At 41.1% G+C, this 72,089-nt stretch overlaps 1 protein-coding gene across 3 annotated transcripts; it reads right to left on the reverse strand.

Moving 5' to 3' along the window:
• Nucleotides 1-475: 475 nt before the first annotated feature.
• Nucleotides 476-56,851, reverse strand: MPPED1 (metallophosphoesterase domain containing 1). 3 transcript variants are annotated; one of them, XM_050325510.1, is made up of 7 exons: nucleotides 56,763-56,851; nucleotides 43,559-43,821; nucleotides 38,361-38,546; nucleotides 25,342-25,563; nucleotides 8,914-9,029; nucleotides 4,404-4,517; nucleotides 476-1,490 (listed from the first exon to the last, which is right to left on the reverse strand). In XM_050325510.1, exons 2-7 carry the CDS (start codon nucleotides 43,708-43,710, stop codon nucleotides 1,372-1,374), a joined length of 909 nt encoding a protein of 302 aa, XP_050181467.1. In that variant the 5' UTR covers nucleotides 43,711-43,821; nucleotides 56,763-56,851; the 3' UTR covers nucleotides 476-1,371. The 3 variants fall into 3 exon arrangements, with proteins under 3 accessions (XP_050181467.1, XP_050181465.1, XP_050181468.1); XM_050325508.1 differs by lacking the exon at nucleotides 56,763-56,851 and adding an exon at nucleotides 56,370-56,604; XM_050325511.1 differs by lacking the exon at nucleotides 56,763-56,851 and adding an exon at nucleotides 43,947-46,058.
• Between the last annotated feature and the right edge of the window lie 15,238 nt (nucleotides 56,852-72,089).

Raw genomic sequence — 72,089 nt, forward strand, 5'->3', positions numbered from 1 at the left:
GGCCTGCAGGAAAGCTGCATGGGCAGTGCCACTGTGGGCCACCCCACCCTGCTCGTGGCACGTCCCCTGCTTTGCCTGGTGGCACCTACAACACCACGGCTGGATTTCAGTTTGGGCCTCTCTCAGCAGTGTCCATGAGTGGGCAAACAGCAACACCAGGTGAGGTGCCCTCTGCTCTGTTCCCATCCGTGTGCACTCCTTACAGCTCCCCAGAAGTGAATCCCCAAACTCCACCTGGGGCTGGCGCCTTCCCGTAACATCCACGATGTTCCCCAGGGACAAAATGATCACAATGACATTTAACCCCTCCTGACCAGGGCCAGATTCAAACCAGTCACCTCAGCATTGGCTGCACATCCCACTAGCATGTTTTAAACTGACGGTGCCAGTGGGTTTTATTTAAAATACCATCACTGATCATTGGGTGGGCTTTTAATGGTTTTTTTTTTCTTTCTCTTTTTTGTTTCCTTTTTGCTTTTTGTTTTTTGTGTTTTGTTTTTTTTTAATACAGTCATATATCTCTTTACCACATGAAAACACTGTTATATTTTTCCTTCTTTTTTTTTTCCTCCTTTTTTTTTTTTTTTAGGGAAATGTCATCCTTGTTTTTAGAGGTTACAAATTCCTGAGTTTATACTGCACTTAACACAGTCTCCCTTCTCGAATGTTGAGCTGTTTACAGCATGCTGGCAATATGCACCATTTCCCTTACCATCTGTAATGCCAGATGTAGTAAAACTTCATTTCAGTACAGTGAATTAGGGCCTCTATTGCACTGGTTTTGAATAGATGCAAATACTTAGACCTGGAGGATTTGGAGTAATATCATTCCTCCTGTGACTGGTCATTTGTGCAGCATCTTTTATATTTGCCGTGTTAATTAAGGGAAAACATCTTTACCATCATTTTTCTTTTATCAAGAGCTCACTGGGAAACATCTGAAATGAGGGAATCCTAGTCTAAACACTGAAGTTTAAACTGCAAACTTTCTTAAAGAAACACTCCTTTGAAAGACATCGTTCTTTTAATAAGTCCAATACACAGTATATACAAAAGCCCTACTAGATATATATATATGTGTATGTATATATATATATATTTATATGTCGAATGCATTCACTTTTCTGTGTTCACAAATATTTTAATGGTGAAATGTTAAGTCTTTAATCTGTTCCTGGCACCAAAATGTCTTTGTTCCTCATCCACTTTTGTTACTCGAAATTTATCTGGGAAGAGCTAGCAGGGAAAAAAAGAAGGATTTTGCTTTTGTTGTTGTTGTTGTTGTTGTTGAATGGTTCCCTATTGGGATTCTCAGCCAGCAATATAAAGTTGCTATAATGTGTTGGGTACAACTTTAAATCCTCATTATAATCATGTGTTCCTTGGAGTAGGTAAGTCAATAACTATAGGTGGATTTAGTGGCTGGTAATTCACAGTGCACACAGATGCATTCACATAGGTAGTGGTTCCATCAGCCATGACACCATAACCTACAAAGGAAGAAAAACTCTGGTTACTCTCATGATTCACCATTATCTTCTTTATTTTTCAACTCTTCACCTTTCCCACACAATGGTAAGGGCCACATTTATCACTCAGAAGGAATTTAAAAATTCTCTTGGTCCCCTGAAAAAAACCCATCTTTGTCCTACTGAACTTTTTGCCATCTTTTTAATTGTGCAAGAAAAACAAAAAAAACAGCCCCTCACTGGCTAGGGGCAATAATCTCTGGCAGCCAGCTCACCAAACCTCCTTAGAAAGACAGATACTTTTCTCTGCAAAGCTTTCTTTCTTAAAACCATTTCAGTTTTGGGAAGGATGAGAAGGTAGGTCTAAGACATTGGAAAAAAAATCTACCAAAAATCAAACTTCCAGCCCTAATGCCTCTAAAAATACTGTGAAATGCTGTTTCAGAAAGGGAAGAAGAAGCCCTTTAACAGTCCTGGTGTTTTGAGAAAGAAAAAGCTCTCCATTGTGAAAAATCTTTTAATGAATGACCAGGAAAAAAACATAAGCTTGATTGCACTAAAGCTAAAAGATGGATGTTGGAAACTTTCATTGAAATATTTTGATCAACGTGAAGAATTCACAATCAAAAATACAGGATCTGTGAGGAATCACTTGGTAGGAAGTGTTTTTGCATTGAATATTCAGCCTCATCATTAGTGAAGTTAATAGGAAAATGTATTTGTTGTTACATGCACTGAGTTCCAGCCATTCAGATCCTAAGTACCTGGGACCCTGTGGTTTTTCTGAGTGCAGTTTTGTGTCTTACAGAAGCACTGGCAGTTGCATCATTTGCAAACAAAGAAACAGTAGCCAAATTCCTTTTTTTTTTTTTTTTTTGTACCTTGAAATACCCTGAATAATGCAGGGCCTCCTGGACTCCCCATGTAAAAACCACACTATAATTAGGGACTAGGGAGGGAAGAAAACTCTGCTGGGACTTTGTGTCTTCTTGGCCACATATCTGGAGATTTGCTGGAAGATTCCTGATGCTATGGATTGTCACTCCTGTCCTACTGCCAGCAGAGTTTCCTTGGCCACAACCTTAGCTAAGGATTGGCTGTGATGGGAAAACCAGGATTTTAGTCCCTGCCACGCTGCTTGTCACTTCCATCACTTCCATCAGCAGGAAACCCATGTGCAGAGGTATTTTTTGGCAGACACAGCAAGTGCAGGGAGGGGGGAATAGGGAAGAAACATCTCTTCTAAGCGTCCCTTCCCCCCAGATGTTCAGTAAATGACTGCTGCAGATGTAGCTTTGCTCACTCAGAGGAAGAACTCATCTGTTCAAATCATGAATTGTCTCTACAAAGTGCAGCTTCGTTTGCACAGGCTGCCTGCAAAGGGAATTCTCCTCTGCAGAGATTCAGCATCCCACTGCAAAACAGGCTATGCAGTTCCCCACTTGTTTCCTCTAAATGATGATAGTTAACAAGAAGAGTACCTTGTTTCTGTGCTTCCATACCTACTGTGCCAACTGCATTAATTCACGAGTTTTAGCATTCCAGGGAGGTGCCACTCTCTTCCCTTGAGAGCCAAAGTTGGGCTTGGTTCTAGCAGATGTGATTTTGTTTACCTGCCCGAAGCTTCAAGGCTTGCTGTTTGCTTGGATCCCCTGCAACCCACTTGGCTTACAACTCCTGAAGGAGTGATGAGTCTGAACTGTGTTCACCAGCCCATTTGATTGGAATATCAGAGGTGCTCTAACAGCATTATTTGTTTACTCTGTGATTTAGCAGCACTTGGGACATTACCCAGGCATTAAGAGGTCACCACAGAGGAGGCACATGAGGAGAATGGATTTAATCCCTGAGCTGTAACACAATGATCTGAACATCTCCTCCATCAGTTTTAATCCAGCACAGCTCTCAGCAATGACCATTCTAATGTAGGGTGAAAGCCCCCAGCAGCAAACCAGGCTAGGATTTTTTGGGAAGAGCCATGTTTCTTCTCAAAACCAGGATGCCAGCTACTCCAGTTTTTCCATTTCTGCCCTGGTGAGACCCACAGAGATCCGACATCCAAGGCTGGAGCAGGCCCAGAAGCAGAAATCTGGCAATAGTGGAGTACCTTTTCCTGCCAGTAAGTTAGTACTGCCAAGGACTAAGCAGCTGATAATAAACACTCACATGCCAGTGGGTCACCTTTTGCACAGCCCAGTGATTTCTTCTTCTGGGGCACTGCTTGAAATCCTTAATATGTGACCAGGGCAGACACCATCTACCTCTCCCTTTGCCTGGAGGTGCACTCCTGCTGTCACCAACTTCAGCAGAGCATTTTTGTCACCATTTGTTGACTTAAGTGACGGGAACTCATTTTTTTTTCCCAGCTAAATATCAAATAATCAAGAGAACCACTGTTTCGTCTGGGCACAAAATGTTTCCCCTGCCCAAGCATCTGAATGCATTAATAAATATCTTGGAACTTCTACATAAGGCAGTGGTGACATCCCTCTTGATTTCAACTTCATATATGCACTTTATTGCACAAGCTTGAAGCTTAAGCCTTAGAAGCACCTCCCAGAGCATTCCTACCCATTTTAAAAACACAGAAACCGAAACACAGAGAGCTTGCATGAATTACATTAAATCACAGATTCAACTGAGGAAAATACAATCCATCAGTCCTAATATTTAGTAACTACTGGGCTTGTGTTCTTATTTTAAAATTCACAGTAATCCTCCCTGTGAAGAAAGCATCACCCTCTTTCATAGATGTAGAAACTGAAAGGGAAGCTGAAGTACAAATGTTGAAATGTATCAGCCAATTTCATCTCTATATATGCAGCTAAATATGTATCTGAATTCTAGAAGTTCAGACATTCGAGTTTGAAAATGCTCCTTAAACCTTCTGTGTTGGTGGTTTCTAAACACATATGGAAAGAAATGTGTTCTGACCTTCATGGATATGTCCAAACACGTGAAGCCTTGGCTGTATTCGTCTCTGGACTGTGTTCAGCAGCTCGACACATCCTACCCGTTGCATTTTCTTGGGAACCCAGTCTAGAAAACCTTTGGAAAAGAAAGGAAAGCTTTAAAAGAAGGCAGGTAATCTGCAGCATTTCTGAGATTTCATGGCTTTTCACAAGCAGCCTCAGAAGAACTGACATGATAAAAGCTGTGTTGATAATTAGAAGAGGAAGGAAGGAAAAATACTCAAGGAAAACCATAAAAGCTCGTCTGGATAAAATGAACTATGATAATCCTTACCAGTTGTTTTTCGAGGAATAAAAAAAAAAAAAGAAAAAAAATGATCACTGCAATTTTTGCACTGCTGTAAATGGGAAAACTCAATGTTTCAACCATTTTTCTTCCTTGAAGAGGGTGAGGTGTAAAGGGCAGCAAGTCCAAAGTGAGTCTCCAGGCAACTTAAATGAACATTTAGCTGTTTAAATCTAATCCTGGGATCCACTTCTTTAAATGGAACACCTTGACTGGTGCAATGGAATCTGTGTTAATAAAAACTATATCACACTGAATCCTAGAGTAGTGGAACTCAGGTGAGGAACCTTCTGCGTGCCCAAAAATTAACATCCTCAGGCAAAACTGGTTTAACCAATTCATGGCACAGCAAGTCCCACTCACCTAAACTTATGGACAGGAATGAAAACTCAGGCCTTTTGCAGTAGATTTTATTTAAGTGCTATATTTACTTGCACAAAGATTGTGTGAAAATGTGTATTTCATATGAATACAGACAGAAATATTGCACCAACTTGCCTCTTTATCTAAAAATACTGCAGGGGGATGTTTACTGCCAACTGAAGTCTCATGTTTTCCTTCAAAGTAGTAGTAGAAGAAGGATCTTGTTGCATCAGAGGGTTTGCAATAACCAATCTGATTTCTTTCTATTGTTCTGCCACTGTCACCAGGCTCAAATTTGGAAACCTGAAAAGATAAAATCTTCCTGGTTTTATTGTGTTGTTCTGGCCATTTTCCCCGTGTGCCTGTTTTAGCTTTGTGTCTCCTGGATTGCTGCAGTCCTGTGAATAGATTGTGCCTTTAGCACAGAGTTAGAGAGCCTGGACCTGGTTTTCATGGGTTTCCTTTTGATGTCCACTCAAGCATGGCTAAGCAGCAACCAACTGGTTTAAAAGCCCAGAACTGTGGTATTCAAGCTCCTGGAAAAGCTCTCAGATTTGCTAGAGCTTCAGGGTAGGTTCACACATTGAGAAATGTCTCTTTATAGCTGCCAGTGCTTGAAAACTGGGCTCAAAGTACACTGTGGGGTTTTATGAAAATGGCCAGGGTTTTTGCCCTTGTGTCATGGTTAGAGAGCTAGGTCCAGTTTTCAGAAAGAAGGTGGGAATGCAGCATCCTAATGCAAAAAGAGGAAGTTCTGATTATGATCAAAAACTTTTTAATTCATTCAGATTTGTACCTTCCTCTGCTTGGCACCTGTGAGGGGGTTGGGCAAAGAGAAAGTCCCTCTGAATCACAGGCAGAGCAGAGCAATGTTCTGCTGAGCTCACCAGCAGGTCAAAATTTACTGCAGGAAACAAGAAGTATTTAAGATGTTAAAGTGCAGGCATGCCTTTTTTTTTGGTTTGTTTTTTTTTTCCCCAAGAATAAACATCTTATAACCATAGGTTTTGTTACTTCAGTGATTTGAAACAGTTAATTGTCAAAACGTCTGTGGAGAACAGGAAGCCAAAAGCGTTTCCACTTCAAAAACTTCACAAACAAAAATCCATAAAATTAACTTCTCCATTAAATTAAGCATTATTTATGTTGAACATGTTTTTGTTTACATGCATTATCACCCTTCTGAAGCCTTCCCATATGTTTGCAGCTTATTATGTACACCTGACTACACAAACTAAGAATAATTGATTACACCTAGCTAACAATTAGAGTTCATCTTAGGGTTTTTTTTAATGTTTGGTTACTTGAAACAGGTTTCTGCAGCTGTCAGGAAAGTATAAATCTTTGTCACAGACAATCAAGCAGACAGCTGCAAATGAAGACTTAAAGGTGAAATTAAATTAAAAACAAAGAAAAGGAAAGTGAACTTTTGGAAGAGAAATAAAAGCATCATAAATGCAGAGCTTTAGGAATCGGGGAAAATACTTTGAAAGTTATACCATACATAAAAGTGACAACAAGATGCTGATATGGAAATGAGCATTAGCACTGAACCCATCATCATAAACACTGTATTTCATAAGCTGTGAAATAGATGGCATCTCTTTATTAATAACTAACAGGTTACTAATGAAATGGTCAATAATAGCTGTTTTAACCTTTGTTTTCTTTTCCTGTGGGTTTCATCCCAAAGCGCTACTCTAAAACAGAAGAAAAAAATTACTCAAGTTTTTGTCACTAACTGAGAAACAAAGTCCATAAACTCTTACTGCTGCTTCTGCATCTGAATCACACCATTTCAAATCTATGGAGTAATGAATTAATTTGTTTAGGAGGATGCACACTCTTGAAGTGAGGGAATGAGAAAGCAGCACAGAAAATGGATGATGAATCTACTTTTTTAGGCAGCTCTGCTGGAGAAAAAAAACCCTAAAATTTACAAGAAGACTGATTGCTATTTATGATCATTGGGAACAGCTCTAGTGGTGCTGCCCAAGATCAGAGCAACAATAATCAGCATTCTGATTAAAATAATTGGCTGGGAGGGTCAAGGAGGATCCTGTCTCCCAAAATGTCTGTGGACAGAGCTGAGTAGAGCTACACAATGAGGAGGTTCCCTACATTAGGTAGAGTCCTAATTTCTTTTAAGTGTCATATATTTGTTGCCCTGGGTGTCAGGGAGAGCAACACCTGATGGGTTCTGTGCCTGAGCCACCTATTAATGCATCAGTAAGAGAGAGACAAAGAAACAGGAACTATACAAAAAAAAAAAAAAAAAAAAAAAAATTCCTGGAGGATGGTTGAAGATTAAAAATTAAAAAAAAAAAAAAAAAAAGGAACAAATACTGAGACATGGAGACGGGGGGAAATTCACATTATTCCATTGCAATCAGTGAAGATGGGCGGCTCTTCCTCAGAATTACTATAATTATTAAATTACTTTTCAATTATTAAATGTATGATTGAAGTATGTCTGTTGAGTGAGGGAAGATAATCTGTGTAGAGGTTCTCCTTCCTCTGCAGATCCCAGAGGCTACTGGAGAGGCCTGGTGGCTGAATTATCAAGGTGGCTGAAGCTGGGTGATGTGAACCCCTCTCTCCACTTTCCAGCACTGGATTGCAGGTGAACCTTTGGGTCAGCTGAAGGCTGGATATTTTTTTACAGCTGGTTTTAAAAACAATTTTGAAAGTGCTGGAAAAGCTTCTGACAAACTTTGGAGCTGACACCTCAGGGTCCAAACAGTTGATTTCTGACATCCATGATAGAGGCTCATATTAAAATTAGTCCATGGCATGAGACTCCACTTAGGGTGAAGTATCAAAACACAACCCCTGCTGTGAGAAACTATACTCACAAAGAGGTGCTTTCCCCCAGGATTAGTGAACAGGGGAATGCAAACATGTTTTCTAAAGAAAAAAAAACACAAACCCTTAAGATACTTTCTCCTCCAAGCTCTGAAAGGGAAGAAAGGGTGGAAGACAAGAGGGTTTTAGGGTCAGGAAACTGGGGAGACTAAAGCTGCCTTCATTTCACACAAAGCACTCAACAGAAGACTTCAGTACATGCTCCATGTCCATTTATTAAATTAGTGAGAGTTAAAAACACAGTCACATTAAATATAGATTGCTATAAGTTAAATTCACCAAAAAACAGACTTAAGCCTTTTCTGGACAAGTTCATGTGATTATATCATCTCTGTAACAAAGGCAATTTCACCATTTTCTAGGAATATAAAAAATCTCTTGTGGCTTTTGTATCATCTCTATTGATATTTGGAAAATACACATGCAAAACTATTTCTTTTTGATCTGCTCCTGTTGCCAGACTGTACTACAGATAAGCAACTCACCCATGCTGTCCAAAGAACAGGCAAACTATGGCAGCATTTGGGTTTGTGAGGCAGAAGGTGCACCAAGTCAGCATGGGCAGGAAAAATAGAGATTCTGGGTACTTGTTGAAGTGACAAAAAAATAAGATCCTAATCCTGCATTTTTCTTCAAGCAGGCTCCATGCTTTCAATCTAGTAATTTCACCACTGGCAGATTAGACAAATGCACAGGTAAACGAGCCCCTGCTTATTTATAAAGCTCGTTAAGGCTTTATGTGCTGAGGTTTTATTTTTTAAGCCGTTATTTAATTCCCTACCCCTGGGCACAGGTATCATAGGCAATCATGAGCTGAAGTCCTGGTGCTGCTGAAATCAGTATGCATGTGTACTTTTGACTTTTTTCCAGTCAGGATTGCACCCTGTTTCTGAAGAGAGCCAACAGTTTCTGCACAATCATCCGAAATACAGAGCTAAGAGCACTGGTATTTCCTTACCGAGAGGTGGTCCGTGTGTTATAAGAATATCTATTCCGTCTGGAATAAGGTTCCATTTCTCTAATAGTGCTTGGCCTCGTGGAAGATTAAAGCCCCAGCCATAAAACCAAGGTTGCCTGCCAAGAGAGGAGGAGAATGTCTTCAGTGCTACTTCCATGTACTGGTTATCTAATTAAAACACTGAGATTGACTCTCCACTAGCATGGAATTTGAAGACACAAGCGGCATTCATTTTCTCCTTTGTGTGCACAGTAAACCCCTCTCTCCATACAACCAGCATTATTTAACTTGGATGGCAAATCAGTGCAGTCCTTACCACTTCCAGCAGACAGTAAAACATTCACAGCATTCCTCTGACCTGGATACCAAGATGTCCCCATGTGGATCGTCCTGCTCGACTCCCACAACATTTGGAGCACCTGTCTCAAGACACCTACATGTGGGTATGTCTCACATTGGCTCCCACAGCATTTGGCCCTTATCCTATGACCAGCTGGGCAAGGACAGCCCCTGGCACAGTGACAGATCCCGCTCCAAAGTCAGAGACATCCTCTCTGCTGCTTTGTTTCCCTAATTGGATGCATCCCATCAGAACAAGAATGCTGCTGCTTCTCTCACACATAAATTTCTTCTGTCCTCTGGTGTGTTGACTTGCTTTTAAGTAAGACTTTCCATATTCAGGATTTCTTATCAGACAGGCATTTACATTTTTTTAAACCATATTTATGGAGCAGCTGATCGTGGAGCAGCAGGACTGTAACACTGCCAGTCAGAACACAATTTATCCACATCTTGCTATCCCATTGATTAAAAAACCTGTATTTCACAGCAATTATATCACAATGTTAAATTATGTCTTGCTGACTAGGCTCCAATTCTAGGTCATAAAATTGAGGGGTTAGTTTTAGGTGGGAGATTTTATAATCTTCTGACAGACATCTTTTGGCCACACCAATATTTGAAGAACAATGAATAGGCTGCTTTTCTTCCACAGACAAAAAGAGCCTCAACTCTTGACGACTGAAAGGTTTTCTGTGTCCACATCTCATCTAGCTCTTCATCACTTGCCCTGCATCACCAGGGTCTGGAGGAACAGGTGTCCAAAGAAGAAGAAACAAAAAAAAAGTGAAACCTTGTACATCTGCCACTGGGACCAGAAATATATCCCAGCCTCCAGAAGCTGTGAGGAGGGAGGTGAAGAAGGTGTGTGAATAAGAGATGTTAACAGCACTAGCAATGAAGCAGAAATCTTGTTCTGAGTCATGTTGCTCAGACCATGGCATCTAGCTAAGATAAAGACATATCAGGGCTACAAAATCACACTTTTCTGGTTACCTGTTCAACTCCTGGCAGCCTTTCCTCAGAGGAGGAACAGCACCTGGCTCACAGGCATGTGACTTCTCACCTTCCTGCTGCTGGGTGGTAACAGATTGTCTGGACAGGAGGCTCAGGGGAGACCTTATCCCTCTAAAATTCCCTGAGAGGTTGTAACCTGGTGGGTATCAGTCTCTTCTCCCAGGTAACAATCAGATGGGACAAGAGGAAATGGCCTCAAGTTGTGCCAGGGGAGGTTTAGATTGGATATTAGGGAAAAATTCTTCACCGATAGGTCAAGCTCTGGAACTGAGGCACCATCCCTGGAGTTAGTTAAAAGCTGTGTAGATGTGGCACTTGGGGACATGGTTTAGCAGTGTTAGGTTTATGGCTCAGTGCTCTTAAAGGTCTTTTCCAACCTAAACAATGCTGGGATTCTAGTACCTGGCTCGCTCTGCAGTGACACTGTCACACAGAGCCAAACCCCAGCCTGTGGAGCTTGATCAGCCCCTCGTACATTCAGCTCTCCACTGACAGAATGGGAGTATTTTTATCACACAGGAATGCCCTAAGAATAAATAAACTGAAGTTTGTGGGGTGCTTGGGTATTACAGAAGTGGGAGGCTTTATAAAAATACACAGTAGTCAGGCTTTTTCTAAACTCCCCATCCTTTCCTGCCTCGGGATTGCACTCCACACCTTACACGCCCAGTATCTTTCTTCACCCAGATGAAAACACTCAACTGTTTGGCAAATAGTCTATAGGCCCAGAGCACATTTTCCAGGAGCAAAATCTCACTGACAGAAAATATTTGCAAGGGCAAACAGGAGGCAAAAGGAGTGTCAGCACAGTACATCATGTTTTTAAAGCCACTGACAGTGGATATACTGCCCTTCTCCCACCCATCACTTGCCCTGGTGCTGCTGCACATGGGTAGATTTATTAGATTAGGAGAGATTAGACAGATTAGGTAGATTAGAGAAGGGTGCTAATAATGCCAAGGCTGTGGGTTCAATCCCTGTGTGGCTCAGTCACTTAAGAGTTGGACTTGATGATCCTTGTGGGTCCCTTCCAACTCAGAATATTTTGTGATTCTGTGACGGGATCGCCCCCCCAGCAGAACTAACCCCGAGAAACAAACCGAGGGGAAAGATGGACTTTTCCCAAGAAGAAAAGGTCAAACACCAACCCCCTTCTGAAGAATTATTTGAAGAACACAACGAAGCATTTACAAAGAGAAATAACCACGACTGTCACTCAGGTCTGCCCACCAGTCAGCTCAGCTCCGCTGAAATCCGGGTGACCACAAACGGCAGCCGCAGCTGGGGGAGGCTCTGCTTCCTCTACCAGGGCCACACTACAGGGCCACTCTGTGAAAAGCCCATTTCCCCTTATGAATAGGCATGATCTGCTTATTAAGACAAGCAGCACTTTCCCCCGTGCCTCCCTCCCTCGCTCCCTTTGTGGTGCCTGCAGCCAAACGCGGGGCTGGTAAGTTATTCATGCTGGAGCTGTTCTTTTGTGAGGGGGAGATGTTACAACTTGTGTGATTTGCCATTATGCTGTCTTTTGTGACAATCACGAGATGGAAAGAAGTGTCTGGAATATTTCTGGCAAAAAAACACACCCAAAGTCCAAGAAAGGATTCAGTGGAGGATGCTGGCATGCTTCACAGCTGAGAGAAGAAAGACAAATCACACACTTCAGTGCCCCCAAAGCAAAACCATCTTTATAAGCACGCAGGGATTTTATAAATCCCCAAGTCCCTTCTTCTGAAAATTTACTGCAAAACAGCCATCAAAGTTTCTGAGTAGGGGAAAAAAAAAAAACCAATCTTCTCAAATACCCACTAACAAGTCTGTGACCTGGATATCATGCAAAGACAACTTGGTCTAGAATTTCCATTTCTGATGGAACCTGAAAGCAAAGTTAAATTCTTCATGTCAAGCACTGAGTTTCTGTATTCTCGCTTAGTGCTTACTCAGGAACAGTAAAATATTTTCATAATTTATGTTTCAATAATAACATTTTACATTTAACATAGAAAATATTGTTGTGTATGTTCTATAACAGAAAAATCCACTATTCTCCAAAAAAAAACTGAAACAAACCACCAAGAAAAATTTATTTGGCAGTTTAAGACATACATCATTAGTGTCTCTCACCTCTGAATTGAAGCACTCCTGTAGAAATGTACTTTGATTTAGGTCTTACCTTCTTGAAGCAAACAGTTCGAGTGTCTCCACACACTACTGAGATTCAATTGTATTATTATTTTTATAAGAATAATGCTTGTCTACATATAAGACTCCAGGGGGAAATACATCAGATGTGAATTTGTTTACAGCACAATTAACCTTATGTTAAAAACATATGAACAAGTTTTGCAGGTCAAATAATCTACCACACAAAAAGGGCTGAATTATCCTAGTTTGTGGGAGCAATCGGATGTTGCTTTATGTACTGAATTTCTATCTTTCTGTTCTAAAGTAACCATTGGAATAATTTTCTTACAGAATGATAGTTGCTATGACAACCATAGCAAATTTTCCTTTTCTGAAACAGATGTCTCATTTAGTTGAAAATTAGAATGTGAAAAACCCATGGGAAAAATTAATTCAAACTTTAACAGAACACTGACTACAATGTAATCTCTTATAGGTTAACCCCTTAACATCTCTCTGCACTCTTCTAGTAACCTTCTCATAAATTCTAATTAAACCAGTTTAACCTCCTAGAAATGACCTTCTTAGCTATCATTAGCACTTTAGTTGTCTTTGAAAGGATCGTTTCTGTTACAATAGTAACAGAAAAAAGTCACACTAAAAAAATAATGGTCAAACATATTACCACTTTAATTACTTATTAGGTTCTTTTTTTTCTTTTATTCAGCTACTACTGGAAAGAGCCAACATGTAGTCCAAGAATTCTTTTGTCATTTAAATGGGGCACAACTTGGTTTTACACGTGATCTACTGTAAAGGGTGATGCACTACACAGATTTCACCTGTCATTTACCTGAACACTGAAGGATTTCCATTTTCAAACCACCTCAATGTGCTCAGCAGACATACAATGAGAAAAAAAAAAAAAAAAGGATACTTGATGGGGAGAACAATCAGTGTACATGGATTTTTCTATTACAGGCAATGAGAGACTGAAATTTGATTCTCTATTACCTCGATTAGTAGCAAAAAACGCAGGACTAAACCACAACGTGCAGATCACTGTACATCCTAATTTCTACAGTTTCCTACATGTTGGTTGGTTTGCTGGGGTTTTTTTTTGCAGCTGAAAGGCAAATTGTCTCTCTAGAATTCCTTTGCTTACCAAATAAACCTCAAAGGTTCCCAAACACGTGTAACTTTCCTCCACAACAGTTGACGTTTTTTCTCCTTTCAGAAAATAAACAGATATTGGTCGGCGACTGTAAAGGAGCTCAGTGGGAAAAGAACAGACTGAATCACCTTCCTCAGTCTCGCTGCCCTTCCTGATAACAGCAGAGCTGCACATATTTGATATTTAGAAGCCTGGACTATGCATGTTGAAAGCCATACTGGCAGGAGGGACTGGTCAAGGGCCATGGAGCACAAAAAGCAGTTAAGATTCAGCAGCACAACCCCAAGTAAAACTCACCCCTGATTCTCAGCCCAAGAAAAGTCAGTGTTGGATGTTTAAATCTGATTATTCCTTGATATATATATATATATAATCTTACTATTCTAACTAGCTACACTCCTGTGAGCATGGGTATACAGCACTGTATACAATATATACCTTCCTTATTTGCCTGCTGTTCACGTTCTACAGGTGTTCATATTTTACATCCCTATCACCTGAATTCAGCTGAATTTACTCAATTTTGCCTTTTTAGCCCTTCCTCAGTAAGTAACTAACTGGTTTACTGAGTTGCTTTTTACTCTACTTTCTCTCCAAGTAAGGATTCACAAAACCTTTTTTTTTTCCCCTTTTTTTTGGTGGGTTATTGGCCATTTCAACATCTAAAGTAGTTGTGAAATAACACTCATCTTTCTGTCTTTTCTTCCTCACATGAGAGGACCATCCAAAGCAGGCAGGGACAAAAGCAGCTCTCAAGTCACTGGTGCTAAGAATAATTAGGAGGGCACTGTTTGCTTATGGGCTTTGAAATAATATTCAACATCTTGGCATCTGAGCCAACAGCACAACTGAGATCTGAAGGAAAACAGGTTTCAGAGGTCTGGAGGAGCATGAGGAGATTTATGTTATGATTAATTTCCATGTGGGAGAGAGAAGGGTGGTATGATTTCAGAGACCAAGTATGAAAGCAGTGTACAAAAAGAATTAAACTATGCAAAGAAACTTAAATTCACTCATTCATAACATTGGAACCAGGTCTTTTTAATGAAGTCTAAGGCCTCATAATTAATAAATGCAAACTCCTCTCATTCCATTAAACTCAGATCCTCTGTCACTCTCCTGGCCATCACAGACAACATTCCTTCCAGGGGGAGGGAATTCTGCTGAGTTTGTGCCTTACTTGCTTTGCATCCAAGGTTGTCACTCTTGAAACTCTGAATCAAATTAAATTATTGTTTTCACAAAAGGAAAGGAGGATAAAAATCAAGAGTATGGTCCCTTTGTCATTAATTATTTCTTTTGCAATTTGAGTTGATGAAATCATTCCTCTTTTGTTTAGGAAAGGATTTCATACATCTCTGACTGGAAAGAAGAAAGAATGAGCTGTGACTAAAAGGAACCGATATTTCTAAACATTAATCTGTTATAAAACAATGAAAAATCAAATGAAATCTCCTTTATCTTCATAACAAGAAAAGAAGAAGGTACCAGGTAAGGAGAAAATTTAATGAAATTTAATGAAAGACCGAATTTAAAACACACCAACACCAAATGTAAATAGTTTATCTCATTCTGCTGGAAGGCAAATCATAATATCCCATCTGATATTTGTTTAAAAATAACAAAATAACAGAAACAAAGAAAGGTAAAAGCTAATTTGGAATAATTAGTCAAAAGATTCAGTGCTGAGGGTACAGATGTAGAACTGTACAGACTTCCAGTCTCATTTTAAATGTAAAACTTGCCATGAATGGGCCAACCTGTAAGGAAAAATAATCTGAGGCCCATCTATGCAGGACATCCTTATGGTTATTCAGTGTCCGATGACCAGGCAGATAAAAAAGAATGTTCTCCCACACTTCCCACTCCAGTGTTTCCTGGAGTTCCCTAAGAATAAGAGGTTTGCTGCCTGGGGAGATGGAATATCCCTTTGAATGGACATTCTACACTTGTGGGGTCATTTTTTTTTTTTACAAGGAGGGACTCTCCTAGATGAAACATGACTAAAATAGGCAGGATATGTAATAGGTGCACTGAGGATCAATAAAAAAGGCCCTCACAGTAGCCACTTCTCAGTTTAGGAACTTACCAGGTTTGCATTCTTTTCTCCAAATACCAGGAGTAATTAGGCCATATGGACTCACTGCCTGCCAGTTCTTTTCTGATTTTCCTTCCTTTTTATTTTTTTTTTACCTTTTTTTTTTTCCCACTTAGAAAATTCCTAGCCATTTTAAGTTAAACAAGCATGAAAATGCTTCCAAGAGTAATAAATTAATCCAACATGTGTGCATATATGCATGAAGTGTATTATTTTTAATGTTTTCAATTTAGCAACAGATGAACTTATTGTTTGAAACAGCACACACCAACACTTCATATTGCCATGTGTCTACCTGAAGTGAACAGAATCCAAGCAAAGTTCCAAATTCATGCTTTCCTGCAGTCCTAAATTCGCTCCACAGTGGTGGAAACCAACAGCTTCCATATAGCTTTCTACACCAAAAAGGTACAGGTTTAACACCTGGATGCTCCCTCAGCTCACTAGGAATCTGAGATACCCTTAAAAAAATCTACTTATCTGATGTCAATGACATTATTAGAAATATTTGACACACACACAGAGGTGCATCCTTGGGTTGTAGTACTGGGAGAGCTTTGTCTGGACTCAGGAAAAAAAAAAACAAAAAAGGGAGTTCACAGAGTTTGGAAGAAGCAGCTCAGGAATATGAGGTTGTTGTGAGGTTGTGTGGGGAAAAAAGGGCCAAAGCCCAGATAGAACTTTAACTTCTGCTGTAAAAGACAATAAAAAATGTTTCTATAAATGCATCAGCAACAAAAGGATGGCCAAGGAGGATCTCCATCCTTTATTGGATGAGGACAAGGAATGGGGAAAAGGCTGAGGTACTCAATGACTTCTTTGCCTCAGTGTTGAACAGTCAAGCCAGTTGACCTCAGCCCCTTGAGCTGAAAGACAAGCACAGGAGTGCTTAGAGGTCTTTTCCAACCTAAAAAAACTCTGTGATTGGCTCCAATTTACTTTCTTAGCAGCAAAGAAAATCCTCACTTTAATTCCTTTTAAACAATGCTAATTTACTAAATAAAATAATTTATGAACAGCAGTTCCAAAGGAAGTGTTCTGATGTAAAACAATTTCCCAACAAGTGGTAAATTACTTTTTCCCCTTAAGATCTGGTCAGGGAAAAGAGAGAGAGCTCAGGCAGCTGTGTAACAATGAGTTCCTGCCACGGTGGTTCTATTTACAGCTCCTCAAGTGGAGCACGATGTAAAGTCACCATCCCCTCCTTGATGTGGTAACTGTGTAAAAAGCCCAGGGTAAAAAGCCGAGTTTCAAGCTGCTGTGAAGTGGAGAGGCTGCTTCTCACCAGGTGTAAACGGCTCAAAAGCTGGTGGAGCCCAGCCAAGCTACTCCAGCTGAGAATCAGCTCCGTGTAGATCCGCTCCAAACTAGTCAGCTATTTGTGTTTCTCTTGGAATGTCGCCAAAGGGCTCATGGAAGTACCCAACTGTGTTTACATCTTTGAAACATCCTGAAATTGCCGCTGTCTGAGACTTACACACCAGACTGCAGACAGAGCTGGGAGTCCTTTTGTTCAAGGGGGGGAAAGAAAAAGGGGGGGGGGGGAAGAAGCACCAAAACAACGACAACAAAAAAAAGGGCACTTTAAACTTTAAAATCAGCTCTGTCTCATAAAATTAAACTTTCAAGCAAATGCGAAAAAATAAAGAGAAAACTGCTGTGGGGGATTGCAATTTCACTCTCGTGGTTTATGAACTGCAGGAAAGTGAAGCCAATTCCCTGCAGTGAGATTACAGGTCTGCTCTTCTATAGGTCTTAAATTAAAAACCAGCTGAATCCAAAGTGAGCTAGTTTACTGGATCAGAGGATTCAATTATTTCTGCTAAGTAACTGAATGTGAACTACTTCCTTTTAATAATATACAACTAATAATTACTGCCCAAGAAAGGAACTTTTTTTTCCACCGAGCTAATTAAACTAAAGCAATACATTTTTCAACTGCTCTCAAATTTAACTAAAGTGAGAAACATTGCAAAGCAAATAAATGCAAATCCCCCCCTCACAGACAGAAACTTAAAACCACGGAATATTGCAAGAAATTGGACTGGCCCAAAAATGTTGCATTGAAATCAACATAATTCATTGTCTATGTTCAGCACACGTGTACTCAGAAGGACATGGTGGAGGAACACAACTGCAAAGTGGATGCAAAGCACTTTGGGTTTCATTTACTGCCTCAGCTCCCCCTGCAAGAGGTCGCTGTGAAATGTGTTAGAGAACTGATCCAGATCCCTCACACACAAAAGTAGCCAGGAGGTGTCTAATTTACTGATTTTCCTCTGCTGTGACTCCTCTAGGATTGAGCTGTTCCAGACTCCTCAGCCCCAGGCAATGTTGGGAAGAAATTTTATCTGAGAGAAAAAGTTTTCTGGAATGTTCTTTAACAGGAAGAGAAAAAAGAGGTTATTCCAAACTGCTGTGACTTTAAAAAAATCCCGTGGGAAATGGTAGAATCAAATTCCTCAGGAGTGGCTGATAACCAGGATTTACTGCATTGGTTTGACTGGGATGATATTGATGGACTACAATAGGTGTAGTTCAGGCTACATTTTCCATTCACACACCTATTGCAGAGTTTACTTAGTTAATAACAACTGTATTCCTTCAACAGGGTATAGAAAATTCACCTGGAGTTGAGATATTTTTATTTTGTTCCATACACTTTTTTGAAGCAATGTTAGTGATTCCTCCTAATTCATTGCAGTCACTTAATTTGTGTGGAAACATTCATTAAAGAGGCCTCTCCTGAATTCAGTATGATTGCTCACAAAAGCAACAGAACCTGTTTACCCAATATCTGCTGAATGAGATTCACACTTTCTGTATTCCCAAGTCATGCAAAAAAACCCACCCCACTTTCCAAGACAAATGACATCAAACGACAAGAAAAATGACATCAAACGTACCAATTTCAGGGAAAAAAAAGGAGAAAAATGATCCAGTGATCTGTTCCTGATGTTAAAAGAGCCAGAATGATGCACTCTTAAATCTCACTTTCTACACTTCAGGAGTTCAGCATCATTCAGATCTCCCGCCACTCCCCCTGAACAGCTGAACTTAATAGATCAAAATCATTTTGCAGGAAAAACCATGCTTAGGATCTTCCATATGCTGCAAACTAAACTGCAGGGTATTGTGGCTTTTAAGTGTTTTTAGAAGCAAAATGGAAAAGGGTTTCCTGTAAGTATGAAAGAGGAAATAAAAATACCACTCCAGCACTCTGATAAAATACAATTAAACCTGTATTTCTGTGCCTCAGACTGATAATTGCTGTATTTTTACTGTATGATGAGCTTTGCTTTCTGTCTTCTAAACATGCTGCTATTTCTTACACATCTGTCACATCTCACCTACCTCTGAATGCCTGAAATAAAATATCTTCTACCTTCAGCTTTCTAACTCTAGTAGGTAGGCTCAGGTGCCAACTTTCCCTCAAAAATGCCTCAATCCTAAATAATGAATAAACTTTTGACTTTCATTTTCTTCAAGGAAGACCTCAGTCTATCTAATTTAAGTAGTAATTTAGTCCCTTCTATTGCTTGCCTCAAAGGCCACTAATTAAAAAAACTCCAAATCATTCCCAACTTTAACAATCAGGGAGTACCCACCATTTTTAAAACTTGTTTCTGAGCAGCCAAACCAATCCACATCCAGGATTTTCCCTATATATTTCCCTATATATTTTAGTCATGTGCAAGATACTGAATAGGGCTTTTTTTTTTGCAGATTTGAAAGGGGGCATAAGAAAAAGGATCAGAGTGGTCACTTTGAGGCAGAAGTTCTTATTTTGTGTGAATTTTACAGGGAGTGAAACCCAAGTACAACACCTTGTTCTACTGCTGCTCTCAACGTGGGAGGTATATTTTATTAAATTAAATCAATATCTTATTTTAATACAGTTTCATTTTGATTGATGTTCACCTCAGTGACTGTGAAGATTTCTACCAGGTCTGGAAAAATAAACACGAAGTGATTCATCACCTGCAAAACCAAAGCATGTCCCTCTCATGGAATGAATCTTTGCTACATTATTTTACTGATGGAACCTGAGTTCAGTGAGGAATGAACGAGACTTTTACAGCTGTTCTTGAGAAGATGGAGGAGGAAGGGCCTGAAATGGAGACCTTGAAAACGGGTGGCCTGGAGTCTGTGTGGGACAAAAATAAGGAGGGAAGCTACAAAAACCCCGGAGTCCAGCCCAGGCACCTGTCACTTCAGAGAAAATGGTCACAAATGCCTCTCTAGGCTGACATTAATATTTGCTCTGCCATCTTCCCTGGCTGGGAACTGAAACTTTCTGGAGTTCCAGAAGGCCTTTAGTGAAAGAATGAAGGAGGAAATGAGAACACGTAGGCACTAGAAAGAATTCTGATTCTGCGACAAGAAAAATGAGGTTCTGTTTCACAGCCTTCCAGACAATCAAAGCCAAGTAAAAATCCACTGTCTGGATAATGAGTCTGGAGGCAATCTCATCCTGAAAGGCTTCTTTAAGCTAGCCAGGCCAGTATGTCATTTAGAATAATGAAATTGTCACATGTGTGCAAGAGGGGCTTTGATTGTCCTTTCCTTTCCCACATGGTGGGAGATGAAAAAAGTGCTGGAAAAGATAAAATGCTCTCCTGCCCCCCTTGTGTGGCTGTTTGGAAGCAGGAGGACCAGAGTTTCTCCTGCAGTTGTGTACAGCTGCTCAGAAGGATTATGGAAATTCAGTGCCTACTGCCACTTGCATTTCTCTTGCTCTGTCAAGTAAGATGTGTCTTATCCTGCCGCTAATGCACAGCAATCCACCTCCTGATAGAAAATGCCCCTGGAATTCCTGCCATTTTTCACAGGATCAGAGCACACACACACCTGTTCCTCAGCAGATGCACATCTTTCCCATAAATCTGAGGCAGGGGTGCAATATCAGACTTTGGAGGAACAGCCACTACAAGCTCTGGCAGACACAAAACGCTTCTGATTATTGATCAGGGGGCAGTTCATTAGTGTTTGGGTCTCATCATTAATTACTGCACAAAACAGGTGAACAGAGAGACAAATTACTCACTGAGTTGTAAAAAACTGAGTGGCCAAAAAAAACCCCAAAACATATGGCAAGGCAGAGTGAGTTACTGGAGCCACACTCAGGTATGAACCTCAGAGATGTGTTCTGGTGTTGAGACATAAATGCACATGCACCTTTCTAGGCATTTATTTTTACGTGGCAATTCTGAATACTGGCTGTGAAAGGAATAATATACACCTGACTCATTCAGCAAGCACAGCAGATCTTGTGCACTGATTGCATCAGGGTTTTTTTGGTGCAAAAACAATGTGTAATTGTGCAATTAAAATCTCTAGCAGTGCAGAAACAAAAGTGGATGGTATAGCCTGCAGCTAACACTAAAACTCTTACCTGCAAGATAAAAACACCTTGTGGGGTTATGAACTACAACAGAAGGCTGAAAATCTACAACTGAAATCCTCACTAATCATGTATTAATATGGTTTCATGAATGGTGTCATCATAGAGATAACACAGAAACCTGCCTGATGATGCAGAAATGACCTTCTGCTTCAAATCCAAGTTCACAGTTCCACTATTACCTCATGACTTCTGAACCACCTGTGAGGACCATCTACTGCTTGCAGTGAGTTTGATACCAACAGCAAAGCTCCCTGAACTGCAAGGCCTTTGTTGAGACCTGTCATTTCAGGTATCAACCCTGACACCTCGTTCTGCTCCACAGTGGGACTGACAGAATCACAGAAACGTTACTCAAAAGGGACTTTTGGAGACCTTCAGTCCAACCTACCACTCACCACCAGATCTGGTGAGTCATGACTGTCCAGCCAAGTCCTGTAAACACCCGAAGGATGGATCCTCTGCCACCTCTCTGGTGTTCCTGCTTGCTTTATTTGCACTTCTATGTTGCAATTCTTTTCTGTTACTGAAAAATAAATTAAACCCCTCTGGAAAGCGGCTTCATCTTTGGGAAGAATGAGCAGTCAAAATAACATTATATTGAATTATTATACATAATTATATTGGTTATTCTATCTGCTTGACTTTCCTCATAGCAGTTCAGAGCAAACAAAGGTGTTTAAAAGTACTTCCCAACCAGATGCTTCTCCATTTTACAATGAATGCTCCTGAGGAACTGTTTCACATTCATTCACAGCAACTACAGCCATTCTCTGCACAAGATTTGTTCTAGGTCTGTGAATATGGGCTGGGTTTTGCTGGGATGAAACCAGAGTGCACCTTCCTGCTACAAAAAAATATAAGAATCAGGGTGTCCTGATTGGAAGAGACCCAACAGGGCTACACTAAAAGGAAATGCATTAGGAAGAGGAGGGGATCCTGCAGGAAGGTTGGGCCAGATGACCCACTGTGGTCCCTTCCACCCTTCTAAGCTATTACACTTCTTTTCCTTATCATTTATACTGAGAACTTATGGTCCAAGATACCAGTGTTGAAAATACGAACTCCTCAGTAGCTGCTTTAGTGCACTGCAAACTTGCATTTCAAAATGGCTGCTCAGTGATGAGACTTGCATAATTAACATTTCAGGCTGTGAAATTTTTTGTGAGTGAGTAGAGGCTCGATCTGGCACTTGAAATCTTGCCTCTGAAGCCCAGGAGAGTCAGAGCACTGGTTTCTGAGACAAAACAGTGCCCCATTTCTTCTATGCAATTAAGAATAACCACTGAGTTTTAGATAATAAGAGAGGACAAAATACCCAAGTGCTATTAAAAATATTTAACCACACACAAATGGTACATATTTAAAAGACCTTAGGGACTGGCATGTTATGCAAACCAGTAGAGCTCTCGTGGTTTAATTTGCAACTAAACCATGAACATTTTAATACATTAGTACAATCTAATGTGTATATAGGTTATAAATATATGTATGTGTGTGTGTTTGTGTGATAGGTTATATATAAAAATGCAGATGGCTACAGGCAAAAGACAGTAAGTTAATGCTGGCTGGCATTCACTCAGACCCTGCTCCAGTGTTCTCAGAGTCCTTTGCAACTACTGATTAACCTGTTTTATGAATCTCAAGCTTCTAATTATTTATACAAAGGGTGAAGTGATACAGAAGGTGAGCACTGTAACCAGAAATGGAAAGGGAGGATCTGGAGTTCTTCAATTAAACAAATCCACTCAAAAAGCTAGGTGTGTATTTTCAAAGGCAGGACAAGAAAATTATTGTAGGATACTGGACAAGCAACTGCTTGGAATTTAACTTTGAGATCTTAGAGAATTCTAAATTTGGAAGTCTTCACTACGCCCATAAGCATTTTCTAAAGGACTGGCTTCATAATGCAAGGGCAAAAAAAACAATCACCGTGGCAAGTTCAGCAAATTTCTGTGGTTTTTTTTTTTAGAGCTTACATTACTATGGTGTAGAAAGAAACTGATTTCCCAGAGAGGCTGTGACAAAGCTCTCTTTTTAGGGTGAATGAAGCACAGAGACAGAAAGAGCTGCTGAAGAACAGTAGTGATCAGCAGGCACAGGCGTGTACTACAGCCTGAAATCTAGCAGACAGCTAGTTTAACCCACACAAAATAGCTGCTTCTCTTCCCAAGTTTTCTGGCTGGTGGGTTGGCTGATGGGACTTTGTTACCTCTGCATCTGCTGCTCTGATGGATTAATGACAAGCCACCTATTCCTGCTATTATTGTCAGTGTTGATGTTTCCACTGGACATGTCACCAGCTGGCATGGAAACTTCATTCAGCATTGCCTAACAGCAAGCAAAAAAAAAAATCTCCCAGTTTGGCTGGAAGACTTTCATCGAGACTTTCTCCCATATGGAGTAAGCAAATATCTTCAAAAGACCTTGCAACACTCATCTCCCAGGACCATAAGGGGGTGGGAGATGAGTTAGCAACGCTGCGAAACATGTAGTGTGGAAACTTAGATATAACCTGAAGTCGCATGAAAGATGGAAAGCAACCTTTTTTCTCTCTTTTTTTTTTTTTTTTTTTTCCTTGAAGAACAGGTCATGCCAGATAGCTTAGACAAACTTGTGCAGCGTGACAGGATTTGTGCACAAAGGGAATGTGGCGGATCTGATTTTGCAGAAACATTATTTATGGGTTAGAGGGTGGACAAAAGTTTTCTCAACAGATTTTTTTGCAGATCTAATCATGCACAGAAAGTTCAAATGGCTCCCTTTAGCCTCTACTTAGTGCTGCTTTATAGATAGTGTTTTGCTTTAATTTAATTTCTCTAGACTTTAATAAGACTTTTGGTACTTTAGTGCCTGGAAAATTATTCCTGACACTGGAAATATGGTGCCTTGGTTATGAGCACTGCAATGAAGATATGAAGTTGCCAGACATATTGTAAACAGAGCATAATTACAGTATTTAGAGTTGAACATCAAAATGGGAAGAGATGCCAAGTGGCATTTCTCAGAAGTTAATATTGGGACTGATACCATCTAATATCTTCCCAAATAATTTGGAAAATGAAGCAAACTGCACATTGACTGCTTACACGGGAGACACAAAGGGAAGATGAACTACAGCACAGCAGGTGGGGGAGGCTGAAAAGAAAAACCAAAAAAAAAAAAGATCTGGAGTTCTGAGAGGGAGAGAGAGAAGGGTGCACTTAAGAGGGAAACTATTTCATGTAGAATGATAAGCTCAGAGAAAATTAACACCCATCTCGAGTAACCAAATGGGAAAACGCCAATTTTCATTTAAAAAAAAAAAATATCCAAGAGATTTCACAGTTTATTCACACTGAAACTTCACATTGGGGTACGTGCATCAGGTTTGACAACTTGTTTGCTACATTTCAGCCTGATGTGATTTTAAAAGGAAGAATAACAGATTCCCTTCAAAACCTGCCTTTTAAAATGCAGTTTGACTTATTTTAAACATATACCAAGTGCTCAAAAAAGACCCAATTTACAGTCCTCTTAGCAGAAACAACACAAAGTAATGTATCATTAGGAAGAGACACAGAAGCAGCACATACAAGGTCCAAGGTGGAAGTCAGGAAGCCAAAATCCACGTGCCCCTGATACTGTCAAGAAGTTCGAAGTGTTCACTGTGCAGTAGAGCAAAACCCATGCAATACACTGATTTTTTGACTTTAGAAGCTCAACTATACCTTGGGAAAAGCTGTTACTGTATAAAGGAAAGTAAGATTCTGAGGGATATTTAAAAAAAATCCCAAATGCTAAATACCCCACATAAGTTAAATGGCTATTTTACACACTAATGAACCTTAAATACTGTCTGTAAATTAACTTTAAATATTATCTGTCAATTATCTGTGATCTGCTAATCATCTATCCAATATTACCTGTAGGATGGAAATTGCCAAAAGAATGTACCCTGGCAATAAAAAGTAACCTGTAATTAGATAAACTCACCACGGATAGAAAACATATTTTACAACACAAAGAGCCCCCAGACTCTCTGCTCCTGGCTGAGAGTTTGAAGAGCACACTTATCTTTCCCCCATCATTATTTGGTTAACAATACCCACAGTAAAGCACATTATTTTGTCACAGGAATGATTCATTAGGAGAAAATACACAAACTTTATCAAACTGGGTGTTACTTTTCTTCCTAACGCAGCAATCCAAATACAGCTGATGCAAACAAAATGGCCTGATGTGACAGCAATCGACAACAGTATTTTTAGGTATGCTTAAAAACCTGCTTACCAAGGGGAGCCATATATTCTGAATCCCCTCACCGTCACTTCAGAGTCTTGAAGATAGATGCAGTTTGTTAGAAGAGACTGTACATTTTCATAGCTCTCTGGCTTCAGCTTAGAAACAGAGGGGAAATAGTAAAAGTCCTGCTTGATTAAGTCAGCCATGAACTCCTGGTCAAAGGTCAACTCATGATTTCCTGCTATCACAATCTTGTATTCATAGGGCAGGCTACCTAAAACAGCGAAAAACAAACAAGTTACTTGTTTCATGGAAGATCTGGTGGAAGAAAACAGACAAGACAAACTGTTATTGATTCCTGTAATATGCTCACATACTCGAAACGATAGAGCACGTCCCTCCTCCACGTTATTGTAATTCCTGGTGATTCCAGGTAAATGACATTACTGCCTCTTCCATGGCACACTATGATTTAGCATGCTTAGCATTAATGTGTTGAAATTACTTTCAACTCATCAACCTTAAAAACCAGTCTGCAGACTTCTGCTCTACTATTTACTTCTAGTTAATTGCCATTTGTGCTGCAAGTATCATTTACTGTGACAGTGATGATAACTCTTTGACAGAAATTAGGGTTCAAAGAAGATCGGCTTCGGAAAATCACGTCAGCTCCCTTCTCCCTAGAGCTCAGGTCTTTGTCAGCTTGTACTGAAGAGCTCTCACACCCTCACAGCTCGGGTCAGCCAGAGGGGTCTGCTGCCCTCTTTGCCCTGACATTATTATCAAGCCTTCAAGGAAGGCAGGGATTTGGTTTAGCTGTCAAAAAACCCACATCCCACAGAGAAATCTCACAGTCTGCCTCTGTCCCGTGGGGTTTTTTTTTCCTGCTCCATTTTCTCAGTGACTTCCTCGGCTGCACGGACTATAATTTAAAGTGACTCATGTTCAAGAATATTTTACAACCCGTATTTAGTGAAAAACCTCAGCACAACCTCCTGCTGAAGGCAGGGATATGTGTGCCCACACACGTGGGTTCTTCCTGGGAGCAGCACCCAAAGAGAAACTTTCCACCTGACTCTGCGCTTGGTTATTCCCCAGAATCCGCCCCTGGGAGTCGGCATCACCTGCCTCAAAAAGCTCAACAGAAACCTTTCAGTACATCTGAGGGGAAACAAAGACAAGAAACTGTGTAAAGCTGCATTCATTAGCTTTGTTTCTGCACTGTTAATTTGAAGGCAGTCAGAAGAGGAGACTGGGACCAGAAAAGAAGTATTTTATTGAAAATCAAACCTGCCTTGCACAGCAGCAATCTTGTGGGTTTTTTAATACTGAGAGTGTCTTGTTGATAACATAGAAATCTTTAGCTGTGGCAAAAGTTGGCATGATAGGATTTGAGGATAAAATGCAACAGTGTGATTCAGAGTCAGGGAAACAGAGGTCACAGTGCTGAACTTTGCCAGACAAAAAGATGTGGGTAATTCTTTAAGTGCAAGTTTCAGACACTTGTAACACCTGTAACAGGAAAACTGATTGTAGAGATTCCAGTTTTTCCTATGGTCTCAAGACATATGTGCCTTCAGAATATTTAACAGAAACTCTTTCCATGTATTTATTTAAATGTTGAAGATTCAATCATTTACCTGAAGGACTTTCCCTCTTTTTTTTTTTTAAACAGTCTTTTGCAGATGTGCCCTCCACCCCCACAAGCTTTCCAGGTCTGTGCACACATGCACACACAAGTTAAAAATGCTGCCATATGTATGGGCACCTACAGGCCTTAAAGAACTCTTGGGAAACAGGAAAAGAAAGAAACCCTGTATGCCACGATACTGCTAACAATTCCATTTCTGTTCTGTTTTGTAAATCTTTTCCAGCTCATCTGATCCATCCATCCAGCAGCCAAGAACCTGTACGAGCTGGTTATAGTTGTTGCTTCCACTAATGTATTTATGTCATGTTGCTGTCTGTGGGTGTTACTTAGGCAAATTAGCAAATTACTCTAAATGTACAGTTACATTTATTATAGTGGCGGCCAGAAGTGCTGCTGTGGTTACAGGTCTGTCAGATTTTCAATTAACAACTGTGTTTTTTGATGAGTTTGCAGCTCAGCTGGTTGTCTTTCTTTCACTCCACACCAGGCCACGGTAAAACTATTTCCCTCTCTTCATCTCCTCAGCTATTCCTCTTCGCCCTTTAAATCTTATTTTTTTATTCACTCACAGGGTGTTTTTTTGCTGCTTGCTCATAAATTTAACAATATTTTGTTCAAACCTTTTTCCTCAGAAGACTTTAGAACAAAAAGCTTTGCTTTTTACTCCAAGTGCTCTTGAAGCACAAAGTCAGCCTTAGTATAAATCTTTGAAACCCTGTTCTTGGCTGGGCACTGCTGCCATGAAGTGTTAGCGTAAAAGCATCTGCAGATGAAGACCCTCAGCTATCAGACCACGATATTGGTGACACATTTCCCACCTTCCCTGCTTCCTGTGTGATCCACACTTACCAATGTTCCCTCCAGAGTGCTGAACATCTCTTTGCAATAAAGCACAGTCCTCAGGGGGACCAACACCACACTCTAAGGTGGTGGGTCAGCAAGGTCCTGAGACATGAACATTCCAAGTGTCTTTTATGGCAATAAGATCCTCCAAACACCAGCACTATCTGACCAACATCCACCTTAAAACCACCTTAAAGCACCAACTCCTTCCTCCTTCTGACCTACAACTTCTTAAGGTTCCTTCCTTTCCATACATTATTAATTTCTCTGTATTTTCTCATTCCATTGTGATCCTTCCAACACAAATCCCTACTTTTCCATCCCTAGGCACAGACCACTGCACAGTTTGTAGCCTTGGCTTGGTCCTTGGTTACAACCAAGACATCCCCAAGAGCACATGTCCTAATAGCTGCTGGATGGCCGTGTTTGGACACAAGTCCATACCTTTAGAACAACTTCTCCATTTTTTTTATGCCAATCTTGATCACAGATTGTTCAAACACTTTCAGGTTGATGAGTTTATTCCCACACCTGCACTTAGGATGGAGTAGCTTCATCCAAGAAGACTCTGCAGTGTGTTTTTGGGGGCAAAGGCAGCCAAACCACAGCCTGGCCTGTGTGAGTTAACAGCGAAACAAAGTGCACCAAGTGGGCAAAGGGAGTGTTCTTTCTCCTCCATCAAGCATTTGTGAGACCCCCTCTGGAGTGTGGGGGTCTTCAGTGGCAGAAAAACTGCTGCAAACTGAGGCAAGTCCAGCAGAGAACTGTCAGGATGGCTGGGGAACGTGGAATACGGGGAGAGGCTGAGACCTGAGTCTGCTCAGTCCAGAGAAGGTGGAGGGCAGACCCTGCTCTGTCTGCAACTGCCCGAGCTCAGGAGAAAGAGAAGGCCCAGCTCTTCTCAGAGGTGCAAAAATGGCAACAAACACAAGTGGGAACACGGTACAAGGAAAGGATGGAGGATGGTGAAAGAGCAGAACATGTGCCCAGAGCAGCTGGGAGGTGTCCACCCTTGAAGACACTCAAAATGGAACTGGACAAGGTTCTGAGCAGCCTCCTCTCTAACCAGCCCTGCTTTGAAGAGGAGGCTGGACTCAACTCCCCTCCAACCTGAGTGGTTCTAGATTATTTTTTAATCTACACTGGAAAACAAACAAGAATTTTAAGGAGCCTGCAATGGTGAAAGAAATTCCCGACTCGTTTCGTGTTGTGCTCCTGCTGGAACAAATCTATGGCAGCTTCCCAGCACTGGAGAGCACATTCCATTAAGTTTGGTTGCAAGTTCCTCACACTCATTTAGCAGATGAGTAGGACTAAATACCCAACTGATAGCCAATTAACATCTGATGCCAGCATATGGCTTTGCTGGTGGGCAGGTAGCAAAACTTGCTAATACAGGAGCTCTATGTATACAATGATATTAAAGACAATTTATGGCTGTCACAGGAATTCTGCACACACATCCAGGACAAAATTAATTCCCCAGAAAAATTAAGGCAGCGAGCACGTAAGGAACAGATCTGCCCTTCAGGAGTGCCAAGAAACACTTGCAAGAACATATGCTATGGGAGTCAAAGATGTGATTTCAAACAAACCAAAAAAAAAAAAAAAAAAAAAAGTTATGAATCTGGGGGGAAATTACTTCTTTTTTTTCCTGATCTCTTCTTTTGACCAGCCAAAACAAGACAAGTGTTTTTGCCCAAAGATCAGGGATCCTCCTGTTCTTGGCACCTGAGAAGATTCTGCTAAAATATGCCTGTAGTCTGGAAACAAGCTACAACTAGAACTGGTTGGAAAAGTTTTACCTATACATTTTTCCATATTAAAATTATTAAAATTCCACTCGAGATGGAATGGGATATATTTGGAAATTCACTTAGTGATTCTGACATTACCAAGGAAACAAAATGAAGCAAAATGTCAGTTTAAAATATTTTTGGGTGAATAAAAATTTCATTGCTAAGCAGAAATTTTGCTTTTTTTCTTGAGTAAGGGTTTGGGTTTTTTTTTTCTCTCCTAATGTTTCATATGCAAGAAACTAAAATTATTATCCTCCATAATCATCCTCTAGCCACTTCATCCTTTTTGGAATTTGGAATCAAAAGAAATGTTTATAAACTAAAATCCTTTCAGAAACACACTGGCTCAGATTCAGTGCTGGGCTTCAGAGGTTCCTTTTTCAGGCCACATCCAACTTTTGCCTTCTGCCAATTTGGGATGGGGGTCCAAGCCACCATCCATTCTTTCAGCCTCTCTCTTAACATGGCATTAGGCATTTCCCCATCCTTTTCCTTCTCTGCTACACGGTCCTTTATCATTCCTGCCTCATTTTCCCCTCTCCTTCCCATTCTGTAATCTCCCTTTTTATGCAGCAAAATGCTGGATGCACATCTGCCCCTTAATTTAGCAGTTTTAGTAAAATATATCTTCTTCTTATGGAAAAAACCAAACAACTTGTAGAAGTACAATGCTTTAGAAGACAATTCATCACACAAAAAAATTCTGCCCTAAATGTCCTGCATCGATAGAATTCCTTGTTATTTGAGATTATTTTACTATCAAAAAGCCTGGAATATCATTACCTTACATATAGCCAGATGGTATCATCTTACAAGCTTAACTACAAACCCTCCTCAGAAAGTTTCTTAGCCTTCATTTGCTCAGTCTAAGAATCTGATAGGAGTTCTGGTAATATAACATGTACAAGAATATATATATATATATGTATATATATATATTGTTTAGCTAGTAACATCTTTGTTTATTCCTTTCATTACTGTAGATTGCTAATTAAGAAAATCAACTGAACATCTAATTTTTGCATGTTTATGCACCAATTACAAAATGATTGCAGCCATTTTTAACTCCTAAACTACAGTGGGCCCTTTTTATGGCCGACATAATTTTTATCCAAAATAACTTGAAGGGCTGGGGAGCCATCACTTTGACTACAAGCTGCACAATGCAAAGGGCTCCACAACGTGCTTCTGTTTGCTGTTTCTCTGCATCTGGCTTTGTTCAAAGCAGAATTCTGTGTGCTTGAAGGTTCCTCCTGCTCCATCAGCAAGCCAGGCAAATGAGATCAACGCTGCAAATAAGAGCAAACTCACGGTGTCTACGCTCCTCTTGTACTAAAGAGGTTAAGCATCTTTATCAACCAGCAACCTCCTCTGCAGCTTGCAACTGTTCTCAGCTTCCAGCTCTGCCAAGATAAATGCAAACTTGTACAGGCAGGTGTGCTTTGCTTCTCTCCTGGCACTGAGCAGAATTTTTAGTATTCATTAAAAGCAGTGACAATCATGTAAGTGCCCACTTAATGCTTCTTCCCTCTCATTCCAACCTCTTAGAACACAGCAGTGAGTGATATAGTGGAAAGACTGCATTAACTGTCTCAGATTGCTTTTTAGCATCTTTTTGACAGTTCTGTGTTTAAACACTAGGGCTGATGTCTGGGAAATTCACATTAACATACTTTTTGTATGGTGTGCGATCTGGAATAATACCTTACATGAACACTCCCTCCCAAGTCATCTGTAACCTGCTACCTCCAGCCATTCTGGAGTGGAAAAGCCAGTAATTACACCAAACACTACACCAGTGCTGCTCTCATTTGGAAAACAGGATTTCTTAAAACAGACAAAGGCAAAACAAACTAAAAAATGCCTGATATTACCCTTACCTAGTTTTATAAAGCCTATGTTTTATACACACCCACACACGTGTAATGATTGGTCAAAACCACTTCTAGAGGAAGAGTGGCTTCCTTTCAACCTGGTTTATTAAATTATCCTGTAATTATGCAGAACCAACCCAATGCAAGCAGCAAACCAGGCCACTGGAGGAGTTGCAGTGAGTCAAGACAAAAGGTTATGTAGCTCTGTACCTTCTGTCCCACAATGGTCAGTAAAAGCACCTCCAAAACTGCACAACTGCAACTGAACCTTCCTTTGCTGTGTCCTCTTAGGTTATGGCACTCGATGGCTTGAAAACCACCAAGTCACAGGGTCCATTTCCATAAGTTGGGGTATTTTTTCTTTTGGGGAAGATTTTCTTTTTTTTTTTTTTTTTTTTTTTTTTACTTTCTAGGATATCTACAGTCTTAAATAACATATTTTTCTGAGGAGATAAATTTCCACCGCAGCCTTTAAAATATTCTAGCTCTGGTTACGACATGTATCTGGGGACCAGGAAAGCAACGGAGACAGAGAACTGAGTTTAAAAGCAAACAATTAAAAAATGTTTTACACTTCCTACATGGATCCTTGTGCACACCAATACAGGTTCCTGTGCAGATCTTCAGATGCCACGAAGGTGCTTTCAGCATCTCCCAGTTGTCACCTTGTGGAAGGGAAGACTACAAAGAGCTGTGTGTCATGTCACAGCCCTAATAACAAGGTTTAATGTTTGTGTACAGTGCTCCACGAGAGGTGTTCAAAGTGCTGCACTGAGAATAATTAATCCTCCAACAAATCCATGTGGTAGGTGGATCAAGCATCATCTCCACAATTTTACAAGGAGGGGGGAACAATAAAGAGGCTGTCAAACCTGAAGATGACTAACTAGAATCTGGTTGCCTGTCTTCCTCAGGCTCTTTCAAATCTCTCTGCCAGAGGCAGTGGCAGTTCACAGAATCACATTCCAGACTTTTCAAGTTCCATGGTTGTTCTCTGCACTCCCAGGCCAGGCTGCCTTCCTAAAGCTACACTTGTCTGCTGGTCTGGACTAAGACTGCGTGTTTTACTCACCTGAGGGGTCAGGGAGCTCAGTGTTTATGAAACCAGAGACTAAGAATCCTCAAGTTTGGCTGCTTTCCACTCCATTCATGGAAAGAAGCCACCTCAGTATTGGTACAAAGGGCAAGAAATCCCCCAAAAAGCAAAAGTGTGTTTGGAAGGAGGAAATGAAGGACAAACACTTTAGCACCTACCACTTCTACAGCTTCTCACCACCAGTGTGTAGAAAATAGTTGTTTTGGATCATCTTCCCGATACAGGGATGTAACTTAAATATTCCTGAGACCCACAGCTGCCAATTTAATATTCTGAAGTGTTCAGGAACAGAGTAACCCCCAAAACTGGAGAAACACTGGAAGGGTGTGTTGCAGAGCACTTTTCTGTATCCTGCTGTACTGTCTGAGCCTCAGGTGGACAAATGGATCCAAGACATCTTACATTTTAGAAATCCAATAAAAAAACAACTTCTTCTTTTTTTTTTTTTTTTAGTATGCCCAGTCTTTTAAAAATGACATCTGTTCTAAATCCCTACACAGCTCAATGTTTTTCACTGCATTTCCAGAGCCATTCTTTTGTAAATAGATAATTAGTGCTTAAATACTTCTTTCAAGGGGTTTCTACATTACCATAAAAATAGTGTAATTACTGATGGTCAAAATGGCATGACTACAATTTGTAAATTTTAATTCCTTTTGCTGCTCTGAAGCCGATTTTTTTTCATCTTCAACATGATTTTAATCTGTTTTAAGTGTGAGTATTATTGAACCTAAAAATATAAAATACCTGTAAAGAGAGGAGGAAAAATAACTATCATTTTGCAAAGCTGAACAATAAAGCAGAAGTAAAGCTAAGCCTACTGACCACAGGCTTTTCTGAAGATCTTTTATCAAGATCTTAAAAGTAGGGATGATGTTTATTGACCAAAATTAGCTGATTCTGTCTACAGAATTTAATGTTAGAGGATTAGATCTAATGCAACCTAAGACTTGAAACAGGTAATTCTAGTAGTGCTAGTTCCTCTCTTCACTCTAAAACATTTTTTAGTGTGAAATAAAAATATTATCCTTTGAGCTACATCTGCCCAGGTCAATTCCTAAAGGGCTTGTCAAATAGTGGATTATTATTTTTTTTTTTTTGGGGGGGGAGGGGTGGAGATGGGTGTACAATAAGCATATTCTCAGGAAAATACTCTGAAGAGCTAATTATTGCTTTCCACTACAACTCAAAGCCACCTTCTGGGTTTTTTTAAACTCCAATTTAGTTTTAACTTGAATTTCAAACAGGAAATCTGTCTTAGACACTGGAAAATCTCGAGCAAACACACTGAAACAATATATATTATAAAATGTGTTAGTTTTAAGTAATCTTTCCAATTCATGCACAGAAGAGACTTCTCAGAGAAAGTATGGAATTATGTGTTGCAACTCCTACCATAGATCAGCTATTTAGTTAAATTTCCAGGGAAGTAACCCACAAGCTCCAAGTCAAAGTGGGTCCTGGAGCATGCACAACTTGGAAATGATATTCCAGGCCTGAGCAGCTTGACATTCCAGGCATTACATGAGCAGCTCAGCCAAGCAGGCAATTTCCAGTGCCAACAATATGGGAGATGAAAAAGCAGAGGTGGTTTTGGAGTCAGGATTGGAGGAGTGCACTAAGGCAGGACGTGTGTCTTCATGTTTGTCCTGCAACACACTTGATTTATATGCAGGTAGGGATTAAATAACAAAAACTAAAATCATGAAACAGCTGAGGAGAAAGAGAAGCTGCAGTGCATAGTGAGCCTGACATGTCTTATGATGTAACCTAGGAGAGATGCTCCAGCCTTCTGATCATTTTCTTGACCTTTCCCTGGACCAGTTTCAACAGGTCCACGCATTTAGGAACAACTCCCCCAAATCCTTTTTGGCTGTTTAAAGTGTTATCTGTTAAAATCTCCTGAACATGCTGGGAAATTAGCACATGTTCAAAGTCATCCTTATGATGTCATTAGAAAGTTTCCCTGGCTTCGTGGCCTTCTGTCCAGTCCTACCATAACACGTATTCTGTACTTCATTTTTTCCTGATTCTCCAAAACTGGATTTTCAAATTCAAAAATACAGTAAGAGAACAAATTAGATTAAAAAAAAATAAAAGGAAAATATGAAGTATGAAAAGAGGAGAAAGGTCAATTAAGAAAAAAAGAAGGGAGGGAAATGACCAGGTTGGCACCATTCTTAAGCTTTGTAAGCTGACTATTCAGCCTCTCTTCCCTTATTTTTCCAAGTCACCCTGAAAAAGTTTAGCAAAATAGAAATCTCACTTCATGATATTGCATGACTGGGCAATAAGAGGACAGATGAAACTGAACATAAATTTATGCAGAGTAATTCAAATGCTGGAAAAAAAACACCAACTGTAGATACAGTGATGGGTTGTGAGCAAGGTATTACCATACAGGAAAGAGTTGATAGAATTATTTAAAGGAAATTTTATGACAATGCCATCTCATTGTTCAGTCATAGTTAGAAATGAAAACAGAATAATCCACAACACCAGAAAGGAAAAGAGAACTAGGAAATCTCATTCTGCCAGGGAATAAATTTGTGGTGTTCTCAGATCGTGTGCAGTTCTGGTCTCATCATTTTTAAAAGGATACAAAGAGGTACAAAGAGTGACAAAGGTGATCAAAGGCATTTAAGGACTTCTGAACAGCCTTCAGCCTTAAAAATATCTTAAGGGCAGATATGGAACGAGCCTATAAATTCTTAAGCAGAATGAAGATGAAAATCACTTGCCTCTTCCAGTATTAGGAAATACCAAATGAAACGAGTAGGTAACAGGTTCAACCTAAGCACAGTCCACCCCTGTCACATCGTGGAACTCTGTGTCTGCACTCAAAATCTGCACAGATCCAAAAGGCAATTAAGAGAAAAAAAATATCTGTGTATTAAATACAAAGTAATGCTGTGGCTGCAGGAGCCCGTGGGCTGCCTACCAGAGAAAGCTGAGAAATTCAGCATATCCAGTTATCACCAGCATTTCATCTCCTCCACAGAGTTAAACCTGGCCTTAGTAAAACCCCAAGTCCCTCCCTGAGGAGGGGAGAGGGGATTTAGCAGAAAAGAAACATGAGAGGAAACAACTAATTACCGAAAAGAATGAATTGAAAGAAAATCAAGCAGAGGGATTTAGGGGTTGGAAGAGAAAAAAATATGAAGCTGTGTGAGTGAAGGGCGGACAAAGCACCGGGCAAAGACAATACCAGGATCATGAGCTGTGTCATCTGAGACGGTCCAGGCCTTCCTGTGTGCCCACATACAGTCAAAAAAAAGAGAGAACATATTTCAGGGGATGACTCAGCAAGCCAATGTGCCTCTATTAGCACAACACTTCAGCATGTGCCTGGTGTAACCATAAGGTCCATGGAAGTTAATGCTGTTAATGTAAGATAAATTTTCCATCAGACAGGCACGGGGATTTTATGTAAAGCAGAAAGATAAAATCTGAACTTGCTGAAGGGCAAGTTGATCTGGAAAGATGAAACAGAGAGAGACCGGCGTGCCACAGACCTAATGGGGCATGACAAACCAGAAAATTAAGGGGTAAGAATCAATGCTACACATAAAAACATGGAGCAAAAGCAGGAGCAGGGAATGTATCTCGTGCTTGAGAGGAAGATGAGATCAAGGGAAGCTGGCCCATACAAATATTCTGGTGTCTATCCCAAGTTGTAATCTAATGACAGCAGAAGACACGGATTTGACAAAGAACAAAATAAGGGGAAAGGGAGCCCAGTGCCATGGGCATGAAAGGATGGACAGGGAAATTTGGCAGCAGCAAGTAAGGATGACAGTGGATGTGAAAGTCAATGCCAGATGTGTCACTTACTATCTCTAGAAACCAGGAAAATATTAAGATGAGGAGGAAGGAGAAGGCTGGGTAGGCTGTGAGAGCTGCAAAATAGTGGAAGATACTGGAAGTAGCCCTCTAGAAAAACCTAAACTGTTGGACACCAGTGCCTTTCACAACAAAATGGACAACCAGCAAAATGGACAACCAGCAAAAAACTTGTAAAATTCCTTCTCAAAGGGAACATTTTTAACCATTCTGCCATTTACTGTAGATTTTGTAAACACTCAAGATATTCAAGAGTTGATAAACTGTCCACTTAAATAAAAATTTATTAAAAATTAAGTTAAATCTTCCCTTTTTTCTTTTTTTCTTTTTTAATTGCCAAGAAACTAAAAAAAAAATCTTCAACTTGCTACATTTCTATATCTCAAAGATGCTCTTGCAAAAATTTAACCCAAACCACCAAGATCACCTTTTCCCAAACTGCACACTACCAGGAAATTGAAAGCACGCCTGAAAAGCCAGAAAATTAAGCCCTTTTTTTGGGAATGAAAATGATGAAGAGCCCATGCACAGAAACTGTGCAGCAAGTACTGTGGGTAGCCCCCATCCTTGCCAGCAATATCCCCAAGCACTTCTCTTCCCACACCAGCAGATAAATAAAATGGGTATTATTTAGAAGGATAACCATATGGTTTGTGTAATTTGTACATGCTATTTTCAGGACATTATGATAAGACATGGTAGAGATCTACACAACAGGGTCAGAACTTGCTTTCTGTTTTATAACCACCCTGTTCCATTTGGGTGCAGAGACAAGAGGTGATGGCACTACATCAATATATTACTTCCACACACTGTTCCCACCTTAATTCTTTCAGAATAATGCAATTATTCCACGTGGGGCATATTATTGGGTTGCTGAGCTCAAATAAATATTTATCAGCCTCGCTGATAATTATTTGCTAGTAAATACTTGTTTAAATTGTGAAGTCCTGACTTTTTTTATATATATATATATATATATATTCCATTTCAGCCTACATGCATCTGTCTGCTTTGTGCCTTCCCAGGGTGGAATGCTGCAACATGGAGCAAAAAAAAAAAAAAAAAAAAAAGACAGGGAAAAAATGCAAATCCATGAACAGAAAACTTGAAATCTGTTCCCCTTAAACTGTGTCCTTTCTCTCTTCAACTCCTTCATTCCCTCTCACCCTCTTTTTTTTTTTTTTTTTTTGATAATGAAGTATCAGAAGCCACTTTTATTCTAAATTAAGGTACCCGCAGTGCTGCAGGAACAGGACTGAGCAGGGTTTTTGTCTGGGATACAGTGCCTGCTTTCCAATTTTCACTGTCATTTTTTTTTTTCCTCCAAAGCATATACAAAACATTGCAGAAGCACATGTAAATCACCACTCTCTTGCCCAGTGGAACAGAATTTCAGCTCCCAATGCCAAGGCTTGCCTGCAGAAGGCATCTACATCTGGTCTGCTACATCCAAGGCAGCAACCATAGGCACAGGGTTTGCTTTGTTTGGAATTCAGCACTGTGGTGCAGCTGAGCCTCAGATTAAAAAAAAAAAAACAAAAAACAACACAACTATGAGCCTCCAGGGTTAAACAGACAAATGTTTTCAGTCACAACAACTTTTTTTTTTTTGGGGGGGAGGGGGAGGAAGCAAAGCTATAACAATGTATGGAAGGGGTTTTATGTAAATCATTAAAGGCCTACTGATTTAAATTGTTGCTAACACCCAGAAGTTGCTTAATGTACACTTGGGAGTGTGAAGGCAGAACAGATGAATAGTCTCACAAATCCTATTTGCTCCCTTGGAAAAATGCAAAAATATTTGCGAAAAATAACGATTCCTGCTCGTTGCCATTCCAATTTAAAAGTCAAATTAATATTCATGATTTCTGAGTGCATGGTGGTTTTTACTGGGAGGCAGAAGGGGCAGATACAATCAGCAAACAAATGCGCTTTCAAAGGCACACAGAACGCAGTACCTACCTAGCCACTCGTTGAATTTTTTTACTTCACTAGGAAGTCCCAGCTCAGTAAAATCACCAGCATGTATTAACACATCTCCATATGGCATTTGGATGGGATCAGTTCTGGAGTGAGTATCAGAAATACAGACGAATCGTGTATATCCTGGAGGTTTGGGAGCGTCGTGGGGCACCGGATCGACCCTGTAGGAAATGCATCACAACAAGGTTAGGAAGTATTTACGTACTTTTTAGTGTCTGCTTTGCAATTCCAACACTGTTTTTTTTACCTTTACAGAAGATTACACAGACCTCTGAGTCTGCCTGATGGAAGGATTTATTAAAACAAACCTAACACTAATGGGAGGTGTAAAAATGCTTGATGTTCACAGCACATTTTCAGTTTTTTTTTTTGGTAGATAGATTAACTTCAAGAGATTAGGGAAAAAAGATTGGACTATGGCAGTAACTCTGACACAAATACTTACAAATAAATCAAAGGCATTGCCAGTTTCAAAGGAATAGCACAATCCCATTTCATTGTTTAAATATGATTACACGGTACGCAGGGAGAAGATTTATTTTAGATACATAAATACATTTAAATGTGGTTTTTTCTAATTAGAACATTCTTTTTCGCCCCCTGCAAGTTACGTAATTCCAGCAAATTTAATTAACACATTTTGGAGATATGTTTGAGTGTGTTAATGCAAAGCAACATAAGAACTCTCCCAACAGCTGTAAATGTACATTAAAGCCTCACTATTGTTGGGACAAATGTGGTGACTTTCTGGGCTTAATTATACTAAATGAAATCAAATGCTGTGAGGGGTGAGGCTGCATTGTTCAGAGCCCAAAATCAAGATTCAGAACTGAGGGAACGAAAAGATCTGACCCAGTTTGATGAGACCTGCTCATGATTTAGAAGAGGAAAGCTGAGAACACCTTTTTTAAAATCAATCTTTTTAACCTCAATCCATATTTTGTTGGAACACATAGAAGGAAATGTATCCATATACAGCTATACTGTATCTGCTATTCCAGTTAGGGAGTTCTGGTGGAATAAAATCCAAAAGCCAGAGGTGCAGGAGTTATATTTGTGCCACTAGGAACCATAGAGATATACAGAGTTGTTGTGAACTATTTTACTTCTGCAACATTTATTTTGAAAGGACAAATAAAATTAGTTTTGTCACTGTTGCAGTGTATAATGCACATTTCTATCCCTTGCTGGTTGTGCTTCAATTCAGGAGCTTACTTTTACGTAAACAAACTCAGAAAAAAATATAATTAGGATATTTTTGCTATTAAGAGTACTACTTCTGTTCCTAAGTAAATTTTTAAAAAGTATTTTATTTCTTAAAAGTTGTAATATAACAATCTTTAATCACTCCATCCTTTCTCTATGTCAAAGAATTCTGCAAAATTTAGAGGCGTTTTTGACAACCACACAGGATGGGTGAGAGAGTGAGGAACAAATCTAAAACATTCAAATCTTGTTAAATACAAAAAGAAAAAAAAAAGTCTTAGCATTTTCTACAATGTAACTACAAAACTAGAGCATGAACAATTATTTTGCACCCATACCTTTACAGGAAGAAGAAATGCTGGGGTTTTTTTACAGCAATACTGGAGAAACAGCCTCTTAGTGCGAGCACCTTGTAGTTGTCTTTCTGAAGTTCCAGATTTTGAGCAGAAAAGTAATTAAATGTGAGGTGAGGAGCAAAGCCAGCTGGGATTAAATCCTACCTAATGAATACCCAGATATGCAAGCAAGAACCCACTGGGAACTGCAAAACTTGGCTGACAAAGAGTGCAGTGTTTGGACCCCGAAAACGCTTGTTGTAGGGCTGGGGGAGTGTGTGTGCTGTGAGAGGACCACAAAGGGCAGGTGAAGAAAAAGGGTTTGATGTTAAAAATGCCTCTGGTTTGGAGAAGAACAGAAGAACAGAGCTGCCACAGTGGGTGGAGGGTGGAGGTAACAGGGGTGGCAAAGGCAAAATTAGTGGTGAATGGTGGGGTTTAGACTGGTGAGGCTTTGCCATAAGGTGTGAAGGGCAAAACATTCATTGCACACAATTCTGCCACAAAATGGACTGGGTAAAAACCACAGAATCATAGAATATGCTGAGCTGGAAAGGACACACAAGGGTCATCAAGTCCCTGCACAGGACCATCCCCAAGAGTCAAAGGACGAGGAGCTGACCCTGCCTGTCTTTGCAGCTGTTCAGGCTGAAAGGATTAAATACCAGTTCAGCAAACACAAACACCCAACACCTCCCAAAGAGAGTTGTAGGCTGTATTAGTAAGCCAGCTCTAAATTAGGCATATCACCCTGGCACAACATAGGGGTTGGTCTGATCCAACACATGGACTGATCTAAAATACTGCTTTTTGACCTTTCATGGCAGAGTAACCTTTAAAGCAGGCACCGCTTTGCCTTCAGAATCCTTTGAGAGCTCAGCACAGCAGTAAGTTGGGTGTTAGGGGGTATCAGGCAGACATCCCATGGAAACCCCACGCATCACATAAGGCACGTGCTTTTTTTTCCTGTAGTTTGGATGGGCATGGGGAAGATGTGGACAGCATTTTCCTGGTTGCAGAGGTTGTGTTGTGCAACTTTTAAATTCTGTGCAATAGGCCCAAGAATTTTCATGGGAAAACAACACCAATGCAAAAAAAAAAAAGAAAAAAAAAGAAAAGAAGCAAATAAATGAGATGCAGATTTTTCATCTTGAAGTGATATGCACACACTGAGACCATATATAGGTAAAAACGTATGTCAAGTTTCACAAACACATCTAAGTTGTATTACTGGAAATAATTTCTGAAGGCTCAATCCCCATATTCTCGTGTAACATGTTCCCACAGCAGCTGTCACACCAACACCCAATGCACAGCTTGCAGCGTGAGCAGAGGAATACAGATCTGCTGATTATTTTTTTTTGTGCAAATGCTTTTGTTTTTCTTTAAATCAGCATGAAAACTTGAGAGAGAAATTGAAAAGCTGAGCTGAAAAATCTCAGAGCGAAAAAAAAACACTTCCAGAGGTTGCTTTGTACACCAGATTTCAGTGGTTTCACAAAGGGACAAGGCAAGGACTTTCCAGAAATGACTAATGGGCTTGAAAACACTGGCAGAATTTACCACCTTTCCTGTCAGTGGCAACCCAGCCATCTCATAAGCACAGGGATGCCAGACTATGACGGGTCTAGAAAGGGCCTAAAGGAGCTGAAATGTGAAAGGACGAATGTGAAACTGCACAGAGGACCAAGCAAGACCTAATATAGAAGAAAAGGAGCACCCACGTGGCTAAAACAGTTTACTGTGGGCTCAGATGTTAACAGGTCTGTGTGAAACCTCTTCATGGTTGCCTCCAACGTCACTAATGCAGATGTTTTTGAACAAGCACAAAGCCTTCACCTCCCAGAAGTTAAGGACAAAACTTGAGTGCATGTAAACAGGGCTTTCACCCACGACAATCATGTAAATAAAAGGTGCCTTTGTTACCCTTTTTATGTCTCCTTCTCCCTTCTTTGTTACTATTCTATTCATTGGAAGGAGGCAAAAGCAATCCCGCTGGTATTCAAGAAACATTATTTACAATTTGTCAGATCATGGTACATGTTCCAATTGATTTGGCCTCTTTTCCCATTTGCACAAGCATCTCCAATAGTATTAATCATTCATGAGAGATTGCTAAACTCTTCTGAGGAACCATTTTCTAAGGACAGCTTATTTTCAACTACTTGTTCAGGTGTTGAATTTCTATCATGTAGTTGATTGTCCAAGCCCTCCAGTACCATAATTTCTTTGTGGTTAGAAGTTGAAACAGCATATTGTTGAGTGCCAAGTGGATATGAATAAATAACTTACTTTCAGCCCAATAAAAAACATTCGGCTTTTAAGACCAGGAAACAAATTCCTGAGTGCCCAGGAACTGTCTGAATATTCACAGAAAGCAGCTGAGCCTCGACAAATCAACCTGCATCTGGCATTTTCATCTGTAAAAGCATTTGTTTGTTTGTACTTTTGCTACCATTTGCCAGCTCTATAAATAAAAGATGGTTGTATGTAGCTGTAATATAACTAACCAGTGCTAACATCCAGATCACTTTAGTGTTTGCAGTTCAATAGGATCTAAAAAACCCCATCACAGACCATAATATGCTGCCCCAAAAAACTGAGTCTTTGCTCACCATCCCAATACAGGTTACTTTTCAGATTCTTTTTATATAATCCATTTGTGCCAAATAATGTTCATAAGCATTCATCACTAAATAGACACACAGCGTTCAGTGCTGAATCTTTTAGCTGCAGAAATCATAACCTATTTTGTAAATTATTAAATCATATTAAATACCAAAAATGTGAACAAGATGTTTACTTGTTCGGCTTTCCTAAAGGAAAGGAGTTCCCTTTAAAAAACAAAAACAGCCTTCTGATCTAAAGATAAGGCTGCTTCTCTCTTTAATAACCACGATAAAATGGTACAGACATTTTTACTCCCTATAAAAATATTTTACAGTAGAATTTTATACTTAATTTATTTGTAATAGCTTTTACTGTTTTGCTCTTCCTTCTGGCTCTAAACTTTACAGCAGGTTTCATTTTGTAATTATAATTCTCCACTTTACTTTACAAGTAAATCATCTAGAGCAGTTAATTTTACTGATGTTATCATTATATAAGAAGTCAGAAACAAACACAGTATTTTAATCACTCTTTAAGCACTTGGCATTTTCGGCACATCGGAGTGAGAGTAAGTTGTCGGATGGGTGCCCACACTATTTTATTTATTGAGATGATTTTTCCCTTGTATGTAGCTGTAATATAACTAACCAAACAGTGTGTGTTGGACAGACAGGGGCTGGGTGTTTCCAACAGCTCTGTGCATCAATATGCAACTGCACAAAGCAAACAAACGTTATTAAGATTGCAGAAAGTATCATCTCGTGTTTTATTACCACTGCTTGTTGTTCATTTCTCTTTTTAATACCTAAGTATTATGTATTACACTTGTGGAGCAATCTTTCTCCCCTCCTTTAACAAAGTACTCTGCAAACGGGCTGACTCTGTATCATCACAGTAATTATTATTAGAGAGGCAGCAGTTCCTCAAATTCCTCCTGCCTGCTCCATCAAACACCACATCGACAGGGCAACGACGTGCCCCGGGAGACTGCCCCGGAGCAGCAAGAGAGCTAAACTACTCACATCTGCACATGTGGGGGCTGGAAACGCCCCTGGTTGATGTTGTAGAAGGTGAAAGCCTGCGTGGGGTTGGAGCTGTACTCGTCCACCTCGATGATGAGCCGGCTGTGCTGGTGCCTGCGGGCTGCCATGATGTGCGACTGCGCGAAGGCCATGCTTGCGGCGCGGGGCTCGGCCTCCTCAGGGGATCATGTCTGCTATCTCCCTACGTCCATGGGAGAGCACCAGGACATCTCACCCCAACAGCACACCCCCCTTGGAAACACCTGAAAGCAGAGGGGAGAGATGGAACGTAACTGTTTGGGCTGCCTGGAATTTGCATTGTTCAACGCGACGAAGGTGAAAGGGAGACAGGGAGGGACAAACGCTCCTCCAAGGACTCAGCACAAACCTTTCCAACCCAGCAACTGGATGAACAGGCTTTAGTTGGAGAGCATGGACGGAAAGTAAACTTGCTAAAGAACTTGCTCAAATACTTCAGACATTTAATACAAACCTAAAAGATGAGACGGTCATTCAGAAAGGCGCAACGAGCGTTTCTCCAACACAATCATTGACTTCCTTGTTTACTGCACTGCTGAAGGTTTATTGCCCACCCTCCCACAAAAAAAAAACAAACCATGGAACCTGAAAGTGACTGTGCACAATGAAAATGCCAGTTAATTAAACAAGAACCAGTTTAACCCTGAGACTAGCTCGGTGCTGATATTGCCAAGGTGTGGGTTCAACCCCTGGAGGGGACATTCGCTGAAGACCTGAACTTGAAATCCCTTCCAACTCAGAACCTTCTGTGATTTTGTGATTCTGTGAACCAAATCTTCCCAAAGTCTGCGACATTTATTGCAGGGAATCATTGCAAGTGGTTGTTATTTACACCAAAAAACCAGAGCAAACGGCCTCCTCTGCACTTGCTCCTGGTTTTGTAGTATCACTGAAGGAACTCCTGGCACAAATATGAAAGCCTCCCCCCTTTAAACACTTTTCAGTCAGCATTAGCCCAGCTTTCTGGATTCACTGGAAAACAAAGTGATTCCAGGGCTAACACACAGTTAAATGTTACTAAATATTAAAAATGTAAAATCCATACAGGTTTTATGTTTGGGAATAAATTTTTCCCTGAAGGTTATGCAAGTCTAGAACAGCAGCACTGAAAATGGGTAGAGAAAAAGCCAAGCGAAACCAACTGGAATGCAAAGAGTATCCCCTAGAAACAGCAGACAGTAATTTGAATGTGAATCTTACTTTTATTTCCCAGCTTTAATAAAAAATGGATTATAAGCTATAAAGGTGGGTATTTTTACAGTATAATTTTACATCCTTTTTAAAAGTTGTCTGACTTAAATATTTGCTTTCATGCAAGCAAGGGCTCTTTTCTTCTAGGGAATACAAGCAATTTGCTTCAGAAGATGTATTTCATAAAAAGCCACGCTAGAATGCAGCAATTCACTTAATACTTGCGGTTTCTGGAAAGCAGGACTGGAACTATTTCCTGTGACCTTGCTGATGTGCCTTGCTTCCATTCTGAGGGGACCACTGCCAAGAGTGATGGATGAGGGAGGCCTTCATAGTGGCTCAAAGTTTTAAAGCTATTTACAGGTACTTAGGTCCAATTCAGTTTTAGTGGCAGTCAAGCACCTAAACATCTTTATAAACCTGGGCTTCAGTCCTTTGCTTAACTACTACGGAGGTTGAGCACTCCAAGAAGTGGTGGCGTGTTTTTGTTTGGGGAAATCTCGTTCCCGGGGAGCTGAAACGAGAGATTCCTCTTGGTTTTGTTAGTGGCTGAATGGCTGTAAAATGATGACAACTTGCTGTCACTAACGAGCCGCAGGAAAACAGCCGGAGAATAAAGGAGCGGATTCCTTCATGCCCTCCCCTAGAACTGAGGGGTAAGGAAAAGCTGGAATGACAACGGGGAAAGATTTGGGATTTCAAACACAAGAAGCGCCACAAAGGAATGTGCCAGAGCAGAGGGGAGGGAAGGGAGGCACAATCCTGGTAAGAATACTCAAGTACAAATTGCTGCATTTAGGAAATAAGAAATTATGACAGCAGATGTGGAGAACCCTCCCCAAGGAGCTTCCTGTATTAAATGATGCATTTGCAAAGAAGTTTGAATAGGCAAGGTCAGAGATTTTACAGGGGGCAAACTGTTCTAAGTGAACCCACTTCTGGTTTGAAAGAAACTATTAGAAACTGGTGACCTCTAGAAATATTCTCCAGCAAGATAAATAATTTATGATTCCACAGCTCTACATAAGGGGTTTGAACTACCTGGAAAACACAGCCTTTCTTTTATAGTTCAGGGATTATGCCCACTTTACACATGACTGAACTGTGGTTACAAAGGTCCTTGGAGACCTGGGATTTCCCTTTGGCCTTGGGAAGTTCTCAGGAGTTCACAGCAGCTGAGAAAGGAGCTGAACAGAAGTTCACTCTATATACATGAAAGAACTGGGAAGACAACATATTCCACTTGAGGTAAGGAAAAAAAGGGGGGAAAGGGAGAAAAATGTATCTGATAGCACTGCTAAACCTGCTACTCAGTGACAGTCACCCAACTCTGGACATATGAAAAGCTTAAAGACTGGGGAAGGGAAGGGAAGGGAAGGGAAGGGAAGGGAAGGGAAGGGAAGGGAAGGGAAGGGAAGGGAAGGGAAGGGAAGGGAAGGGAAAAGGACAGATCTTGCAACAAAAACAAGTAGAAATCAGATATGTGACACACAGACTCAGTAAGCAGAACTCAATAGCTTAATTCAAGCTCATTTCAGAAACACACACAGATGCCTTTGAACCTTACCTTTCAGTCTACGGTTTTCCTCCTGCATAAGTGCCTGGCTGACTACTGACACTCCTGGTGTGACAGAACAAGCTGTCTCTTTGCAGCTTGACTGATAACCAGACTGACACCCATTACTCCCCTCTTTCTGCTTCCATTTCCAGTAGTCCCCCCAGCCGGAACTTTTCCTTTCTTTTTAATATTCTGAAATGTATTCCTTGCCCAAACCAGGGTATAAAATGCAGCAGGGAAATAATTATCTGCTTCTACAGCGTGCAAGTTTTAAAATTATATGCCCAGCATTACCAACACAGAGAGCTAAGACTCAAATCCCCACAGCAACAACATGCTAACCATCCTCTTCCCCCAGACTTATGGAGCTGCGGGATGTCTGCCAGGGAAAAACAGAGGAATGTAAAAAGGACTGCAAGAACATGAATACTAAAATAAATATCACAAACCTGGCTGTTGGAATCACAGACTGAGAAAAAGCTATTAAATCAGCTAAGCCATCTTCTTACCCATGGCAGGAATGTTCTCCATGCATTATTTGTCATCTGCTGCTTTCTCCAGCAGGTGCTCGGAGGGGCCCCAAAGCCCCCTGTGTGCAGTGGACACTGCCCCACAGCCTTCAGGGGGCTTCACATCAGGCCACAAAAATATGTGCAGTGAAACATCTCTCCTGAGGAATTACTGCACTAGGCAGGTGCTTGAACCCACACATATTTAATTCCTTTGGTGAGGGCCTCCAACAAATCTTTGTAGTAATTTTTTTTTTTACTTTTTTTTTTTTTTTTTTTACTTTCTCAGCCTGAAATTTCTGGTATTGTATTTCACACCGTTCTTGTCTAGCAAGCATAAATATTTCCCCCTTTTACATGAATTTTCCAGCCTTTTTGTGCATCCTATTTATCTTTTTTGCTTTGTGCATTTCAAGGCAATGTTTTATTTTAATCTCACTTCTCCACTCATAGATTTTGCTTTATTCCAGGTTCATCCTTCAGTTCACTCCCATGTTCACTGACTTCACTGTATCTCATTCCATTGTCCCCACTGTTCTCTCCATCATCTACCCTTTGTCTCAAGTCTAAAAACACCACTGAGGTTTCTTGAAAACAATTCCAGCAACACACAGGATGAATCTAGGCTTGAAAACAACATGGCTCAGGCAGATGTCGCTGAAATAATAATTAGAAAGCGAGATAAAATATTGATGACGATCATTATAATAATAATTAAAAAAAAAAGTGTCATAAATTAAGAGAGAAAACCATAAGGGCTCTTTGCTGCATTACAAAACATCTGGAGGTCAAGAAGAACAGCGTGACTGTAGCACATCCCAGCAAGAGCTGAAGAGGGGCATTGCCAGATTTTGCACCAACAGTGAGACAGCACAAAGAAAGAGAGACAACCCTGGGACTCTCAGCAGTGCCAAGATCAGTGGCAAAGTGGTAGCTCCAGAAAATGTCTTAGTTTTGCTCACACAGTCTGACAAGCCGGGATTTGGGGAGGCAACCAAGAAACAAAATGTAGTATCGAAAAAAAAAAAAAGGGCATTTTCATGCAGCTATAAAACATCAAAGGTTTTTTTAGGGAAAGCCAGTAAGACAGGAGCAGTAAAATACCTTAAAGAGGAGCCTGAGAGTTTGTGATGGACCACATGTTTCTTGTGCAAATCACTGTCAACCAGGAACCCTTCCAAGAGTTTTAACAATGGCTCAGATATTCCCTATACTACAGTGCTCTTCATAAACTGTCAGATCATCCTTTACACCAGGAAATAAACCCTTTATTTAAACCCCAAAAAAAAAGGCACTACAGAGTATTCTGCAGCAATGGTCCCAATTGTCATAGTAACATTTCTATAACCACCAGTGATTGGCTTCAGTATCACAAATTAGTATTTTCATTTTAACCCCCAGAAGACTGACCATGAGTTAAGTGAACACACTGAAAATAGTAAAGCAATCACTAGTAAAGCAATCACTTACTATGAGAAATAGGGTTTTTGCGGTTTAAAATACCCATTTTAGATACCTCAGATGGAGGCCAATCACTGGAATTAGTCTGCTCTCTTCAGTTCTGCCACTGGGAAATGAATGCTGAAATAATCCTTAAAAAAGGCATTATTCTGTGGGAAAGGATGAGCCAGGCAAATCACTCTGCAGATGAAAGCCTTTCCAAAGGGATACACTCTCCTCTCCCTCCTCTTCATTTTCTGAAACAGAAAGTGGGTCCTGGGAACCCAAAACCGCTGAGTCTCCCCTTGGCAGACTGCTCTGCTCACTTGACAAGTGAGGACTTGAAAGTGAGGGCAGCACAATCAAATGTCATCGAGACTCTTGCAGATTTTTGGTTTGATCATGCACACTTCTCCTTGATGGAATCATTAGGCTTTCTAAATAAACATGGTTTCTTTTAGATGGAAACGTTTCCCCTTGCATTTAAAAAATAAACAAATAAAACTAACATGTGTTGACCTGAAATATGCACTTCTAAGCCCTTTTCCCAAAGCAAACACTTCATGCACCTGCAATTTGTGTCAATGAGAACTAAACAACAGCATTAAAAGATGAACAGGCTCCTCTTGGATATCTGAATTACAACCTCACAACCTCTGGTGCCTTTTAAGGTCTGAAGTTGTGTCAGAGCAGGGTCAGGTTGGATCTCAAGAAAAGGTTCTTCCCCCAGAGGGTGGTTGGCACTGAACAGGCTCCCCAGGGCAGTGGGCACAGCCCCAAGGGTGCCAGAGCTCCAGGAGGGTTTGGATGATCCTCTGGGGCACAGGGGGTGACTCTGGGGATGGTCCTGTGCAGGGTTGGGCTCGATGATCCTTGTGGGTCCCTTCCGACTCAGGATATTCTGTGGTTCTGTGTTTGCCAGCCATACAAACCTCACAGAGTCCTGTGAAGATGAACCTGGAAATCTTGCTGGAACTCAACCCTCCTCTTTCCGTGGCTGGGACCCCTCCCTGGCTCTCCTGTGTGTCTCTAGACTCTGCTGCCATGACTCTGTATCCATACAGGCTAAGACATCCTTGGATTTAGGCAGCAAATAAATGTACAGATGAGGGTGAGTTTTTATTTTGCTGGTTGCCAAAACCACTGAATCCATTCTGTGAGAACCATGAGATGGTAACATGTGCTACCCCACTTCTCCTCAGGGCGTGAGAATGTGTCAGAATATTGCTCTGTAAGTCTGGAAAGTCGCCCTAAGGTCAAAAATTGGAATAAAACCTTTACAAATGCCCCTTTGCCATGGCTCTCATCTTGAGCACATATGATCCACTATGGTATTTTCAAAAACCTTTGCCTATGGTGTTTCTTTAATTGAAAGGGATCTGAAGCATCCTGGTTTTCAGTCCCTGATCTATTCATTGGCTTCTGCTGAACCCAGTTAGACCAAAGCCATCATTTATTAAGGGAACTCTTTGGATTGCCTCTACAAAAAAAGAGTCTGAGATGGCTTTCTGAGCCAGCAAATCTAAATTTGGTATCTGTTATCTGTCAAATAATGCTCAGTTTTGTGGCTGTGCCTTTTCCCTGGAAGTCAGAGCTGTTCCCACCCATAGAGCCAAAACCAGGGGACATAATTCTGAGTTACTTGTAAGCCTCAGAATCCTACCCATTTTGTCCTTTTCTGTTTAGAAACTCCTATTTTACATACCAACCCCCCCCATATATGTATCTCACATATATCACATATTTGTTAACTGCAGATCTACAGGGCACTGAGCAATCTGGTTTGTAACATGAAAAAAAATAATTCAGTGACTTAAATAAAACCTCTTGTTCCTCTGTAATTGCAATTATCTTAACTTTCACTAGGAAAAAAAAAAAGGCAACAAAATCCCTCAAGATATTTCTCACCAAGCTAAAACACACATCATTGTTTCTCCCTTTTTGGATCCTAATGACCTGTCAAACACAGTATGAGAAAATTCTTCACTGAAATTATGTTTTTGCTTCAAGTTAGTTTTCTTCCATTGCTCTCAAACACAAATTTTATATTTGTTGCCCTCATTACTTAATTTATAAAGAACACCAACATCATTGTTAGCTTGAACTGTCATAAAAAGATTATATAGACCCAGCAAGTAGGAAATGAGAGAAGTTATTTGCCTTTTGGAATGATGCCCTAACATCCACTTTGAAGTTTCCTCCAAAAATATACTGCACCTACTGTACAACAAAGTTCTGACCAGGCATCCAGAAAAAGAGATAGGCACTGAGTTCAGAAAAGACAAAAACTGCACATTTACCAAAGAAACCTAATTGTGTATTTATTTAAAGCAGTTACCACTTAGAAACCTTCTTAGTTAGTCTTACTTTGAATAATTTCAAATTATCTTTTCTCATTTCCCTACCTGGTTCCCAAAACTGAAGTAACTGAATACTCTATTTATGAAGATTAAATTTTATTTTGGCTCATTAGCAGTAGCATTTTCTGAATCAAATTCTCATCCATACGAATAAACTGTTCATTTATTCAATTTAAAAGAAAGAAACACAACCTAATAGTACTGCTTTGTTTTCACCTTAAACTTCTGCTTTACCATATATGCAATATATTTTAAGCACTGCAGTGCTCTTAAGATTTACAAATAGATTTAATATTTGTCAAGGCTTAATGCATTAATGTAATCCTGCATAGGATATTGCCTGAATGTACAAAACATTGTCATATTTCCATGAAATATTTAAATGGATACATTTTTCTTGAGTAAAACCCAGTCTTTTCCCTGAAAAAATATACTATTTTGGTTCCATACTACCTGTATTTATCCAAAAATACCTGCAGAAGCAGCTAATCCATTTAAGTAATTACCTCTAGAGAAGGAAATTTTAAATAAATATCCAAGAGCCACAAAATTCCTTCCTCACTCTAAAAAATTTGCCTTCGTCTCTGGCAGTAAAACAAAATCTACTATATTCCTGAAAACTCTGTGTAGACATAAATCCATAAAGCACAAATCAAAAGCCTCAAAATGATAATACTCACTCTAAAGGAAAATAGCTAAAAATACAGGTTATGCAGGGAAATAATTAAAAAAACCCAGACATTCCAGCAGGAATAAATTAGGGATGTGGGGATTTCATTGTACCTTCCAGTCTGCAATTTGAGCATGTCAGCTGATTCAACTCTTGAATCTCTCCAAATATTATTTACTGAGATGAAGACTATGTAAGTACTGAAACATGACATTTAAGAAACAGCTTGGTTTATTTTATTTAACTGAAGAAATGTGCTTTTTCTTCAGTCTTTTGGCCTCATCCACACAATAAAAGTGGCCAGTCTATTCCCACACTTCAAGATTAATGGAATGCTACAATATATGCACACAAATATATGTCAGAGGTGGAAAGTAGAACACAGTTTACATATAAATATATTTAGAGTGATACTGCTTGCAAGCTCAGTGTATCTTTTTCTATTAAGGCCTGGAGTTAAATTATAAACTTTATCAAGCAAAACCTTACCAGCTTCATTTTTTTTAATCTTGGAGACAGAACTTTGAAAATGAAGTATATTGTTATATTAATTTTGTTGTCTCCACTTTTCCCTCATTTAGCTGCAGCCATCCCATTGAGATCCTTCATGTGATCTGATCAATGTCCAGGGAGGGAGTCACTGGGTTTGTTACCTTTATTTTTCTGGGTATTCCTTGATGTGAGGAAAAAACAGTCAACAGTTGTTTGAACACTTGTCCTACCTGTAAAGCCACGTCCACAAAGAACCCCTCTTTATGACATAAAGGCAGCTAAACCCTTTCCTTCAAAGAAAAAGGCAGAGGAAAGATGGCAAGTGGGAATTCCAAGACACACAACCCTGCAGGGGAGTGTTTCAGGTCCAGCACCTCTGGATACTCCTCAGACCTAAAAGCAAATCCTGTTGATTGGCAAAGCATCCAGTCCTGCAGTGCCTTTCTCACACAGGGATGCTTCAAATCACTGCTCTCCCTGAAGCTGGAGAGGCTACTCATAAAAGCAGGCAGATTTAGGAGAAGATATCCCTCTCCAGAACAGGCTGTGCCAAGGGACGGGAATCTCTGGGCAGCGACTGGGACTCCAAGCTCTGTGCACTGAACATCAGCTGGTTCACTGGCTGCCCAAAAAACTCTCCTGGAAATTTTATTTGGGCTGATGTACAAATTAAAAAGATGCTAAAGCAAAAATAGGTACTAAACCAAACCTATACAGGTTAGGGGTGAAAAGGAAACGGAGATCAAAATGAAAAAAATATTTAGGAGGGAAAGAGCCAAGTACTGAAATGAACTCACTACACATTTTTGGATTTTCTTTTCCCTTCTGTCTTATTTGATCAACATGGTGAAATCTGAACATTTTTTTCAGTGTTGACAAATCTGAAGTTTGCACTAAAACATGTTGAAGTTGACATTTTATTGTCGTTCTGGTCCAAGTTACAAGGTTGTCAACCTCTGGCAGTAGCTAAGTTTTTTAATGCACCCCATCCCCACTACATTAGGCAATGTATCTTGAACTTCTACCAGAAGCTACTCATTTTAGGGACAAAGGGATGAGGGACAAAACTGTGATCTACCTCAGAACAGCAATACAATGTGGAAAAGCTCTGAGTAAGAAATTTTTTTTGCTTTTCTAGCAAAGAACCAGAAGAAAGGCTGTCCCACGAAGTCAAAATAATTCCAGCATTGCTATTTATTACAAAATCCAACAGTAAAGGATGCTGGACACTGGAGAGCCCTACAGGGACAGAGAGTCTCTGCCCCAAACAGTTTAGAGTCTCCAGAAACTCAACAAAGGATATGGGAGGAAAACAACCCAGCAACGCAGAGGAACGATCGGTGCAACGACAGCTCCTTCCATTTTCTTTTAGGGAGATGGAAAAAAAAAAATAAGCAAGATTAGCATCACAAAAGGCAAAAGCAGAAAGAAGATGGGATATGATAGAGCCAGCGAGAGCAGGAGAAAGGTGGTAAGGAATCAAGTGGTGTGCAGGGTGTGCGCGTGTGACACAGCACGGCGAGCGAAGCGACGCGGTCGCGGGAGCCGGCAGAGAAAAGAAGGAAAAGAAGGGGGAAAAAAAACACCCAACAATCAAAAATATCAGTCACCATCAACCTCCTTCATACTCTACTTCTACAGCTGCTCTGCTGGCTTCAGTCTTTGGGTGAGTGACAAGCCCCTCACCTGCCACCAGGGCAGGACTGACCGCGTGGCAGAGGAGCTGAATGGAAAAGGTTAAGAGGACCTGCCACATGAAAAAATAGCTGTCCAAAAGTGATGTACACTAAATAGAGTAATCGTCTTTTCAGCAGAAAAGTCTAAATTACAAATATGTAACAAGCAAGGGCTAATACTTGCAATTGAAATGTATTTTACATCTGCATTACAGCTCTCAGTCTGAGTCAAGATGAGTCTCTACCACAGGAATATTAGTATGGCTCTCCATAGGCACACAGAATACAGCATATTTAGATGGTATTGCAAACTCAGTCTTATTCCCATGGTAAATAAAAGCATTTTAAATAGTGACTGAATGGAAAACACTAAACATTTTGTATTTGGGTTGGTGTTATGAATCCCAAATCAGTTATGACTGCAAGTTACTACCCATATACCGCGCTGGTTCATTGTTAATCCTCGTGCAATTTCCACTGTCATATCAGATCCCAACCAGAAGTGTCACACTTGTTGACATGTCAACAATGAGGTCAAGCACTGAGCAACCCCAAAGAATGAACTGCTTCACCCTCCAGGGGTGGTCACTGCAGAAGCAGGGGAATAACCAGTCCCATAACAGCTCTGCCCCTTTCTGCAATAGATCTTATACTGGATTGTCATCTGCAGCCTTGCCCAAGAATCACACTCTCATGCTATTTTATTTGGAATAACATTGACTAAAACCATGCTTTTTTAAGAGGAAGTCAAAGGGTACCAGTCCAGTGACCTTAAACGATTCTCTTACATTACTAACTTTGCTTGCATTTCAAAACATAACCCAGAATATCCAGGATTTTAAATGAAGTATTTATTTTAAGTTAGAAATAACAACTGGAGACCACTTTGTTCCCAGGCACAGTCTCACACAGACCAAGTTTACCTATGGACAATGACCACAGAACCCCAACTGGTGTATGACCCAGAACACCCAAATTAAAGTTTCCAGCACTACAATGAGTCTTATTTTGAAAGCTCAGACTGTGCCTTGCACTATTCTAACATATCTTAAGGTAACAGAACATGTGAAAAGGCTCTTCCTTCAGTTTACCTTGCACATCCCCTCTGAATTCTTCAAAGCAAGATTCAGCAAGAACCAAAGGGACTGCATGTTTATGTTTATTAACCACAAAGAAAACTGTTTTCATGGACAAAAAATACAAAAATTCTCAATTGCAAATGCACTTTCTAATTATTATTTGATACTGTTTTCATATGTCTGAAAAAAAGAAACTGCCTGGGTAATTGACTAAGGAGCTACCTGATTTCAGGGAATTTGAGTCTCCTTCCTCACAATTTAGTGGCAGAACTCCAGCTGACTTAAAAACTAGTCACCTTTCTCTACACTTCTGCATGTTCTCCTAAACAGAAGAGCCCACTCCTGTGTAACCCTCCAGGTCAGGAGGACTGCAGCTGAGGCAGCAGATTTGATCATATTTGGTTCTAGAAGGGCATAATCTGGAGATCTTTTCCTAATTTCATACAAGACATTCAGCTAAATAAATACGATCAAAAACAACACTACATTCTATGAGCCATTAACTCAAGAAGCAGCAACATCAGTGTCAGAATCATCCCTGGCTGCCAAACCAGAACTCCAGCCCGCTTTACATTCCTGCTGACAGTTCCCATAATGAGTATGCAGCATTAAATAAAAACCATGACCTGTTTAAACAAAGATCAGAGCACCAGCTTTATCTCTGCATGCTCTAATGTTTGTTGTTTGGCATCACAAGCTGACAGCAAAACAAGTGTCTTATTAACACCAGCCCAGCAGTTTTCGTACAGGGCAGGAGGTGATGGCTCTTGCCCACAAGGAAGATTCGTATCTTTAAAATGGGAATTCTACTTCATGTGAACATATACAGTTACTGTTTTGAATTAGACCAAAGGAGATAAGAGATAGATGGGATAACAAGCAAGGAATTTGAACAGTCTTCTGTCTCAGATAGCCTGAGACAATGAAACAAACCACAAATGCCAAGGTGAAACTGTTTAAACACACCATGAAAATTTCATGGGCAATAACTAATATTAATCAGTTCATGCATGCATCGTGCATAGGATAATGATTGCATTTAATAATTTAAAAGAAATCCATACACAAAATAGAAATTAGCCACCCCTATGTTTTAGTACTCCACCAGAAAATTTACAGTGCCTGGCATCTTGAAACTTTATTACGAATGAGTGCAACGCAATCATCACCTTGCAATGTCTCCTTAACTGGTCTTCTCAAAAGATGCACGGCTTCTTTGGTAGTCAGATTTCAGATGTGCACTTCGAAAATGTAGCCTTATATTTTAAATCTCTACTTTAGAAAAAGTGAGATCTCACTTCCTCACGAGTCGATCACGAAGTTTAATAATCTTGCCCAGTTATCCTTTTATCCAGAATATCCAAAGATCCTTTCTACTAGTCTAAATTAACTACGAAATTAAATAAACTGAGGTTGAAATGGCTATCAATACCATACATAATCAGCAGATCTCTTAATTATGATACTGTCAAGGTGTAGACTGTGTAAGCAAAAATCTTCAATTACCGATCTTCCGCCAAAGGGAATGGAATGTTTAAAATCTGTCTAGTTCCTGCATGTTTCCCATCCTTATCCTCCGTGCTACCCACGGACAAGTATTTATTTATGAATGTATTCCACATTCCACATCCGCAAAGTGCAAAGCACAGGACGCTGGTCCTAAGAAAGCGATGCATTAAGAGCCATAAAATCCCTACCTAAACATCCCCGATCCTTTTTGTCTGCTCCGCTGCTCGGAGCGTGCTGGACACCAGATAACAGCGCGATAAACGACACGAAAACCGGCGTGAATCCTACCAAACTTATCCAGCGGTCTCCTCCCGGAACAAAACTTTGGAGGTCACTCAGTCCTCTCCTACGACAAAGGGAAGTTCTTCCTCTTCCATCGCCCCTTCCCCCGGCTACGCGAGGGGAAGCTACCGGGGAAGGCGCACACGGATTTTCCACGGGGGGCTTCCTTTCCTTGCCGGGAAGGCTCCGGTGACACCTGAGCAGGGCAGGGGGGGGATGCGGGGGCCACCGGGAGCCCGGGGGTCCCAGCGCAGCCTCCGCGGGAACTCTGCGAACAAAGTAACTTCCCGGCGGGGCACGGCGGGGCAGGGGCTGCTCTGCCCCTCGCCAGAGAGCCGCAGGGGGCACGGCCGGAGAGAGGAGGTGGCAGGGTCCCCGGAGCGCGGTGACAGCCCTTACCTTGCTCCGCACCCCGGCGGCGGCAGCGCCGCGGAGCCGGGGCACGGGATGATGCTGCGAGGCTCCCGCCGCCTCTCCCTCCCTCCGCCTCTCCCCCGAGCCTCAGAAAAGCCCTTCCCCTCCGCCACCCCCGCCCGCCTCACTCTCTCCAGCTTTGGGGCATATATATTATATATATTTTTTTTTTTTTTAAGAAGCCAAGGGGAAGCTTGGTTGGGAGAGGCAAAGCCCTGACGCGCTCGGGGGTGGGTAGGTGACGGGGGCGGGGGGCGGTGGTGCGGCTGGAAGGGGGGTTCAGACCCTCGCACGGCAACACAGGCAGACCCATCCCCCCCGTCTCCGCGGTTCCCAGCCGGTGGAGGCAGCGCCGAGGCTCCAAGCTCTCTGCCATCCCCCGATCCCGCACCGGCAGCGGGCCCTGTGCTGATCCTCCCGCGGCCAGACCCGCCCGGGGCAGCCGCGCCGCATCCCTGCCCCGACCCCCATCCCTGCGGGGCGAGTCCCCCGCCCCCGCCAAAAAAAAAAAAAAAAAGAAATACATACCCTGACCCGCCGGGGGCTTGCTCGGAGGACGCAGGATTTTGTGCGAGCGATCGTCTCCTTCTCCGGGAGCTCAGCCTTCCTCCCCCCACCCCTACCGCCTCCCCTCCCCCGCCTCCCCCACCTCCTTTGGGGGGCCAAGAATCCCCCACCGCCGGCCCTCCCTCCTCCCCGCCCGGCCGGCTGCGGGGCCGGCGCGGTGATGTGCGGGGGCCGCGATGCTCCCCGGTGCTCTGTGGCCCGGTCGCTCCATGGCCCGCGGGCGGGATGCGCTGCGGCGGAGCGCGGGCTGTCCCCTCCCGCCGCGGGTGCGGGTCAGCGGGGGCGTTGCGGGGCCGCCCCCGGCGGGAGGGGACGCGGCTCCCCCCGGCCCGGGGCAGGGCTGAGGCGGCATCCTTGGGGAGCGGGTGTGTGTGCGGTTGGGAGGCAGGAATTCCGCGCCGTTGCAGGGTAGGGGGTGGGGGGATGTGTCCCGGTCGTCCCCTTCTTCCCTCAGCAGGGAAGTTTGGCAGCGGGGCTCCAAATTCCCGGGGAGCCGCTGCGCATCCCTTCGGCGGTGGCTGGTGGGGCTCCGCAGGTCCGGTGCTGGTGGGACACCGGGGGACACGGGGGGATGTCTGGGAAAGCCCCTTCCAGCGCCTCGGAGGCTCTGGGCACGCACAGCCTCCCTCTGCCTCAAAATCAGGCCATCGTAGAATCATAAATATATAATATTACACTCTCGATGATATTATGAGCGGAGAGCAGGAGAGTTGAATGCATACATGGAAGGGAGGCAAATTACGCGTAGAAAGGGCTGTGCTGCACCACCGCCGAGCGATTCTGAAATGGAATGGCTTTAAAATCCTCCCAGGAATAAACGTGATCCCTGCACGCTTGTTCCCGTGTCACCTGCGGGGCAAAGGGAGCAGTGCTGGATATCCAGCAGCAATTAAGGGAGTTACTTCTGCTTTTAGTACACACGGTGACTTAGCGCTGGTCAAACACTCGTTTAAAAAAAATCCCGAGCTAGAAAACACCCGCTCTGTAAAAGAAAATTGCAACTTGGGCATTTCTTCTATGAAAAATGAGTGGTATAGATGGCATTAGGATTTTTTTTGGAGGAAATAAAGGTCTGTGTGTTGCCAAAGCAGAGGCCAAACTCACAGACGAGGAGGGGACACCCCAGCCACCCGCTGAGCACTCCTTTGTGCTGTGGGCAGGGGCTGGGCTGGGCATCAGAAACCCCAAATTGGCCCCGAGAACCTTCCCACACGGTTCCCTTTATTGGCAAAACGTATATTTATCTTGAAAGTTTGCATTTTGACATGTCAGCGTTTTTACAACAATATAAATGTGCTCGAAAAATTTTTGATCAGCCTAATGGTTGGGACCTGTTAGAAGCTGCAGAACATATTCACAATCAATTCACTTATTCAGATGCATGAATAGAAGCTTAGAAAAGTAATTACAGGCACCTTTTTTTTGGAAATCTTGAGGCTGTGAAGTTTCCCCATGGGAAATATGAGTAATAAATTCCTTTCAAAAAAAAAAAAAAAAAAAAAAGGAAGCAAACGTGCTAAGCATTGTCCTCCTTTATTTTTGTCTTTACTATTAAAAAATTGTTGATTAAATGTTCCAGGTAAGGTAAGGGTGGTTGGATGCAAATCCCTAATTTTAACTATTCTTTAAAGGAACAAACAAAAAGATTTGATGTTGGGAATTTAGATTTTCTTTTCACTTTTTAAGCCCCAGTTGTCTTTCCTAAGAGAAATTGAGTTTCCTTTTTTTTTTGGTGAACGTGTAAACATAAATTTGCAACTGATCAGTATTTACAAATCTGGCTATTTTGACTTTACAACAGAGACATGACATTGTATATACACACATTGAATTAATCTGGTTCAGCTTTAAAATATCTTATTCAGAATATTAATTTCCCACCCTTTGTTGTTACAAAATAGTGAATAGTACTTTAAATTGTTGGTTATTTACGATTTGCATCAAGTTCTGTTTGTATGAAAACTGACATTCAATTAAAATTTACATGAGGCCCTGTTAAATTGTTCATTAGGACTACCTTAAATATGCTTGATGCATTTCAAAAGTACATTTGCATTTTAAAATATTTTGTGAAACAACTGAAATCGTGGCCTGTAGAATGGGAATTAAACTGGAAGCTTCTAGTAGCCACGGCTTTCACAGTCTTGGAGAAAGCAGATTTTATCCTCTCATACTCAGATTTAGCTGTAGATTGACAGGGGAAAATAGGCAATCTTCCTTTTTTTCCTACTCCTGGGCTGATTTTTCAGCTTTAATACTTCTTAACTGAGCTACTTGAATGGATTGAAACAAAGAGGATATTCAGAAGAAACTGCAGCTCTCAAAAATTGCTTCCGTGCATCAGTTCCATCCTGTTCCATCTGCTTAGCCGGGGACTTCAGTCAGTCCGGTGGCATCACCTTCAAAACTTGAGCAGCAAACGTCTTTTTGATTGACTGCCTTAGTACACCAGAGCCAGTGTAAAGCTGTAATTTAGCAAATGTAAATTGAAGAGATGCAGATAAATTCCAACACAATGTTGGTTTTTGGTTTTATTTCAAATAATGAATTTTAAAGGGGTGGTATTATGAAATAATGTTGTCCAGCTGGGACAGTGCGTGCAGGGATTTTCATCAAAGCGTGGCACAATGAAGCAAGGAACCCCTAAATAGTTACATTGTTGTAAGAAGAGATTATTACTTCGAGGTGGAAGAGCTTATATATCTTATTTTTTGAATGATTAGTTTTGAAGACAGTAAGTAATCTGTGTGAATCTTTACTTATGTAACAACAGGCAAAATTATTTCAAGGGATAGGGGAGGAAATAATCCCCTTAGCTAAGGTGAGAGGTAGGTGGGCAAATGAAGTTCAGGAGGTCACTGGGGAAGGCAGAACTGGATAATAAATATAATCATGTGTAACAGTGCATCATTTCTACTGAATTTTTGGCTTTTTGGTGGTTGGTAATTATTTATGTGTATTTTAATTTAAATCTGTGCTTCATAACAACCCATTAAGTGAACAGATCTGGTCTACTCTAGGTTTTTTATGCTTCTTGAGTTTTGAGACTTCTGTCAGCACAGTGTCACTGCAGAAGAGGAGTAGCAGACCAGTGCTGAGTGACAGCCCAGAGCTCTGAAATCTGCAACCCATCCTCTCTTACGTTATCCATTCCCCATCCTCTGCTTCTCTGACATGTCAGACTGCCTGCACGTGCACTGCAGAGCTTGTTTAGGCACTAAAGTCAGGGCTTCCCAAACTTGTCTGACTTGCTTACAATGCTGTCCTGAAGGATCAGATTTAGTGCAAGCAGCAGCTGATCTGATACATTCCATGTGGTTTTTGCCAGGACACCTGAATACAGAGCAGGCAAGTCCAACTCAGTGCACATGATGACCTGGACAAACACAGAGAAACCTCAGGTTGTGCCTGGGCATAATTGTCACATGGACAGAATGATGTATTGTCCTGAATGAAAAGACCTGTTACCCTGGCAAAAAAATAAAAAATAAAAATTAAAAAAAAAAAGTTTCAAAGGGTTTTTTGCTAAATTTTACATCCTTTCCACAGAAATGTGAAGATGGGTATGATTAATGACTAACAGCCCATTTCTTTGGTGGGGAGGAGTTCTCTAACGTGTGTGATATTTTTAATCTAATAAATACATCGTTCTTAACACTAAACAGATCAGCCAAATCAATCTCATGTTGTTTCCCAGTGAACCTTGGTGATCTTCTCTCAGCTGTGGTGAGGTGTTCCCTCCAGCTCCTCATAAAATATGGAACTGCAGTGCTCTGCCTGTGGGGAAAGAGCCTGCAGCCACATAATGATGTGTCTGTTCAACAGTGTGAAAGAGAAATTCCCCATTCACGGCCCTGCACAGTCAACTTTGCCTGCTGGTAAACCTTAAATTGCCCGAGTTGCTTGATGTCACGACTAAAAGCCATTTGTTTCTTCCTTGTATTATGTTGTGCTTGACAAAACAGAGGGGACAAAAGTCTCACCATCCCTTGCACGCCCAGCAAACAATTGTACGTTGTCCAATTGCGTGGGGTTTTTCTTATTCTTAAAAATATGGTCTAATAATACTGCAGATGTCATAGGACCTTTTCATTTGCCCATTGTGAGCCAAATGAAAAGCTGAAGTCTCGAATACCAAAGCACCACTCTGTGAATTGGGGAACTGAGGAGGTACATCCAGCGGCTACAGAAAAGATGACAGGACAAAACCTCAGACAAGCCCTCATTGTTTCATCCCAACGATGCCAAAAATGGCTTTGGAATGATATTCAGTTTTTAATTAAGACAAATGGGAAAAGTCACAAATCACCCGTTTTCCAGGTCATGTAGAACGTAGAATTTCTCCTTCTTAAACATTGATGTAATTCCCAGTTTCATTTAAATTCAGTTTTTCTCGAAGTTTGCTGCTGTGTCAGAGGCTGGAATGCTACAAATAAATCTAAAGCCTGAATCTCTCTCTCTAAAGCAGTCACTTATGCTACTAATAGTAAGATGAAATATCTGCATCCTCCTGTATTAAATAGAAGAAATTAAGTAGAGTGAATAAAAAAGAAAACACAGTGTTTGTATTTCGAAAGCTCTGGAATTATGTATTTGGAACGGTTTTAAAGATGAGCTGCTTTTTAGTGTTAAGATTTTAAAAATGTAACTGGGAGGCCATCTATAGCAACAAAAAGGGGTTTGTTTTGGGGTGGTTTTTTTATCAGTGATATTTATCCTTGAGCACAGGGAGAGAAGTCCATTGCAACAATCAAGTGGACATGTTTATGCTCCTATTTTAGGAACACATCCCTTTTATAGGCATTAAACCCGGTTTACTAGTGGAAAATTTTCATTTATTACAACTGCTTCACGTAGTGTCTTTCACGTAAACATTACAAAAAGGATTTAGTGTTGGATTTAGAAGTTGGGGTTTGGGTTTTGAGGGTTTTTTTTTTTGCCCTTTGTTCTTGTTTTGTATTTTATTTCTTTGGAGAACTCTTTTTTTTTTTTTTCCTCCCTTTCAGGAAATTTCACATAATCTTTTCCATTCGTCATCAGCCAGGTTGCTGATTACCAGAGTAACTGCCAAGCTTTCAACTCCTTGTCATCAATGGGCTGTGAATGACAGACAGCATTAATGTTGGCAAGCTCCCACTCTCCTTTTCGCCTTTCCCAAATGTAATTAAACTGCACTAATACAGCAAAAGAAAAGCTGCAGCTTTATTTTACTCACCCTAATAACATAACAATTAAATCACAGAGGCACACAATAGAGTCAAATAAACCCATCAGGACGAGGAAATTCAGAGGTAAGGGAAGTGTGGATCTACCACTTGGTGTAAAACATGAGTGGAGTGTTCCTTTCCTTTCCTAGCACTGCTTGACCTCCAGCAAGATGATGAGGCCAACATCTCAGTAACCACCCTGTCACAGCCTGCTGAAAGGCCTCAAGTGTTTCCTCTTCTGTTGCACCTTTGCTTTAGGCATAAAGGGAATAATTAACTCCTCCTTCAAATGATCCCCTGGTAGGGGAGAGCTGGATAAGGAACAGAAAGGATGGGGTCAGAGGGTGCAGTTTGAACAGCACTGCCCACCTTACCCACTGGAAGGAGGTGGCACTATCCTGATCTTTGAGGGAGATCTGAGCTGTGTTTTGAAGCCTGTAGGGGTTAGAGGATAACCAGGAGTCAGGGAGAGGGAGGAACCAGAGCCCTCACCTCACTTGCAGAGGTTTGCAAAATGCACAGATGCCACTGAGCATTTCTGAAGCAGATTAATGATCAGGAGATGAATATAGATATGTTCCCCTGGATGAAGGTGAGTGAAGAAACTACTGGAATTTCTCCACAAACCTGTCCTTTCTTGCAGCTGTCCTCTGGGATGGGAACCAAGAGCTCCTAAGGAGGCTGAGCACTGCCTGCCATGAGCTCTGGAAGCACAGCTCTGAGGTCAGCAGACCTGCCTTACAGGACAAAGTAATTTTACAGTAATGCAAAGAAATAGCTTGAGTGAGATGCAGGCAGAAGAAAATAAAGACTATTTACACAGCTACCCAGAAACAAGGGGCACCACCCTCAATATGGGAAGCACGGAAAAGCCAGGGCCCTCCCCAGCCAAAGCAGAGACAACTTCAAACATGACAATTTTTAGGCCAGCCTGGATTAAACAGACTCTAAGTGAGTCTGTCTGCCTGTGCAATTTTGGTGACTAATAATGACTGTTAGCTGACAGGTGGTACCTTATAAATCCAGCCTGTGCCAAATTCTCTGAAGGACTGTTCAGTAAGTACTGGAAATAACCAAGTTCTGTGGAGCAAGTGATTTACAACTGTGAACAAATCGTCCTGCAGCACCAAAGGCAGTTCAGCATGGTGATAATCTTCCACTTTAGCTGAAGCCATCTTTTAGACAAAGTTTGGAGCAGGATGTTCTGTGTTATGTTTTTTTTTGTAGATCTGGAGCAGGGGTGGAGTTTTACATGTCTGATGGTGTGGCTAAAGTGCAGTGAACAGCAGAAAGGGAAAAAGGGAGGCATGTAAAACAGAAATGGAGTAAATGAACAGTGTATTGGAGAAGCACTAAAGATGTGTTGAAGGTTTCTGTTAGATTAGGTCTGCTGTAGGGCTGTTGCTTTAAACAGGCAGTTGCAAAATGGCCCAAAAGACCTTTTGGGTAAGTGTCATGATTTTCTCCTTGATTCAGCAAACATCAAGGCTGCCGTGTTCCAAGCCAGCTCCAGACCCTCAGAGGGAGAAACAGCACATCAAACATCCACCTCATCTGTTTTTGCCATCAAGCAAAGAAAAAAGATGCCACAAAGGACGTGGGAAAAGCATATCAGAAGAGCACAACTGAGCCTTCAGCTGTTCTGGTGTGTCAACCATAATTCTTGTTAGGAAAAAAAAAAAAAAAGGCAGATTTGGTTGCTGTGTAGAAACTACCTTGGACACTCTAAAAGGCTTGCTCTGAGTTGCCATGAATAGATGATTCCCAAGAGTCCATAAAAATTAAATCTGATTTTCAGACTGAATATTAAGTGAGGATTGGCAATAGAAATTGGCCCTAAAAATGAGGGGGAAAAAAATGCCTTTATTGCAAGCAAGGTTTGCAGCATTTCAATGTGATGGTCTTTGATTGTCAGAGTGGGCAGCTACATTTGAGGGACTGCTGGAGGAGGCTTTGGTCCAGAACTACTCCTGGCTTATTCCCTGCACCTAGAGAATACCCTGGGCACATGGTGGTCTCTTTGAACAAAATTAGATGTATTTACAAATAGGCTGGGATCAGCCCAGGGCTGCTGGCCTGAAACTCTACCCAAAGCAATAGGAATTGTGTTAAAAAGAATCAGTTTAGGTCTGGCACACAGAACAGTGGGGAGGGAAATTCTACTCTTAAGATCTTTGAACACCAGCCAGCTCCCCAGAGGCTTCCAGATGTGCAGTTTTGAGGGACTTTAATGCTACCAGAGGAGGTTTATTTCTGTGTTTCACAATATTACATAACATTTGCATAAAAGGGGTAGGAAAAGAATGTTGTTTCAATGGTCAGTGTGTGATTTAGTACTCAGAGATGAAATGGTTCTTTTGACTTTTTCCCCTGTTAACTGACCAGGGCTTCAAACCTCATTTTCAATTAGACACAGACACTGGTGTTTATGGACTGGGTATTGATAGAGGAATTAAAATTACTTGAGAGGATGGCAGTTTATTAAGAGTCAAAGGCTAAACTCTCACGGGAAAATTTATCTTATGCTCTGCAAGTGATTAAAACTACAGAACATGTTCACAGCTACTTGTATGGGAAGAGGTTTGTGATGGGAACAGACCAGCCAGTGGTTCTGCAGATTTAAAACCAGAGGGTTTCAACCTCAGACTGGAATAACTGTGCTGCTCTGGTTTTGTAGTAACCCAAAAGCCTGGGCTCAGGTTTAACATGGACTGCTATTGATGTTTTGTCCAAATAACTTTGTTGTGGGATTGATTGCCAATGCCAGTCTAAACAAGCAAGGAGCAAAGAATTCATCATTCAGGGGAATGAGCATGTTTGGGAGGAGGTGATTGTTTCCTCCCTTCCTGTATTTTGCAGAAGTGCAAACCCAGTGGAACAGTTGCTCCAGGGATTCCCAGGAAACCAAGTGATTCCCACAGAGAGAATCTGATACCAGAGTGCTGTGCTATTTGGAACAGCTGTCCTTGGAATATAATCTGTCCCTTAGTGTACCTCAGTGAAAACTCTGTTCACAGTGGAATGGCTCAGAGTTTAAGACCAAGTTCTGCATAAAAGATGGGAAGGAAGCAGTAGATTATAAGCTTTATTAGCTGGCTCTAGATATATTGAAAAAGAAGGCTGTGGTGGAATGCCATCATTTAAAAACTGCTGGATATTTGAGGTGGTGTAAAGTGGTATGATTTCCTTTGCATGACTTACAAAATGGATGTTTCTATGAAGAATTTTCTAAGAATTGTTGAGATATAGGGAAAGCCTCTGTCAAACAGGATTTTGCTGGGCACATCTTTCTGATTTTTTTGAGTAAGGGCTAATATTTATTATTTGCTTGGGTATTTTGCAGTACTTCCCAAAATGACATAAAGATCACCTGGGAAGGCATTGTCAGGTGAGTCCTGAGTGCACTAATACGTCTTAATCTCCCTGACCAGGCTCACCTGAGGCCCATCACGTTCATAGGTCCAGGAGCTCTATTTAAGCTCAGCCCCAATTCTTTTTTTTCTCCCTGAGCTTTTTGGGAGAGGTTCTGAGCCAGAGCCATGCTGTGCAGCCTCTGGATCTGAACCCTTGGGATGACTTCCTGGCTTGACCTGGACCTGCCTCATCATCATGGTACTGCTTTAAGATCTGGATTCTTGCTTGGACCTGGCCACCACCTCTGGGTTTGTCTGTGTTCTGTGGGATGGGCTCTACCTTGGTGGCCCCAGCATTCCCTTGGCTCACCTTCCTTAGGGAACAGCCCTGCCCAGCCTGCTTCCTTACAGATAGAAAGTAAAGCAGGCTGTAGCAAAGGGGATTAATCAGCTATTGAAATTTTGGGGTGGGCCTACATTGTTCAGGGATGAAATTTTGAATTAAAAGTGCTTCTGCATATTGAGAGACTACAGGAAATGTATTAGGTACCACCATCTCAGTGCACCAACTTCTGGTGAGGTAGTGGAGGAATTCAGAGTAGTTTTGTTTGCTTTCTTATCAACAAGAGGCAGGAATGAGCATTCTGCATCCCTTTTGAACTTGGAGGAGTGTAGGCTGATGCTCCTCGCTCTGGATTTGGGGCTGGAGACTTTGGGACATCTTCTACCTGGGAGTTCCTGTGGAGCAACAATTATTTAAGTCATTTGGAAGCCCTTAATTCCAAAGGGAGAAAAACTGAAGTGTCCTATACTTGTAGAATATATTTAAAGACAACCTCTGATAAATGGGACTACCTGGTACTGATGCTCCCAGTGTCTGAGCCAGGAGTTATTCCTTGCTCTCGGGTGTGGGTGCTGTGCTGGGACAAGACCCAGGGTACACCAGCCCTTTACATCTTCATTTCCACAGAGAGATTCAAAGGAGTTGCTCAGCTGGAGAGATCAGGATGTGCCAGAGATGACTCCTTTTCAATGGCAACAGTGCCATCCCCGAAACAAAGAGGATTTGTCAGAAGCATCTTAAGCCCTGTTTGATTTCACTGGAGCTAAGATAGTTCCTGAGTTTCTGGCAAACTTTGGAGATTATCATGTCCTCCCCACAGAACACACCACAGATGGAACTGGGAGTTTGAGTCCCTATCACTGCTTTGTGAAGTCAATGCTCATTTTATCTGTGATAATCACCGAGCAGCTGAATGCTTTGGGGAACTTCCAGTTCAGAAGAATTCCTGAAAATATCTCACTTAGATTTGATTTGGACTGAGATCAAGTCTGAAAAGCCCCCTCAAATTTCTATTGAACTGAAAATCTTGCTTTTGAGCCAAATCTGATTGGAAAACTTAAACTGGGTAAACCTTGGATAGGGCCCTGCATAGGACTCATGTGAATGCAAGCAGTGTCATTGAAGATAATTTGGGGTTCAGTCCTGGAAATACATTGTCATGTCCAACTGAGAGAGTTTCCAGGGTTAAGATTGAAAGAATACCTTCAGTAATTTCAATCCTGAAATGGCAAAGGCTGTTTCAGTGAGGAGAACATGAGGACACAATGTGTGGGGTGCCTCAACCACCAATTTCTGCTCCTACAATTGGCACTGCTCAGGAGCCTGTTGTCAGGAGTCCCTCCAAGTAGCTTGAAGGAAATCTGGGCAGTGAATAGGAAAACTCCAAAGACCAATACAATGAGGTACAATTGGTTTGGAAACAACAAATGAATAGGATACAGCTGCTTAAAGTTATGTAATTTGTATTAAATCTTCTATAAGGACTCTTCTACTTTTATTTCTTTTCGAAGGTGGCAGATAGGTTCAACTTTCTGTGCAATGAAGCTGAACCTTGAATCTGATCCTAATTCTAGCAAGTCATAGGCAGCTGTAAAGCTTCCTAGTTAAAAAAAAAAAAAACTGCAGCAGAAGTGATGGAGATTTCAGTCCAAACAAATTTTACTGCTCAGAATCAAAGACCCGAAAAGCTGTTCAGGAATTTACAGGCACAGAGTCTTCAGTGGGAATCCTGTGGGTATGAAAAGTAGAGGATCCAGCTTCATCCCGTTTGCAAATGGGCAGTAGGGGATAAAAAAAATGCTGGCACAGAGAGAGGTGGGTCTTTCACACTGAACTTAAGGAATAGGGACAAGCACAGAGGAAACCCCACAGCAGGAACTTATTTGTTCATGGTGCCAAGAAAAAGAAAGAAAGACGATACTGCTAAGGTTGGAAAATAGGAATCTTGTGCCACTGATGTTAGAACTTTAGAAACAATGCATCAGAGGTGTTGGAACATTTAGAATACAATCTTTTACTGTTTCAATGTCATCAAGGCGTTGTTCTCGCTATTTTCTATGACAGGAGAATTTATTGAGTCAATTTGTCTCGAACATGTTAACTGTACTATGTGTGGGCTGGTAAACTAACTTTATTTCTGTAGTATTACCAGGGAGAATGCTAACTCACCCTTGCACTCTTGAAAACTATTTCTTCTGACAGAAAATACCACACATTCAATGCTCAGGCAGGTGTGAGAATACTATTTCTTAAAAGAATGGCTTCAACAAAGAAGAACTGGAGACCCTAAGATGTCTTCTCTTGCTGACCCTGAAATGTCTGTCCCCTTTCTGCTTCATGCATTTCTTCATCTTTTTACATCATTTTGTGTTGCTCTTGATTTAAGGGAAGAATATTTTCTGCCTTCTTCAGCCTTGATGTTAAGTTTGTTACCCCTCTCCCCCAGCTACTGATAGAGCAAATTAAACTCAACCCTTTGCATCTTTCTTATCTTTAACCCTGGCCAGTTTATATCTGCTGGGTGATCCCAAGGGTCTCAGTTCTCCAATCTGCTCCTTCTAAGCTGCTTTTTTTGTCCCTGTCTGGTACAACCTGTGCAATACCACACCCCTCTCCACTGCTGCACGTACTCAAATCCAAGTGGAAGTTGGGTTGCTTTGCGTCAATTCCACATCTTATTGCAATATTTAAGAGACTCCAGCTCTGCAAGAGCTGCTGCTGGCTGAGGTGGTCTTCATACTGCTGAATTTAAATGGCTGTTCTTTCCATGTCGTCTTCTCCCTGTGGTGACTGCCTACCACCTATGGTGTTTTCCCCGTTGCTTTTCCAACATGCCCATTTCCTGTACACAGCTGAGATTGTGACTGTGTGTATTCCTGTACCTATGTTCCCTGGCATTTCCCTGCAATCTGTTTGAGATCAGCAGTTGTTTATTTGAAATTTCACCCTGAATATCTAATTTAAATGTATGCTCTTTACATTTTTAACTTTTGCCCTTTCGTTTTTCTCTGCGCAAATTTGCCTTCCCGAAGCAGATGATCCCTCCAGTCTCATCTTTTTCAACCCATTTTATATGTTTTCTAAGCAGCTTTTATCTTTTCTACACTTCCAGTGGCTGTTGGTCAAAACCCAATACGGACATCTCAGCGGAGTAGTAACCAAAATATCCAACAGCCCTTTTAACCCCTAACAAAGGTGGGCTTGGTAACATTTCTGGGTGATTAATTAGTCTTTAAGTGCCTTCCTGTTTCTGAGAGGGATGCCATATGCTTGACTTTCCCCCTTCAAGCAGGGGTGACGTAGCTGCTTTTGCTAATCATGTGAAAGGTGATATTATATGCAGAGAGAGGATAACAAGCAAACTGAAGCCAAACCAGTCTAAAGGGTTCACAACTTGAGAAGCATGGTCTGACACCTCACTCCTTTTCCTCCCCACTCTGCCAAATATTTCTTCAAAACATGACTTTGGTTTCTTCTCTTGCTAAAATAGTGGTCCTTGCCATGCTGTGCCTCATGTCAGAGATGCTGCAATCTGTTCTCCTTTGGCTTTATAACAGCAACCTTAGTTACACAAACTAAGCCTTTAGAAGCCACAGCCCTTGGCTGTTAGTCTCATAGCTCAGCCTTTCTTCCCTTCCCCACTCTAAATTGTTGCTTTTCACACTGAGCAGGAAGTCTTTGGTTATTTTTCAGCACTCAGTGCCTGCCTGGTGACACTTCCATCAGCTTAAACCCTGCAAACACCCTGGTCCTCCAAACTGGTGTGGACCACCTTCCTTCCCCGCTATCCTTCCTTTACCCAAACCCATGTTTGGTTTGGTAAATATTTGGTTTAACATGTGCCCAGAATGCTGTGCTGGTTGTTGTGCCCTGCAGCCTCACTTGTCCTCAGCTGCCCTGCAGCGATCTCTTCATTCTTGTGAATTCTGCCACTAGCAATATTAAATGTCCAAAAGAAACAATCCATTCCCTGTATATCAAAGCTGTACTGGTTCTTTATGGGGATGTACATCTCATCATTTGTTATGGTGTCTAGGGAAGAGCGATCCCTGACTGAGAATGTTTTCATGGTTGAGATGTTTGCATGGTCACTCTCGCACACGTGAACACTTGACATCTAAAAATACCTTAACAACACTCATTTTCTCAGTAGAATTGTAAGGTTTCTGGTCACTTGAATTCACTTATGTTTGAAGAATTTGGTTAGTCTGCAACCCTACTGTTTGACAAATTTGGTTAAATACTCTTAATGACTTGCAGAGGTATCTGGGAGGGATAGATGTGCACGTTCACACTGAGAACATGATTGCATAAGAAAAAAACCCTAGAAATAAGCTTTTAATGTTATTATTGTCAATCATGATCTTAATCTCAAGCTGCTTTAGTGTTGCAGACTTCTTACACTGTAATTCCTGACAGTTTTGCCTCACTTTCTACAACTTTTACTGGGTATAATACATCCTTATGCTACCACTTCTTAAAGTTTGCATGGGTAGAGGATTATAGGTGGCATCAGGTTTCCCTCTTTCCTGTCTGTAGTTCAGTTCATCACCTGCCAAAAAAGGTCTGCCAAGAAACTAGTGTTTTGTGTCCTTTGAACATGTAAAATTATGTGTGTGAAAACTGCTCTCAAAAAGTTCCACAAGTTTGTAGATTTGAGGGTATTGTACCTTAGCACAGGGCAACTGAAAAAAACACTTCTGTACCAATGTGTGTAGAGGGAGAAGCTGGATATTTCTTTCCTCAGTTTTATTGCTTTTGTTGGAAGAGCAAAGAGCTCTGGTGGCAGAGGTCACATCTGTATCTGCATTTTGTACAGTGGCAAGCACTCAACACGGTCACTGATACAACTTGCAAATAGGGGTGCTTTAAAAACATGTCCAAACACAGAGCTTGGGCACTCAGTTAAGGGCTCACACAGTTTGAATCAATCTGGCAGTGATGTTGGGTACTTTTATAAAAGCAAGACTAAACATAAAGAATATTAAAACAAACAAATGAACAAGGAAAAACCCCAACCACCAAAAATCCCAATCCCACTTGAGACCTGAAAATTTGGGTGTTATTCAAACCACAAAGCAACATAAGTGCAGGGCAGTACAACTGGTAGCTGTTGAAATAGGTCTGGAAGAATTTCCTTTTAATTTCAATGGTGCAGATCCTTTCAAAGGCAAGAACTCAGCGTGCTGGAGCAGGTAAACAGATTTTTATCTGGATTGGATGAAATGGCAGTGACATAAAAACATCTTTTTGATATCTGATCGTGTTAGGCCTTTAGCTGAAGTGGAATTACACTAAGAAAGGATGACTTGTAACAGGACACGATAAAATGAGGTCTGTGCACACATTGTAACCCTCATTTTGTTTGGATTTTACTGTGGTTGTTGTGAATTACAGAGCTAACTGTCTAAATATGAGCAGTGACAAGAGAGGTGTTTAAAAAGAAAACAAGAAGATGGAGTCACAATAAACTCCACAGGGCAGAGTCTGATTCTTTCTCAGTGTTTGCACCAAGCCCAGATTAATAGAAGGACCCTAATTATGGGTGTGGAGCAATAGAAGAGAAGGTAAATTAATTTCAAGACACTCCAATCACAGAGCAATAGCAACTAAGAGGAAAACATGCTGCAAACGTACTAAAATTAAATCCACTAAAGGGGTGCTTAGTCAGAATATTTTGCAAAGTTGGGCTTTTTGTGTACAAAATCCCTGTTAGATTCTGCATGAGTAGGAGGCAATAATTTCCAGCTTCCTTAATTTATTTGTTTACATTTTTCCTAATTACTATCCTTAATTTTCTTTCACTGCTTCCCACAGTGTTAAACCACATAAAAGGGCATCC

The sequence above is a fragment of the Myiozetetes cayanensis genome, unplaced genomic scaffold (genome assembly GCF_022539395.1).
Source record: "Myiozetetes cayanensis isolate MyiCay16 unplaced genomic scaffold, myiCay2020 scf3, whole genome shotgun sequence".
Classification (NCBI taxonomy): domain Eukaryota; kingdom Metazoa; phylum Chordata; class Aves; order Passeriformes; family Tyrannidae; genus Myiozetetes; species Myiozetetes cayanensis.

What these genes read in the sequence shown, in the direction of transcription:
- MPPED1 (XM_050325510.1), bottom strand. Translation starts at nt 43,710, where the DNA reads ATGGCCTTCGCGCAGTCGCACATCATGGCAGCCCGCAGGCACCAGCAC. An exon ending in TTCAACGAGTGGCTAGGTAG is followed by an intron (nt 25,564 to 38,360) that starts GTACTGCGTTCT and finishes TGTTTTAGGTAG; the next exon opens with CCTGCCCTATGAATACAAGA. An exon ending in GTTTGGACATATCCATGAAG is followed by an intron (nt 1,491 to 4,403) that starts GTCAGAACACAT and finishes CTTCCTTTGTAG; the next exon opens with GTTATGGTGTCATGGCTGAT.